Source organism: Spinacia oleracea, chromosome 3 (assembly GCF_020520425.1).
Source record: "Spinacia oleracea cultivar Varoflay chromosome 3, BTI_SOV_V1, whole genome shotgun sequence".
NCBI classification, from domain to species: domain Eukaryota; kingdom Viridiplantae; phylum Streptophyta; class Magnoliopsida; order Caryophyllales; family Amaranthaceae; genus Spinacia; species Spinacia oleracea.
The window spans coordinates 148123896-148194779 of NC_079489.1; the positions used below are offsets into that span (position 1 = coordinate 148123896).

At 36.5% G+C, this 70884-nt stretch overlaps 6 protein-coding genes across 8 annotated transcripts; 4 read left to right on the forward strand and 2 right to left on the reverse strand.

Annotated features, from left to right (window-relative positions):
* Positions 1 to 13876: 13876 nt before the first annotated feature.
* Positions 13877 to 18523, forward strand: LOC110793365 (metal transporter Nramp3.2). Its single transcript, XM_021998232.2, has 4 exons — positions 13877 to 14520; positions 15893 to 16029; positions 16432 to 17084; positions 17830 to 18523. The coding sequence occupies exons 1-4, from the start codon at positions 13967 to 13969 to the stop codon at positions 18049 to 18051; spliced, it is 1566 nt and encodes a 521-aa protein (XP_021853924.2). The 5' UTR covers positions 13877 to 13966; the 3' UTR covers positions 18052 to 18523.
* A 734-nt stretch (positions 18524 to 19257) lies between these two features.
* LOC110793366 (FRIGIDA-like protein 3) lies at positions 19258 to 24649 on the forward strand. The gene is made up of 4 exons (XM_021998233.2): positions 19258 to 19417; positions 21813 to 22862; positions 23079 to 23239; positions 23717 to 24649. The coding sequence occupies exons 2-4, from the start codon at positions 21836 to 21838 to the stop codon at positions 24185 to 24187; spliced, it is 1659 nt and encodes a 552-aa protein (XP_021853925.1). The 5' UTR covers positions 19258 to 19417; positions 21813 to 21835; the 3' UTR covers positions 24188 to 24649.
* A 142-nt stretch (positions 24650 to 24791) lies between these two features.
* On the forward strand, positions 24792 to 34297 carry LOC110793367 (aspartic proteinase CDR1). Of its 2 annotated transcripts, none has more exons than XM_021998234.2 (12): positions 24792 to 26665; positions 26744 to 26864; positions 28105 to 28532; positions 28633 to 28789; positions 29678 to 29760; positions 29852 to 29948; positions 30120 to 30192; positions 30293 to 30646; positions 32094 to 32218; positions 32517 to 32618; positions 32702 to 32799; positions 33816 to 34297. In XM_021998234.2, exons 1-12 carry the CDS (start codon positions 26397 to 26399, stop codon positions 33994 to 33996), a joined length of 2088 nt encoding a protein of 695 aa, XP_021853926.1. In that variant the 5' UTR covers positions 24792 to 26396; the 3' UTR covers positions 33997 to 34297. The 2 variants fall into 2 exon arrangements, with proteins under 2 accessions (XP_021853926.1, XP_021853927.1); XM_021998235.2 differs by having other exon boundaries at positions 33819 to 34297.
* A 2134-nt stretch (positions 34298 to 36431) lies between these two features.
* On the forward strand, positions 36432 to 41998 carry LOC110793368 (U-box domain-containing protein 4). Of its 2 annotated transcripts, XM_021998237.2 has the most exons (5): positions 36432 to 36590; positions 38046 to 38770; positions 39525 to 39829; positions 40594 to 40694; positions 41236 to 41998. In XM_021998237.2, the coding sequence occupies exons 2-4, from the start codon at positions 38113 to 38115 to the stop codon at positions 40654 to 40656; spliced, it is 1026 nt and encodes a 341-aa protein (XP_021853929.1). In that variant the 5' UTR covers positions 36432 to 36590; positions 38046 to 38112; the 3' UTR covers positions 40657 to 40694; positions 41236 to 41998. The 2 variants fall into 2 exon arrangements, with proteins under 2 accessions (XP_021853929.1, XP_021853928.1); XM_021998236.2 differs by lacking the exon at positions 41236 to 41998 and having other exon boundaries at positions 40594 to 41053.
* Positions 41688 to 45383, reverse strand: LOC110793369 (uncharacterized). Its single transcript, XM_056839789.1, has 4 exons — positions 45290 to 45383; positions 44828 to 44878; positions 44160 to 44216; positions 41688 to 41872 (listed from the first exon to the last, which is right to left on the reverse strand). Exons 1-4 carry the CDS (start codon positions 45381 to 45383, stop codon positions 41688 to 41690), a joined length of 387 nt encoding a protein of 128 aa, XP_056695767.1.
* LOC110793370 (protein DWD HYPERSENSITIVE TO UV-B 1-like) lies at positions 44047 to 56497 on the reverse strand. The gene is made up of 11 exons (XM_021998243.2): positions 56205 to 56497; positions 54241 to 54307; positions 52374 to 52627; positions 51206 to 51644; positions 50094 to 50729; positions 49073 to 49513; positions 48541 to 48735; positions 48064 to 48120; positions 47898 to 47960; positions 47655 to 47762; positions 44047 to 44216 (listed from the first exon to the last, which is right to left on the reverse strand). The coding sequence occupies exons 1-10, from the start codon at positions 56222 to 56224 to the stop codon at positions 47679 to 47681; spliced, it is 2256 nt and encodes a 751-aa protein (XP_021853935.1). The 5' UTR covers positions 56225 to 56497; the 3' UTR covers positions 44047 to 44216; positions 47655 to 47678.
* Positions 56498 to 70884: the final 14387 nt, after the last annotated feature.

A 70884-nucleotide genomic window follows, 5' to 3' on the forward strand; every position in this document is an offset into this window, starting at 1 on the left:
TCGTTTTTATTGGTAGGAATGAATTGATTGCCCCTTACCTTGGGATCTGAGCTATTTATAGGGCTAGGGTGTCTTGGGAATTGATCCCTCAACCCTAGCTGTGGGATGCGTGCCCCTTGGGGAATTTAGGACACGTGTCATTTGGCCAACAATGATGAGCCTTTTACGAATAGGGCCTGGCTTCTAAGAGAAGGCGGGCTTTCCAAAATAAGGCTTTGCTCTTATTTCGTTTAGGTTCCAAGTTTTGAGCCTACATCCTAGGCTAGGGCCCAGCTGGCCTGTATTGGTCATTGTAGCTTCTTTGGGCCTTATGTCGGAGATATTCAGGCCCACATCAGTAACCACTTCCAATTATATTAATATTTCCCTCTTTCTTATGGTTCTCACACTTATTCACATCATATTTTAACTATAATAAATAATTCACCCAATACCCCACTCTCATCTTATTTTAATAAATTCAACACACTCTCCTAAAATTATGTGTTGGTCAAAGTGTATCTATTTTTAAAATACGGAGGGAGTATAATGTTAAGTTTTGACCCCCTGTGTAAAATTTATGGTTCCTCCCCTGATTTTACCCTATAAAATATTAATTTCTTTCAAACATTTTAATACTGATTACTTTCCTTTATGGATTACTTTCATAATGTTATATTTTAATAATTCTTTTTCAAATATTTTGAAACAAAATAAGTTTATTTTAAACAGAATAAATTCAGATAAAATAAGATAAGATAAATTCTAATAGAACATAACCTACTTACTTCCTTAGTAAAAGTTGAGTAATAAAGACAGAGATTAAGCATTAAGCAAGGAGAGGGAAGAAGTGTGTTGGAAGTGGGAGGTGAGTGGTAGAGCGCGAGCATCACACGAGCATTCTATGATAGCGATTAGCGAAGTTAGCGTATTGGTATGGTGGCCCCCTGCTTACTTGGGACCTTCCTTCTCCCTTCACTTTCCTTCCTCTTTCGTTTCTTGGACTTTATTACCTCCTTATTTAAATTTTGTCAGAATTTCTGTTTTAAGTAGAAAGTAGAATGTAATTCATTTCCTTATTGGAGGGGTAAAACAAAACCGCCATGAAATGTACCCCTTTGCAAATGTAAGCGGCTTAAAAAAAAATTAAAATAAAATAAAGCATCACCTTCAAATACTCCAAAGTCCAAACACAAGTAGACAACACCTCTACTTTTACTCTCATCAATCATCATCATTATTCCTTCTTGGATTAGCTACCAATTCAATAAGTTTGTACATACGTAGTACAAAACAAAGCAATAATGTCGTTCCATGGTATCTTCAAGTTCACACCTAAGGTTTAAGGAGCATTTATTTGAAGAGATCTTTGTGTACTGTTGACCCACAGGGTTTTGATGATGACAGACAAACTTCACTAATAAATGTTTAAGTTTCTATGCTAAGAAAACCAGGAGTTCCAGAGCAGGAACAAGAGAAGGCCAAAGCATGTAGACTTGGACAATCAGAGAAACTGATCAAGCAGGCATAAATAAGTTCCTGATGGGAACATGGTTCGAGAAGTTCCAGAGGTGGAACAACCAACATGCGGAGCAGCATGGAACATGAAGACAGGAAATAAGAGTTTATTTTCTAGGATTCATGTAAGTATGTAGTAGCGTGAAAGGTAATGGAACAAGGTGTCAAAAGGAACTCGTGGAACTTAGAGTCAAAAGCATCTAAGAGTCAGTGAATATGTTGCATATTATTATCGTAATCTGTAGGGATTTATTTAGAGTTTTGTTTCTTAATAAATCTCTACTTGGTTAAGAGTTTTAGATAATATGCACTAGTTATTTTAGGATAAGATTTAGTTTTAAATAAAAGATAAGTTTTAAATTAAATCAACTTTAATTAGGATTCTGATTTTAATTTCATCTTTTATTTATTTTTATCTTACCTGCTTTTGGAAAATAAAGAGTCAAAATTTAAAATACGTATAATGAGTTTGTGAGTGTTGGAACTTGTAATGCAAGTTCCTGCACGAACGAAATCTCATGTATTTATTTCACGTTTATGAAAAGGTTTTCAGTAAAATATTTTTGCATAAGAAAATAAATAAAAAGTGAGTTTTGAAAAAATATCTCCTGGATTATGTTTTGATAAAACGTTGCTTTTTCTCCAAGTATTTATTTTCTTTTTATTTCCTATTTTTACTCTAACTGTTTTACTGTAAACGTGGTATAAGTTGTGCCCAAGACTTTGACTGCTTTCTCCCCAAGTTTCTCCCCAACTAACTGATCATGGGTAAGTGCCTAGAAGTTAGGAAACTTACTGTTAGTGGAGGAATTAGTGGGATTATGGTTAAGTCTTGTACACGCTATAAATAAAGGCTTATATCTTCATTCCAAAGTGTCTGACTTGTGTCATTCCATAAGGGTTGGCTGTGGAATAATGTTATAGAAGAATATGTTTTTCATTCAACATTTTTGAGTCAGTTCCTACGAGTTCCAAGTTCCTACGAGTGACATGTTCCCCATTGGTTTTTCACGTGCTACATTCTAGAGGGATACTAATCAATTATCAATCATCAATATTTTGAGAGTTGGTCAAGGGTTGAGTGAACTCTTGTAATGGGGAATTGGTCAAGGGTTTGAGTGAATTCTTGTATCAAGTTTTGGGCTGGAACTTGAGTGAGTTCCTGATGTGTATGGGGCAGGAGCGTGAGTGAGTTGCTGATATGTATTTGGGTAGGCTTTGAGTGAAGTCTATGAGAGAGAAGCAGAGAGGCTTTGAGTGAAGTCTAAGAGTCAAGAGAGACTTCTAGGGAAGTCAGTGAGAGCGTAGTTGTTTGAGGGAACAACTATTGGGAACTTGAGTTCGTAGAGGAACTCAAGTAATGGCCAAGTTTCTTATAGGATTGTAACTGAGTTGTTGCCCTATATTGAAAAGAGTTTGAGTTGAAATCCCTAGTGGGTCGAGGTTTTCTTTCCAGTTGGCCCTGGAAAGTTTCCTCGTAAAATCTCTCTTGCATTGTTTCTCTACTTGCTTATGTTCTTTATAATTCCGCAAAAATTGGCTAGCAAGTTCCATATTACAATTCACCCCCCCTCTTGTAGTGTTCCATCCAAATAACAATTGGTATCAGAGCCGGAACTCGCTGATAAGCAGGCAACCCTGCTGAGTTAAGTTCCTGGAAGGAGGAACAATTACAAGAAACTTGATGAAAGGAACTCGATCCTACCCATTCAAAGGAACAAGGCAGATCTGACTTTTATTGTTGAATAAAAGTCAGTCAAGGTGTAACAGGCGATCTTCTAAGGTAAATATCTATTCCTTTAGACCTTCTTTGTGTGCATACATTAATTTATTGTGTGTTCCTTGCATTGTTTCTAATGGAACTTCTGTTTTGTTTTGATTTAAAATTAAATTTGAAAAATCTAAAATCTATATTTAATAAATGATTTTTCAATTTATTTTTTCAAACTTCAGTACATTAAAATTATGTCAAGGAAACGTATTTTGAAAAATGCATATCTGTGGAACTCGGAGTTTTTAATTTTTAGGCAACAAAATATCCTACTTATTTTTTCTCTGCCTAAGAACTATTATTTTATATGCTTCATGAATATATTGAATATCATTTATATGAAGGCTTATTGTATCTTGGTAGTAGTTGTTGTGTTGATTATTTTCTTAACAGTTACTACTAACAAGAAGGGACCCAAATCTGTTGGGTTCCCTTGACAAAGAAATTGGTACAGGAACAAACAAAGATGCACATTAATATGTCAGAGTTCCTATGAATATAAGTTCCACATTGAGGAACTCACTGGATCACTGTTGACCCACGAGTTACACTTAGTAACTCATGAGGGTGTGACATTATTAAAGATACATTACATCAGCACCCCACTTCGGAACAAGGATCAAAATCCGAAGAGGAACTTCTAGATAAAGGAACTCATTCCAGCACCATTCCAAGGAATAGATAAAGGCTGCAACTAAAAGATCCTTAATGATATATTTAAGGTAAACATCTAATGTTTGAGATCTTTATATGCATACGCTATTTATTTAACTCAAGTTCCTGACAACGTTTTATGAAAATTATTCAAATGTATTTTGAATTTGTTTAATCGATTTTGGATCTTCTCAAATATGTTTTTGTGAGACAAATTTCAGATTCTAAAATTGATTTTACATTTATGCATTATTTGTTTAATAAGAATGGTTCAAGGAACAAGACAAAGGAACAATGCATATAGCCACTCTTGGAACTTGGTTTCCCTGCGAAGGAAACTTTATTCTTTGGGCTACATAATCTAATGTTATATCATTTATTGTCCAAAGAACGATTTTTCCATATATTATGAGTATATTGAATATTTATTACATGTATGCATGTTGAATCTTAGATCCAGCAGTTTAAAATAATCATTTTCTAAGATGCTAATGCTAAAAAGAAAGGAACTGAAATCATGTCAGGTTCCCAAGACCATTAATTGTTTACAGGTCTGTTAGTTTACAATTTTTGTATACTTTAATCTTCTAAATTATGCTACTTAAATATATTTACTACTAATGCATGATTATGGAACGTAGTAGAAGAGAAATGATTTTTACAGGTTTATAACTCATGATTGAGTGTGTGTATGAAGTAAAGGAACAACATCAGAATTACACCAAGGAAAAATGAGTTGGAAATCCATTAGATTCGTTGGAATAGTGAAGAGGAACTCAGGCTCGGAACTTGGAACTTTAGATGTAAACTAGTTCCAGTTCCACCAGCATGTAAGTTCCTTCCAAATATGATGGGTCATATCAACGAATCAACTCACATGCACTATATAATTGGAAGTCACTTTGAACATCTCAAAGGAACTCAATCATGTGAAATGCTAGTATGGTTGTTCCCTCATTTTACTTGTGTTAATTAATGTTGAATTTTTTTATAAACCTGTTTCTCTTAAATTATTGTGCAAACTAACCTTATTTGTGTTATAGGTTTTGTTTTGGAATTTAATATGTACAAAATGCATAATAATAAGTTTCATTGATCAAAGGAACTCTTCCTAAGTTCTGGTGAAACAATCAGCGAACTCAAGGTTACAGTAACTTGATAAATGGTGCATAAACTATTTGATAGCAAATTTTTGGTGTCAAAGTTTTTCATGTACAAGTTCTTGGTTCTTGTTAACCTAAGTTCCATGGAATATATGTTTCATGTTTCTTTCGTGAAGTAACTTTTTCAGGAACATCATATTTTGTTATTATGTTTGAGTATATATATATATTTATTTTAGACTAACCTTCTAATCATAACTTTGCACAAAAGTACTACACTTGAGTGTTATTTTTTCCCAGATTACTCATATTAAAATAACTCAAGATGGAGAATGGTCATGAAGACCATAGGAACATGTTCTAGCTTACTTGTAACATGAAAAATGAGGTGGCTACAACTAAGGGGGAACAACTCGTTATATCTCGACAATGATTGTTTTATGAAAGAAAATTCACTATTATCGTTTGGTTGCTACCTACAGTGGAAACTTATAACTTTTGACAGTTAAGGTAAGATTGGTTCCAAATAAAAAGTTGGTAAGTCAAGTTCCTGTTCCATTGTGAATTTTTATTGTTGAGTAATTAATGCACATTTGTTTAGAGTTTCCAAAATTATGTTTTCTCTGGTAATTTTAAAAATAAATTACATCATCAGTAATAAATGTCATAGTTGAAGGGAATCAAAGAGGGAACACATACTTTGTGGATCACAATTTGGTTCCTAACAATAATTTGATATTTCTAGGGGTTATTGAAGATGATCCAGAGTTTACAACAAATATAAAAATGTGCGTTGAAATAAGTGAATATATTACTTGTGATTGAAACTAACATGACTATTCCCAGCAACAGGTTAAAGTTTATTTCAATATTGAACTCGCAAGTTCCTGTAGAACTAATCGAGTTTCTAATGATAAAATATGTCACTATTAAAAGCAACAGTAGCCAGCTACATAAGCTCATGTCGAGGAACTTCAAACTAAGGTTCAAGTTCCAGTTCATGAAGCTGAAGATCAACTCGATCAATCAATATCATGCAACAAGTTCCACGACTGCTCTAGTAGTAGAGAAATTGCCAGATTCATTTATCGAGTTCCTGTGTGCACTACAACATTCATTCAATCAATTTATCAATGACATCGACAAAGGAACTCAGAGAAGGTTGGTTCTTGAAAGGAACAACCAGTCAGAAAGGTATTGATTTTTAGGAGACTCTTTCTCCAGTAGCTTGTTTATAAGGTAATTATATATAATCCTATGTTGTTGCACATATGGGACGTAGGTTGTTCCAAACAGAAGATGACTTCTTTTTTTCTTATAAAGAACAATGTCAAGTCCCTTCTTGAAAACTGATTTTAAAATTAACATATTTTGTTTTCAAGAGAAACTGATTTATTAGTGATATATATACATAAATGTTGAACCTAACGAATTGTTTTATAAGGTTTCATTATCATAAGTGTTTATATGAACATGATGAAAGAACACAACAACCACTCTCTTAATTTCTATAAAAATTAAATAGAGAGTGATATTTGAGATGATCAAATGACAAAAGCATGTCAAGGAACTTCTGAAGAATGATTGACAATATTCGATTACACATGAATGTTTCCATAAGATGTGAGGGCATCAAGATGGTGGAACTAGCACTCTAGGAACTCGAACATAAAGTCATCAAAATCAGTCCAGCACTTCAAAGAAATCATATACATGGTGAAAATTTATATAAGGTAAATTTTTCTTATTCATATCATAGCATGTTTTAATGCGTTATATTGTTAACTTATTAATACAAGTGTACAAGTTTTGCAATGCATTATGTGAATATGCTTTCTTTATGATTTCATCTACTCATGGACTGTTTGGAGGATCAAGACTTAGTGAAGCATGACATGAGCATAACATAGTCTTTAACAAGAGTTTTGTTGATTTGGAACGCATACACATATTTAAATAAGGCACTTATGTATGCTTAAAGTAAATGTGTCACACTTATATTTTGTGCTGTAAAAGGAAAACGCATTATAGCTTATTTTTCCAAAGAATTATTCTTCATGCATCATGAATTTTCTTTAAAAATCCTTCATATGAATGCATGTTATAATTTGGTTGTTGTACGTATTTATCACTGATTATATATTCTTTGGTACAACTAACAAATCTTTGTGTAAGTACTTTACTAAACTCATAAAGTAACATGAGCGTAAGAATGCAGAGACGCATCACACTCCCACAGGAACACGAGCAAGACTAGATGAAGGTTCCTAAGGGATGGTTGTGAGCCATACACAAAGCTTCAGAGGTATGATTGTTAAATTCTCCAATATTTAACCGCTAATAGACCAAATATTGCCATACCCATAGGTCTAAGCGAGAGGTTCCAATCAAATCTCCGAAAGTCGCATTTTACCATCCTATAACTCTTGATCAGAAGCACGAGAAAATGTGACTGGAACTCAGTATATTCAAGCTGGATATATTTTCCTTGAAGTTCCCCAAATATGGCAAAACTGTAAGTATTTAGCTTTTGGTAAAATTAATCCCACGCAATTCTTGTGTGTGAACATAGATCAGAATTGTACATTGTGAAGGACTCTCCTAATTTCTCGTATTTTGGTTCATAATTACTTGTGCTAACTGATGAAAAGGTAAAAAGAAGAGTCATAAGCCATGTTGTTTTGTGTGTTCCTATTACTAGTACGACAAGCAATTTTTTATATTTTTTCTTTTGATTCAATCTTCGTTTATTCTTTTTCCTTTACAATTTTTCGTATTTGCTTAATGAAAGGACTCCTTGCCGATCTTAATTTTCCTCAAGGATGTTCCATCTTTTGTTAAGTTACACCCAATAAAATAAAATTTTATCTTTTAAATGTTTCAATCTATCATAAACACCTAAAACACTTAAAATCTCTTTCACCTATATCCTAAAAGACTTATGCACCAATTAAGTTTTGTTCCTCACAAAAATGTTTCCCAATATTCTCTTACCATATCAACCTATTAGAAACCACAAAAGCCAAATCAATACCACACGTTGATTTATTTTTTCTCTTCAAAAACATTCTCAAAAATTCATCACTATACAAAAACCCTCTACAAAATATTCCTCCTTTGTCACTAAATCGATGCAGCAACAACTGAGGGGGAACTAATGAGGAAGGTGATTAATAGAGCGTTAATGTACATTTTGAAAAAAAAAAGGGAGATGAAAAAAAAAAAAAAGGAGACAAAAGAAATCGAAAAAAAAAGGGGAATAAAAGGAGAGATATGTGAAAATAGAAAGAGAAGGGATCATAAGTTCCTACAAGCATTTCAAGTTTCCAAGTTGAAATGCAAATGAAGCTGTCTATACCTTAAAGAATTATCTCAAAAATTATGTAGTTCCTTCAAGATTCACATGGGAACTTACACCATAAATGTAAGTTCCTACAAAAATTGAATCAAGGAACTATCAAAAAGCTTCAAAGAATTTATACGTACTGCTAAAGAAGAATAGAAGAAAGAAAGGAACAACGGTGTATTTTATGGCGAGGATCTTCAGTTGAAAGTCCGTAAAGAAGGAGACATGCAGAGAAACAAGTGACAAAGGAATACATTCATTAAAATCATGAGCCATGCCTAACCTTTACCTCATAAATTGCCTATCCCTGCAAAATACAAATTGATGGTGTTTATGTATTTTGAAATAATTTTTCATTATTTTTATTTTGCTTTTCTGTTTTTTTTTTTTTGGGTGAACTTATTTCTTTCTTTTCTGCTTGTTGCTAAGGAACATTGGCTTATGATAATTTCTTTTCACTTTGAATTCTATTCGCTTGAGTATGATTGTCTAAACAGTACAACATTGAGGGAGATATTTTGCTTTGTCTTTGATTCTGACTAACCATTCTCGTTAGTATGGTGCTGTGATGGGATTAAATTAATACTATTAGCTAAACCTTTTTGATGATGCCAAAAGGGGGAAAAGAAAGGCAAACATTGAAGGCAAAATATTTTGAGTTCCTAGTCTCAAATATCTGCTTTTCTCAAGTATGTTACAACTATGTATATTCTTTTAACTCTTGTAAATATTTTGTTTTAAGATTTCTATGCATGTTGGATTTATTTTCTCTATTAAGTTTGCTTGGTTTGTCATCACCAAAAAGGGGGAATTTGTTGACCCACAGGGTTTTGATGATGACAGGCAAACTTAACTAATAAATGTTTAAGTTTCTATGCTAAGAAAACCAGGAGTTCCAGAGCAGGAACAAGAGAAGGCCAAAGCATGTAGACTTGGACAATCAGAGAAACTGATCAAGCATGCATAAATAAGTTCCTGATGGGAACATGGTTCGAGAAGTTCCAGAGGTGGAACAACCAACATGCGGAGCAGCATGGAACATGAAGACAGGAAATAAGAGTTTATTTTCTAGGATTCATGTAAGTATGTAGTAGCGTGAAAGGTAATGGAACAAGGTGTCAAAAGGAACTCGTGGAACTTAGAGTCAAAAGCATCTAAGAGTCAGTGAATATGTTGCATATTATTATCGTAATCTGTAGGGATTTATTTAGAGTTTTGTTTCTTAATAAATCTCTACTTGGTTAAGAGTTTTAGATAATATGCACTAGTTATTTTAGGATAAGATTTAGTTTTAAATAAAAGATAAGTTTTAAATTAAATCAACTTTAATTAGGATTCTGATTTTAATTTCATCTTTTATTTATTTTTATCTTACCTGCTTTTGGAAAATAAAGAGTCAAAATTTAAAATACGTATAATGAGTTTGTGAGTGTTGGAACTTGTAATGCAAGTTCCTGCACGAACGAAATCTCATGTATTTATTTCACGTTTATGAAAAGGTTTTCAGTAAAATATTTTTGCATAAGAAAATAAATAAAAAGTGAGTTTTGGAAAAATATCTCCTGGATTATGTTTTGATAAAACGTTGCTTTTTCTCCAAGTATTTATTTTCTTTTTATTTCCTATTTTTACTCTAACTGTTTTACTGTAAACGTGGTATAAGTTGTGCCCAAGACTTTGACTGCTTTCTCCCCAAGTTTCTCCCCAACTAACTGATCATGGGTAAGTGCCTAGAAGTTAGGAAACTTACTGTTAGTGGAGGAATTAGTGGGATTATGGTTAAGTCTTGTACACGCTATAAATAGAGGCTTATATCTTCATTCCAAAGTGTCTGACTTGTGTCATTCCATAAGGGTTGGCTGTGGAATAATGTTATAGAAGAATATGTTTTTCATTCAACATTTTTGAGTCAGTTCCTACGAGTTCCAAGTTCCTACGAGTGACATGTTCCCCATTGGTTTTTCACGTGCTACATTCTAGAGGGATACTAATCAATTATCAATCATCAATATTTTGAGAGTTGGTCAAGGGTTGAGTGAACTCTTGTAATGGGGAATTGGTCAAGGGTTTGAGTGAATTCTTGTATCAAGTTTTGGGCTGGAACTTGAGTGAGTTCCTGATGTGTATGGGGCAGGAGCGTGAGTGAGTTCCTGATATGTATTTGGGTAGGCTTTGAGTGAAGTCTATGAGAGAGAAGCATAGAGGCTTTGAGTGAAGTCTAAGAGTCAAGAGAGACTTCTAGGGAAGTCAGTGAGAGCGTAGTTGTTTGAGGGAACAACTATTGGGAACTTGAGTTCGTAGAGGAACTCAAGTAATGGCCAAGTTTCTTATAGGATTGTAACTGAGTTGTTGCCCTATATTGAAAAGAGTTTGAGTTGAAATCCCTAGTGGGTCGAGGTTTTCTTTCCAGTTGGCCCTGGAAAGTTTCCTCGTAAAATCTCTCTTGCATTGTTTCTCTACTTGCTTATGTTCTTTATAATTCCGCAAAAATTGGCTAGCAAGTTCCATATTACAATTCACCCCCCTCTTGTAGTGTTCCATCCAAATAACATGTACAATGAGCAAATACGAAATATATTGAACATAGTTAGACGGTGCATGTATTCGACTTAGAGCTGGTAGTCTGGTAGTCTTTGATATTAACACAAAGTTACTGAGAAAAAACACGAAGTTGGCACCACACGAAACTAACTAGAACATGTGTGGCTCTTTTTGATTAGTTTGTCATATTATGCAACTATCCTACCTTTTACATAGTTTTAGATAAATTTTATGAACTTAAAATCTACACGAGACCAAACACAAACAAGACAAGCTTGCCAACTCTAAATTTCGACTATACAAGAGATTTTTACACCAAGTAAAGTTAGGTCTAATAGTAAAGGTTTGAATGAAAATTTCAATGGAGTTTATTTAGGACAAGGATTCTTTTGTCCTTCCTTCCCTCTCCTGATGAATCGAACCTTCAAATGTGTAACTTTTTAAGGAGTTAAGGCTATGTTCTGTCGATTTATTTTAACTTATTTCAGATAAAATAAGTTTAAAAAATCAGTTAAGATAAGTTCACAAAAATAAATTTTTTCATACACAAAAAAGTTTATTACAGACAAAATAAGTTTCTTCAGATAAAAATGAGTTCATATATGTTCAGTTAAATTCAAATAATGTAAATTTGGACAAAATAAGTCGAATATAACGGAACGTAAAGGGTTACCTAATACCTTCATACATTATGACTTATGAGTTATTTTAATGTCATAATTTTTATTAAAGTGAAAAATGTTATCACTAAAGAGTAAGTACTTATTCGATATCACTGATAGTTTTCAATTTTTGGTTTTTTGTTCTGAAAGTCATATGATTTGTATTGAATCATGAACTAAAAAAAGTCATACCTATAGTAAATTAGTAATCATGTTGATTTTGTAAACTAACAACAAAAAATTGAAAACTACTTTTTATGATTTTTCATATTTTAGTTTTTAATTTGTAAAAAACAGAAAACTTGAAACAAAAAATAATACCGAACCCGACCTAACTTTCACCACTTACACCCTTCTAATTATAACATTTATTGTAAACCAATCTTAATTAAGAGTTTGTGCTTAATTCTTTATACTCCCTCCGTCCCGGAATACTTGACCTGTTTTCCTTATCGGGCCGTCCCTTAATACTTGACCTGTTTCTAAAAATGGAAATATTCTAACAATTTTATATTATTTCTCACTCCACCCCTATTAACCCACCTACCCCTACTCCATACAAAAAATAATTAAAAATTCAACCCCTACTCTCCCCCAACCCCACCTCTTAACCCACCTCCCACTAACTACATTAAAATAATACCCCACTATCAACTACTACCTATTAAATTAACGGATTTTTCATGAAATGACCCCGAGGTTTGCAATAATGCACCAAATACCCCTAATGTTTCCCGAATGCACCAAATACCCCCAAGGTTTAAAACAATATCATCAAATACCCTTATTGACCGTTTTCCGTCTATTCTGTTAACTTTTCCGTTAACCTAACTCTATTTTTTTTTCTCTTCTATTTCCCTTTTCTTTCTTCTCTTCTTTTCTTTTTCTTTATTCTTTCCTCTTCACAGGGAAGTCTCTCTCCTCTTCTTCACCGTTACCATTATCTGAGAATCACCCCCACCACCACCACCTCTTCCACTATCCACCATTGAAATTGACTTCTTTATAGAGGCCCAATTATCAACCTCATCAGCCTTCGAAATCCCCTCTTTTCTGTCTCCAATCATCATCGAGCTCACGACGTTGGCTTTTCCGATCCGAAAGATAAGAAATTCTGGGTGTTTGTTTCGGCGGCGGTAGCGGTTGTAGTGGCTGATTTTCTCTCTCCTTCTTCTCGTTCGGCTTCGGTGGCCCATGAGTTGACACCACCCCAAGGCTTCGGCGGCCCAAGAGCCGACACCACCCCAACGCCCAAGAGCCGACACCGCCATCTCCTTCAAATTGATCCAAAAACCCGTTTATTATTTGAGAGTTTTGTGATTTTGTGAAATTGATTTTTGAGAATTAAATTTTTTTTCGAGGGCTTGTTGATTTGGGTATTAAATTCTCAATCAATTTTTTTCGAGGGTTTGGTGATTTGGGTATTAAATTCTCAATTGATTTGGGAATTAAACTCTCAATTAAATTGTTATGAGGGTTTTGGGTATTATCTGAATTCAATTGATTTCAGAAGAATTGGGGTGAAATCACAACATTAATAATAAACTAGGGAGGATTAAAAGCTTTGGAAATTTGAAGAAGATGAAGAACAACTTCCATGGATGTGAGGAGAGAGAAATTAAGAGTGAAGGTCAAGGGGAAGCAGGAGAAAAAAGACGGCCATGAAGATCCAAAGAAAAAGAGTAAAAAGGAAAAAAAAGTTTGGGGTTTTTTTTTTTTTGAATAATAGTATAGTTAATTAATTTTTTTGGGTTTAATTAATAAAATTAAGTGTTAATATTAGGATTAGTAGAGAAAATGGTTGAGTAAGGGTAAAAAAGTAAATTCATGCTAACGGAGACTTAACGGAATAGACGGAAAACGGGTAATAAGGGTATTTGATGATATTGTTTTAAACCTCGGGGGTATTTGGTGCATTCGGGAAACATTAGAGGTATTTGGTGCATTATTACAAAACTCGGGGTCATTTCATGAAAAATCCGTTAAATTAAATAAGTCAATTCAAATCCCTTAAACTCTGTGCCGGTCAAACCGGGTCGAGTATTCCGGGACGGAGGGAGTAAATATCAAGAAGGGGGTTTGACATGACAATTGGCATGCCACTTTTGATTGCCACACATGATGATGACACTATGAGATTAGCTAGGTCAAACCAGTAACGTACACTAATATACTTCCGCAAGCATCAAATTAAACAAGGTCAATTTTTCACTTACAACTACAAAAATTAAAAATTAAATTTTTTAAAAAAACATATTTTTATATTATAAAAACAATAAAAAATTCCCTTATTCTTCAAACAAAAAAAATCTGCGAAATTGGTAGTGGTTACCTTTCTCTTCCCGCATCTATAAATATTCGTCGTTTCTTTTAATCTCTCCCCCCCCCCCAAATGGCAGAACCGTATGAACCACTCCTCTCCGCCACCTCCACCGCCGCCTCTACCACCACCACCAACCAATTATTCGAGGATGAGGGAGAATTCGAACCAAACGAGAAAGTCCACGTGGTAGGAATCAAAGAAAGCGACGCCGAATTCGACGACTCTAAAACGCCGCCGTTTTCATGGAAGAAACTCTGGTTATTCACAGGGCCAGGGTTTCTGATGAGCATAGCATTTTTAGACCCAGGAAACTTAGAAGCCGACTTGCAAGCCGGTGCGATTGCAGGTTACTCACTTCTATGGCTACTGTTTTGGGCCACTGCGATGGGGCTCCTGATCCAGCTACTTTCCGCCCGTTTAGGTGTTGTTACGGGTCGACACTTGGCGGAGCTTTGTCGGGATGAATACCCGGATTGGGCCAGGTATCTTTTGTGGGTCATGGCGGAAGTTGCGTTAATTGGGTCGGATATTCAGGAAGTTATTGGAAGTGCTATTGCTCTTAAGATTTTGAGTCATGGTTATTTGCCTCTTTGGTGTGGTGTTCTTATTACTGCCTCTGACTGGTAATTTTTCGCCTCCTTTTTTCTTTTATTTTTTTAATAATTTTCCCAAATTAGTCGTCACATTATCGCTTTAATTTACATTATCAAGGTGACTATTAATTTTAGAATAATTAACTTCGGATTAAGAAATTAACTTGGCCATTTCAACTTGGCTGATTAATTTTAAATTTTTTTAATTTTTAAAAATGATCAAATTGTTGTTGTGAAGTGAAAGTTTGCATCTTGGAAGAGTGAGGTATACTTTACTTACCCTGCTGATGTTTATCAGTAAAATGAATTTCTTAATTTCATGTTTGCTATTTTTGGTGGGCAAAAGGAAAAAAAATAGGAAAAGAAAATAAAAAGGACAAAAATGTATCTTTTTAGGTGAATTACTAATAAATAATGTATGAAACATTTACAATTTTTGTCAGCTACCTTGTTTCTAGGCAGCCAACAAAGCTAAATGGAACAATCGACTTTGGCTTTATTCTTTACACATTTTGTAGCAATTTTTTGTTGTATGAATTGTTTTTTGTCTACAATTTATTCATCATACACCCGGGTGTACATTGTGCATCGAAAGAGGTGTAATGACTATATGTTAGAGTATAAGACATCTAAAAGTTTAGTGTCTATGGGTGTTGTTCTGGGTGTGGAACTGTTGGATGATCTAGAAACACCTAGCCTTGTCAATCAGATCAAATGTCAGCTAATCTTTTGGGTTTAACGAGTAAACCCTTACCGATGCTTAAGTCAGTATCAAGCAGGATATAATGTATTGAGAGAGAGAAGTAGAGAGAAGTGAGAGCAAGTGTATGGATTGTGCCCTTCAATGAATGGAGGAAGAGTATTTATAGGCGTATTATTCTGCACTTTGGCCTACTCAGTTGTCGCCACGTGTGCGGTGGCGATGTACCTCCGTGGTCGTATTGCGTAGCTCTGTCTCTAGGACATGGGACATATGACCTGGGAGGTCACCTTTGTCCAAGAGTGTTCACTGATCTTCTGTTAGATCTGCTGACCTTGTATTGCTCTGGCATTCTGGTAAGGTCTGGTTGTTGTGATTGGTTCTGGACATAGTCAGGTGTACAAATTCATGTGTAACGGAATTATGATTGGATTATAGGATAGTGACAGTATGAAGGAAAGAAATATTTACGCTTTACTTTTGCAGTTGATTTTAATGAACGAAATGAGTTCTGCATTACATGGTTGAGACTTGAACTAGGAATAACTTAGTGATAAGTCCACCAATTCCTAAACTTTGTTATTTGAACACCAGCTTGGTTAATTGTCGGAATGTGTACTAGATCATAGGAGCTGATCTTTCGTGCTCATTCTATTACTTGTATTAGTTGCATAGCTTACCATGACTCTCTTTCTATTGCAGTTTCCTGTTTCTATTTCTCGAAAGCTATGGTGTGAGGAAACTTGAAGCAGTTTTCGCTTTACTAATTGGGACAATGGGGCTTTCTTTTGCATGGATGTTTGGTGAAACAAAACCTAGTGGTTCAGAACTCCTTGTTGGTGAGTGTATTCCCCTTAAATATCACATAACAATCTGGTATATATTCACGGCCTGTTGGTAATAGTAATAAATGGTGGTAATGAGAATAAATCATCTTAGTGTTATTTGGGAAGGAAATAACATCATGATGTCCATGATAATGTTATTTTATCTCAAACTTGTTGTTTCTCTTCATAAATTTGCATTCCCACAATCCCACCTTATACCACTCCCCAAATGGTAATGGATGGTGATGAAAATTCATAAAAGAAAAATAGATAATATTGAGTGAACTACCATTATCATGGGAATGTATATTTCTTTTTCTTACAAATTTACATACAAATTCATTCCCATTGACACCATTTATGACCAGCTATCAGTTCTTTGCTTAATGGTCAAATATCTCTCAATTCTTGCAGGTGTTGTAGTTCCAAAGCTAAGCTCAAAAACAATACAACAAGCTGTAGGTGTTGTGGGCTGCATAATCATGCCACACAACGTATTCCTACATTCTGCATTGGTACAATCAAGAGACATTGACAAAACCAAGCGAGGAAGGGTTCAAGAGGCTATCAATTACTATTCAATCGAGTCAACTCTTGCCCTCGTTGTCTCTTTTATCATTAACCTCTTTGTAATGACTGTTTTTGCTAAGTCGTTCTATGGAACACCGGAGGCAGAGACAGTAGGCCTTTCAAATGCTGGTTATTATCTGCAGGACAAGTACGGGGGAGGATTGTTCCCGATTTTATACATATGGGCCATTGGTTTGTTGGCAGCGGGCCAAAGCAGCACCTTAACGGGTACTTATGCAGGGCAATTCATCATGGGCGGGTTTTTGAACCTCCGGATTAAGAAGTGGATAAGGGCATTGATTACGCGGAGTTGTGCAATTATTCCAACGGTTTTTGTTGCTCTTCTGTTTGATACGTCTGATGACATGCTCGATGTCTTAAATGAATGGCTAAATGTTCTGCAGTCTATTCAGATACCCTTTGCTGTCATTCCACTCCTTTACTTGGTTTCTAAGGAGGAAGTCATGGGTGCTTTTAGAATCGGCCTTGTTCTTAAGGTATGCTAAATCTACCTTTATTCTTCTTGTTTGCTTGAATTGGGTTTTAGATTTTGTAGGCTTTTCTGCACAGACATGCTTCAATGGCTTATGCTTAGTTTTACTATTTAGAATTGCCTTTTGTGATGCCACACCTCACTTGAAACTATCATCTTCTTATGTCTTCTCCTGGTACCATCCTGCCAACACGCCTCAAGCGTAGACCCCACTGACGTGGCATAGTTTTTGTAGTGTCGGATTCAAGGCATTCATACACATATCGTTACCCCTTTTAAGGGTTTGTTCTGTTCGACTTATTTTGACTAATTTCAGACAACATACGATTCATATAAGATAAGAAAAGTTCAAATAGTTAAGATAAGTTCAGAAAAAATAAGTTGTTTTCAAACATTTTTAGACACAAATGAGTTTATCTCAGACAAAATAAGTTTTTTTTTTTTTTTCAGATAAGATAAGTTCAGACAAAATAAATCGAATAGAGCGGAACCTATGTGAGTTCGTACATATGAGAATGGAAATGAAGTGGGGAAAGAAACGGAACAGTTCAATAGTAACTTTTTTCACTAAATTCTTGGATGTTGCTCAATTTATACGAGCAATATTCTGATTGCTCTTGCCATATAAGCATAGACAAGTATCAATAAAACCGTTTTGAAGCTTTATTAGGTAGTTTCTTATTAGAAATCTGTATGTTTTCTGCAAAAGTTAAGCATGTACCTTCCCATTTGTGTTTTTCTGTTTTCAGACACTGGCTTGGCTTGTAGCAGCCCTGGTGATCGTGATCAATGGATATCTGATGGTTGAATTTTTCTCCGGGGAAGCAAGAGGATTATTGTTTGGCTCCATAGTATGTGCTTTCACAGCTGCATATGTCGCGTTTGTCATGTATCTGATTTGGAGGAGCATTTCAATCTCATCCTGGTTTACCCCCAGTAAAACGAAGAACGTGGTTACCATTGTAAATTAAAACCACACCGAATTACCCTAACAGTCAAACTAATTAATCTGCTCTTACCTTGCTCTCTCCATGTTCGTGTTCCTGATTGAGTTCGGTTAATTTTCTTTTTCGGTTTGCAACCCTAATTATGATTGAAGGGGGAAGGCCAGATTTGTACAAATCTAAGGAAGTGGCCTACTGTATTTCTTATTGTTCCTTTTTTATAGAAAGGAAACATATATTTAGTTGTATTGTGTCGTATGTAATTATGTAGTGGAAAGTTGTATCACCGGCCGGAAAGTGATTATGTGCTTCCTTTATTATTAGGAGAAGAAGGGGAGTTTTATACAGAAGTTCTGTATTATTCTCAGCAAATTTGTAATGCAAGTAGATTTTGAGCAAGATTGTATAGTGAGTGCAATATTTATTACAATGTACTGTAACTCTGTATTCTGTAAGGCTTGCTCATCTTTTGCCAACCAGTATGGAACCTCTTTCTGTATACTTGTGAAAGTTTTTTTTTTTTTTAATCTCATAAGTGGAAGCAAGTGTGTTTTTCAATCACATGGTGAGCTTTGACTTTTACTATTTAGATTCCGAAGTTTGCTTTAAGACTTTACCAACTAATTATCTGTAGTTGATGTTCACGTATTGGCTGATGTATGCGATGAATCAAATGGACAATTGTTGCGTCGTGGAACACCACTGTCCTAAATGACGATTTTGCGCAATCACCCGCCAAGATTAGCACAACTTTGAAATTTGTGTGCACTTATATACCTGAATGGAAACAAAATATTTGCCCAAGTCAAAGAGTCGAAGATGAAGGCATGAAGCATTGTGTTTTTGTGTTTCGCTTTCTCTGAGAAGTGTTATAAAAGTCTAAAAAAAATCATTATTTGGCATAAGTTTTAGAAATAATAAAAATTCATATTTGATCGTAAACTCGAGATTCACTTGATTCAAAGATTACACGAATACAAGCCTAACCCGATCTAAACTCAAACCACAAAATCAATCGCAATTGATCCGAATCGAAGGTACATCCGATCTGAACTTGATCCGATACCCAGACTTGCCTATCAAAATTTGACCCTGACCCGAACCCGAAATCGAATCTTGTCCAATCGGAATATTTCTAATGTAAAGTAAACCGGCCAAAATTATACCTGAACCCGGCATAACCTATTGTATTGTACGGACTACGAAGTAGTAGGGCAGTAGGCTATCACCGTGAGTCGAATTAGAGGGTTTAAACATCGCGAAACACACAATAATTTCTCAAGAAGCATTGCTCGTTCGTGATATTTCTAAAGGAACACATTATTTCTACCTCTTTCGCCTTCCTCAACGTTATCTGTTCTTCGCAAACTTGGATCCCTGCTCATTTCACCAGGTACGATTTGTAAATTCCAATTGAATCTCTTTCTCGATTATTTAAATCCTCATAATCTACTTTATGCTTAATCGCTTTGTCAAATAAATCCTATTGTTGTTTGAAGAGAATTTCACGAGGTTAAGGATTGGATATTAGGGTTGTTTAACAATGTCAGAAAGTTGAGGCTTTTAGAACTCAATTGAATTGGAATTAATAGCTCTTTCGATTTTCAACTAGTTCGAACATGGTTACTTTGTGATTCCTGCACTTTTGGTGTAACATTTAGGTGTAACATTTTCTGGTTATTGGGTAAATTAGGGAACTTTCTAATGCTTTTGGCTGTCATGAACTTGTTGAGCTCAACAATTTGCTAAATAGTGGTTCATATATGTAGGGGTGTTCAGAGTATGGTCTGAACCACACCAAACTGTAAACCAAACCGTTCTTAATCTTGTCTTCTTATGTATGGATTTTACAGTTATCTGATTCAAGGGTCCGTAAGAATAATCACTTCATTCGTATAAGGCGGCGGGTAGGAACTACTAGTTAATTTATGAGATTATTTGAATAATGCACACAGCAACAAAGTTCACAAATGTGATCCTTGAAAGCCCCTTTGGGATTTCAACCTTGCCCAAAACCACCCCATTAAGTTAGGTTGTTACATGAAATGCCCCGAAGAAATGTAATTATCGAGATTAACCTATCATTTCTTGCACTCTTGCACGGCAACAAATCTTAAACCCTCCTTTTCCCACCCCACCTGAAGGGAGCCTCCTTAGGGCATGTATGTCTATGGTACTAGTTTCTCAGGTGGGATATTGAGAACCACCTTGATATTACTTAGTGAAGGTAAGGATTGAGTGGGGTAAAAGTTTTTTTTTTCCTGAAGTTTTTGATTGCTAGTTTGGCAGCTTAGAACAATATTGGCTAAGGTGTTCATGTGGCCAATATCATTTGTTTTATATCCTACTCAGTGTTAAGGGTAAAGTATTTTTTCTCAGAATAGTCATTTGAAGGTTTTAAGAGGAATAGAAATGAAGATAGATATTGAAGGATCATTGTCCTGCTACAATAATTGTTACGACAAACAAATTCAAGGATAGAGCTTCCATCATGTCACTTTAGAGAAAAAAGACTGTCGTATTTAAGTGATCAAGAAGGATACAACAAGGTCTCCAGGGGAATAATGTAGAAAATTTCCAAAAAGGATAAGCATTGGCCTATCAAGTCTTAATTGAGCTAATAGAAACTATCACCTAGTCATGAATGAACATCAAGATCAGAACATGTGTGAATATGAATCCAAAAGGGTGTAAGTCAGAAGACATAGAACCTCAATCTCTTGCTCAAAAGAAATTACTAACTTTCCTAATTAGAGTTGACTTTTTAGTCGAGCAAAAGAAGTGTATCAGCAGACTGATTCATATTGAATTATTGATGCTGAGAGTTTCTTCACACCCATTCTAAGTGAAATAAATTGTGTTGGAAGAAGAGATGCCTGTGTCATCACCTAAGTGATAGTCCGTTCTGCTGTAAAGTCAATGTACCTGCTGTGGGATACTTTCCCGCTAGAGAATTAGGGATTTCGGGTTTATACCCTAGAAATATGGATAATGATATCAACAATTTCACAGTATGTTTTACTGTTTTGCTGATGCAAGACTAGAAATATGTGAGGGAAATAGTTCATTAAATTGTTGTTTGATCTGGTATTTTAACCTCTGTTACTCAGATCCATCACCTATCATCTTTGTTTGAGTGAAATCCTCTCCGCAGTCCGGCTAACTTGCCTACCTTTGTCAGAAGCAGGTGGTGCCTTGGGAAAAATTAGATATACGAAGTATATATTTTCCGGACACCGTATCTAAGTCTGCCACTTCTAGCAAGTCCGAGTCCGAATAATTTAGTATTGTACTGCCTATTGTGTTTGAGATCCCCTCCTGCATTTTAAGATTGAAATATCATACTATCATCTTGTTTGAACACAAATCCTGGCTTTTGCTGTAGAGTGTGTAAATAATCTTTCCAGCTATCTTTTATTGTGGATGGCCTGTGATGGAAGTATGAAACAGAAACCCCTTTTTGTACACTTCTTTATTTCAGCCCCATTAAAAATTCCATGTCACGACTTCAACTCCTAGAGGGATAAGGTATTTAGCATTTCAGCTGTGTTACTCTGTCCCTCCAAATTACCTAATTGTACTTATGTAGTTGAGTCTGACACCTATCCAACTCCTCAAATAGACGTGGATATGTATTTACTTGAAATATAATTTGGAAGCTTTTGTATCCATGTTTGATACTTGTAATGAGTCTGACCCTCCTGAAAAGCCTGAATAACATTTGCATTTAGCATTCTTGACTTATGCATGCATCTTGTAATCTAATATGCATTATCTTCATATTGCAGCCTTGGTGCACAGTTAAGCTGAAATGAGTGATACAGAAAAAATGGTTGAGATCAATATGGCATCCTCTGTTGAGTTGAGCTCGTCTCTGCTAGAACAGCTAGGAAAGGCGTTAGTTGAGCTAGCTACTCATAACACTGTTCCCAGCACCCTAGTTCCATGGACTGATGTTGAGGCACATTTCCGTAACTTGGAGTTAATTGCGAAAAAGACATTTGAAGAACTTGAAGCCAAGGAGAAGGAGTTTACAGAGAGGGAGTCTCACAATCACATGGTTTTTGCTGAGAAAGAGGCAGCAGTGTTGGCTAAGGAGCAGGATTTGTTAGATAGGGTGCAGGAGCTAAAAGATGCTGCTGTGGCTGAAATCGATAAAGCTAGGGCAAATCATAAGGTAAGCAGCTCTGTTGATGATGAAATTGCATCAATTGACCCCCAACAAGAAAGGAAATCCCCTCATGAAAAAATTGAGGGGAATGTTGAAGGTGTTGCTGTCGAGGTTAATCCTTGTGCAGAGCTGACACAAATTTGTGAGCAGATGGATTCTTTAGGACTTCTAAAATTGGTCCTGGAAAACCTAGAAAACCTTTCCTCTCGTTTTAAGGACCAGCTGTCAGTTGCACTTGGTAGTGCCATTGAGCCAGCGTGTTTGGTGCTTGATGCACTGGAGGGATTCTTCCCTCCCAAAGAAATGACCCAAGAAGGGGATAATGACGATGTTGCCCTTCGTGGCATGCGTCAGTCTTGTCTAATCCTTATGGAAGCCTTGTCTGCCTTCTTGTCAAAGGCTGGCTGTGCCGCCACAGATAGCTTTCTTAGCCCTGAAACCAAGCAACGGGCGAAATTTATTGCCAATGAGTGGAAACTTAAGTTGACTCTGGAAAACATTAATGGAAATGCATTGGAAGCAGAGGGATTTTTGCGGCTGCTTGGAACCTTTAGGATTGCCTCTGAATTTGATGAAGAAGAACTCTGCAAGTATGTTCTTGCAGTTGCTCATCACTGGCAGGCAACTGAGCTTTGCCGCTCTCTTGATTTGACACAAAAGATACCAGGTTGGTATTCTTTCAACCGTCCTATCTCTGAAGATTGGACGAAATATGCGTCAACCTTCTTGGTTTATTCCCCCAAGTAATGTAGTTAGTTTTGTAGATATACACGTACTTCGTATGAGATTAGAGTGCGTATTTAATGTCTAAATGTTAAAAATAGGTACTCTCCAGAACTCAGAAGTGTACTTACTAAGTTGAGTTTTCTAATATTATTTGCAGGTTTAGTTGAGACACTGATTAATAATGGGAGGCAAATTGATGCGGTGCATTTTATCCATGCATTCAAGCTCCCCGAGTCTTTCCCTCCTGTTCCTCTTTTAAGAGCATACTTGAAAGAAATAAGGAGAAACTCACAAGGAAATGGCAGTGCTGCCTTACAGGTATTAACACATTCCTTATACAAAGAAGGATATTTTGATATTTATCACCTTTTAAGTTTCAGGTTTTTGTATTTACCACCTTATAAGATGTAATTTTGTATTTACCACCTTAATTTATGAAACATTTTATATTCACCACCTCTCAACGAATTTTATCCAATTTTCCGTCTATGTGAACCCTACTTAGCTAACTTCTTTGATTGGAAACCTAACGAAAGAGGAGAGAAATGAAAGAAGTTGGTTAAATGGGCCCACATGGACGGAAAATTTGATAAAATCCGTTGAAAAATGGTGCATTCAAAACGTTTCATAAAATTAAGGTGGTAAATATGAAATTACAACTTATAATGTGGTAAATACAAAAAACCTTAAAACTTAAAAGGTGGTAAATTTGAAAAATTATATGATGGCTATATTTCAAGTTATCTATGATGATTTACATTTGCTTTTTCTTGTTGAAATTGATGTCAAATACAGAATAATTACAATGCTCGAGAACTTGAAGCATTGAGGACAGTCATTGGTTGTGTCGAACAATACAAACTCGAACCCGACTACCCTCTTGAACCACTCCATAAAAGGGTTTCCCAGCTAGACAAATCTGCCAAAGGTGATAATACAAAGAGGACAGCTGAAACCGGTTATCACCGGCAACAACAAAAAAAGCCGCGATCTGACAGAGGATACCAGGGCTCACGAGCTCGGGGGTCTGGCCTTGGGAGACGGGCCCCACCAGCGAGGGCAGCATACAATGCAGTATCTGTACAACCAGAGAGGTACATTCCTACTGTTCCACATCTTCATAGCTATCATCAAGTTTCTGGTCAACCTATCTATGCTGCTCAGGGTATTGATCAAAGATTGCCTTACTATCCACAACAAGATACAAGGCCTAGAGGACCTAGCTATGGTTCTCATGTGCAACAATCACGCCAACCATATGTCTAAGTTAGACCTGATCATCTATGGACTGGCCCGCTGTCCCGACCCAGCATGGCCCGAATTTTGATCACCTCTAGTTTTCAAATGGCAGTTTATTTTGTAACCATGTTTTGGTATGTCGCGTAGCAGCCAGCTATAGTAGCTGATTATCAAAGGCTAGGCAAGCAGTAACAACATATTGGGAGGCTACAATTTGTTTTAGGTCAGTGCTGAGCCATTAGTAAGGTATGTGGTTCATTGCTGTGCACTTGGCGGAGTTGTATGTTTCTGTATTTTACATTTTCGTATAGCGCTGCTTGCTAGTTGCAACTTCACTCTTAAGTTAAGCGTGGAGGCAATATATATATTTTTATATGGGTAAGGCGACAAATGATGTAGACATGATTCGATCTCAGGTATTGGGTATCACCCCCTAGTTGTCATTATAAAAAAGAAGTTATTTTATACAAGTCGAGCATTTATCATGAAGTTGCAGTTTCCATGTGAAAAAGAGCTTTTTACACAAAGATAAATTTTCTTATACAAACTTCCTGACATGAAATGAATTTTATTTGAAAATTGGGTTATATAATCGCCCAATAAAAAATAAAAATAAAATCTATTTATTGGTTTTTAATTTGGGACTAAGATCTGGTTTGGCTTTCACTAAATTTTTTTTGCTTGTAAGAAACCATGATATATCGCCTATATGATTGTTTTCTCTTAAAACCATCTTCTAAACAACCATTTGGAATGGTTTCTACAAGGTTATACTTTCGTGTAACTCTTTACTCTTGTAAGCACAATGTTTTGTGATGTGGTGTTTGCATTGTTTTTATATATGGTGCAAATGAGCCACAAGGGTAATAATAAATTACAAAAGTGGGATTGTGGGAGGAGATTCGAACCTGGGACCTCTCGTACACATGCCCTTAGTCTTAACCACTATGCTAATAAATTTGTGGCGTTTGCATTGTGCCCGTGCTGGACGGGTGTGTTCGGGTTAACGTTCTGAACTGACACGGCCCAAACCCATATTGATTCCGTTTTATTAGTGTGTTTAAAAATCATTTGTCCAACATGATTTACATAAGCATATAACGCTATTAATTAATCTCCTCAGATAACGACGAGGAATAATTTAATTTTTATAATCTCCTCTATACCACTTACGGGGGAGTATAAATGTATAATGCAACAAAAGTACTTTATCAAATAGATCCAACTTATAAGTAGGGGCTTTTCTTTCAGTGCCTTTCACTTCTTGTTAGTAGACAATCACAACTCCAAATCATGCTTTATCATGATGGTTAAGTAGATGTTACTCTCTCCGTTTCTTATTGATTATCCTGTGTTAACTGTACACATTTGTCAATGCACATTTTAAAGTATTTGTCGAGACAAACCAAATAAAACTGCACAATTACTATTCTTTTGTTATATATTACCCATAAAGTAATATCTTCGCTCAAACTCTAAATAATTAAAAAAAATTGAAGGATAAATTGTTTTTCTACCACCTTTAAAAAAATCGAAAAATTAATTTTTACCACCTAAAAAACTAAAAGTTGTATTTTACCACCTAAAAAAAATTTAAAATTTGTTTTTTACCACTTAAAAATATAAAAATAGATGAATAACGGTAATATCTTCTACGATTTCATGTATTTAACCCTCTTCTTTTTCCCCGTTTCCTTATCTTTTATGAATTTACATAATTTTTCACCACTATTAATTAACGAAATTGACAAAATTGAATGGAAGTAGAGAGAGAATGGTCAAATAGTTAAAGAAAATCACACAAGGCCGGAGTGTAAATAATTAGAGGGAAATTGAATTAGGTAGCCATACATAAAATTATGTTTCATCTGTTTTTTCATTTTCAGGTGGTAAAGCCAAATTTTAATATTTTGTTTAGGTAGTAAATTACGAGTTTTAAATTTTTAGGTGGTAAAAAATAATTTTTGATATTTACATTAGTAAAAAACCAATTTATCCAAAATTTAAACAGGGAGAAAAATAAGAAACGGAAAGAGTACCGGTTAATCCAAACAAGAATCATCAAGTTCCTTAAAATGAAAAAAAGCCGCGTAAATCACCTAACTTTATACCTCAAATCCGCAACCGTTTTAACAAATACCTCTCATTTTCCTTCGGCCTTCACTATCCCTCTTGGTCAACATCTCTTCCCGCATTTCACTCACTCTCGCCGGAGGCTCCCCGGACTTAACTCACCATGGCGCAGCGACACGTCCGTATCGCCGCCATAACCACCACAACCTCCGCCGTCGTCCTCCTGTTAATCTCTCTCCTTACATCTACATTTCCGTCATCCTCTGCCATCAACTCCACCTCCATCAACCTCAAGCACCGCCGTTCTCCTCTTATATTACCTCTCTCGGTCTCCCGTAAAATCCCGAACGCTAAACTCCGGCGTCACCTTCAAGCTAAACGCATCCCTATCAATGCTCGCATGAATCTGTTCGACGATCTCCTTGTTAACGGGTATGTAATTGAATAATGTATTTTCACTACTAATTTATTTATTTATTTGTTATTCAATAAATTTGGGGCTTTTTTTAGGTATTATACGACGAGACTGTATATAGGAAGTCCGCCGCAAGAATTCGCGTTGATTGTAGATACAGGGAGTACAGTCACTTATGTGCCTTGCTCTGATTGTGATCAATGTGGCAACCATCAGGTATTGTGATTTTCTTTTCAAATTCTGCGTTAATTTCATTTTAATTTTTCGACAATTCTGGATTACTGGTTGTTGATTATGACTAAATTGATAAATATAAGCAATTCAATTGGGAGGAAACATTCATTTGTGATTTGTTAGTGCCAGTTGGTGGATCTGGCAAGGATTTTCCATACTACAGTACATCATAGTGGGTTAGTGTTTCACAAGCAATATTCTTTGAGTTATAAGAAACAAAAGGACGAAGGAAGTTGATTTATAGAATGAATTCGGGGTTGAAAGTGGATTTAGTAGCTCATGCACCAAGTTGATAATTCGATTTGGATTATTGTCATGATAGTGTGATTGAACTTGTAATGTGATATATAAATCAGACAGAGGTAGTGATTAAGAAGAGGAAGGGAAACTGAGGTCCATAGTTATATGACTATTACTTTACACTAATCTGTAATGTATTCATGTAGGATCATCATGTACAAGCTAGATTTAGACAATTATCTAGCGTGTTTGTTGATTTTGTTTTCAAGAATGCACGGTCTAGAAAACATTTCATTGATCTCGGAGTGTGAAAAATGTGTTAGTTTTTTTTGGGGGAATTTCCTGGTTTGAGGAGGGTGTAGGCTTATACGTGGTTATGTATGCGTAATGGGCTTCTAGTTGGGAGAATGATTTGCTTTATAATACCATGGTTACAGAAAGATTGAATTGTTGGGTTGGTTATCCAAAATCGCCCCTTCCAATTGTTATTACAAAGCATGAAAAGCATCAAGTTATCCTAGAGTGCGATAATAAAAAAATTGGACATAATGTATTAATAAGGGAAGATCTAGATCTAAGCATTTACTTTGTCGAATATTAGAGAAATGCTTTCGGAGGGAGGTATAATATTTTATTTTCTTTCTGTTGTTTGTGCACATTTGAAAGACATGCTTCGGTGTTGCATTCCTCAAGGTTTCTCCTTGTCATTCCCGAGCATGCTGCTGAATGATAAAACTCAATGAACACCACTTTCTTAATACATGCTTGGGTGTCGCATTCCCCAATGGTTTCTTATTGGTCATTCCTGTGCAAGCTTTCTATAAGAAAAAGCTAGATGATTCCACTCCGGTCTCCCCCCCCCCCTTCTATTATTCTATATAACTTATTGTATACTTTTGTTTCCTTTCTCCCCTTATTTTATTGTACATGTTCACCACTGGTTTCTGTTTTATTCCGTCTTTCTAATTTTGTTGCTCTGTAGGACCCGAAGTTTCAACCTGATCTTTCAGCAACCTATCATCCTGTAAAATGCAATCCTGATTGTACATGTGATGCCGAGAATACTCAGTGTACCTATGAGAGACAGTATGCTGAAATGAGTTCCAGCAGTGGCGTTCTGGGTGAAGATATTGTATCATTTGGCAACCAGAGTGACCTTAAACCCCAGCGCGCGGTTTTTGGTTGTGAAAATTCTGAAACTGGTGACCTGTATAGTCAGCATGCTGATGGTATAATGGGTTTGGGCCGGGGTGAACTAAGCATTGTTGATCAACTTGTTGATAAAAGAGTAGTCGGTGATTCCTTCTCACTATGTTATGGTGGGATGGGTATTGGTGGGGGTGCTATGATTCTTGGCTCTATATCTCCCCCATCCGACATGGTCTTCAGCCATTCTGACCCTGATCGCAGGTATGAGCACTTGAGCAGGAAGGGTTGATTATTTGTATTAAACTTCTATTTATTTTCCTTAATATCTGACACATTTACTCTAGTTTCTGGATGCCAACAGTCCATATTACAATATCGAGCTGAAGGAGTTACATGTTGCTGGAAAGAAACTGGCTATAAATCCGAAGGTTTTTGATGGTAAACATGGAACTGTTCTAGATAGTGGTACAACATACGCGTATCTACCAGAAGCAGCATTTGTGGCATTTAAGCATGCAGTGAGCCTTTTTTTTTCCTTAAGGACTTCTCTGTTGGAATTTTACTATATCTGATTCTAGATACAGCTGTGTGGATTATGGACCTGATTTGTGAGAAAACAAAATTAATTTTCCATTTGAAGATGCACTCTGGACTCTGGACTCTGGAGTCTCTTAAATTGAATCGTATCTTTGTTGCAATTCAACTATATGTACAATTAAACAAGATATACTTGTAAAGCACATTAAAGAGGACATTAAGTATAGGATTCTTAGTCTTATGACTCAGAAGACAAGCGGTAGAGATAGAGCTTGGTTTGAGTCTCTTTTTTGTAATTAGTTTGTATAAGTTTCTACCTGGGATGTTTTGTGTTCTGGTTGTTAGTTTCTGGTCCTTCCTAGAAGGTTTGGAAACACAACTTGAACTTAGGTTGTAAAAAACTAAAAATGGTGTTTGGGCTTTGAATGTATTTGCTACAGCTTAATTACCAGGAAAAAAAAAAAAAAAAACTATATGAACAATTAAACAAGAGTGAGTGAGAATGACACAGAGAGCGAGATAGAGGAGTGTCTTAGGTTGTATATTCACTATCAATTATGCAAACAGTAGATTAGATTTTGACTTGGAATTGAATGTAGACGTTCTACACAAAAGTGATGTTCAGTGTTAAGTTGTTTTCTTATGCTACACAGATTGAGTGCTCTTGCATTCCATGTCAATTTCCCCCTTCTGTCTCAGTAGTAATGACAAGTTCTAATTAATTCGTAAAATGTTTTTAATCTTGCTTTTATTTATTTTCTTTCTGAAATGAGATCCATTTGTTAACCATGTAAGAATAGAGAATGTTGTACTTTTGCCACAATGTATGCCAAATAAGTGAATAACTGTTATGCATGTTGTTAATGCAGTTAATTAATGAACTCCATGGCCTTACGCGAATTCCTGGACCTGACCCCAATTATAATGATGTTTGCTTTTCTGGTGCTGGAAGGTAAAAGTATATACCATCATGACTTGCAGGCTGACCTAGCAGTTGCTTTTTGTCACAATTTAAAAATTTCTGCATGCTTGTGTTTCCGCAGAAAGGTTTCAGAGCTTTCAAAGACATTCCCTACAGTTGATATGGTCTTTGAAAATGGTCAAAAGCATTCACTATCACCGGAAAATTATTTATTTAAGGTGATTTTTTCAGCTTATTCCTTGCTTATTAAACTTTTTGACGACTTTCAATTCAAGGCAAACTTCAGCATTATTTAGTAGGATGGTTATGCGTATGACAGTTAGGATTCTGATCTAGATTAGACTATATCTCTTATTCTCTTACTCACTACTTACTATTTCCTCATTCAGCATTCGAAGGTGGCTGGTGCGTATTGCCTTGGAGTTTTTCAGAATGGAAAAGATCCCACAACTCTTTTAGGAGGTATTGCGTGCTTAACTAATTATCTGATCTTCTGATAGCTTACTCTTTTCCTTTCTGTGTAAACAATCTCGATCATAGTCGCTTTTCGCTTAAATTACAGGAATCGTTGTTCGCAATACTCTAGTGACATATGACCGTGATCACTTGAAAGTTGGATTTTGGAAGACAAATTGTTCTGAGTTATGGGAGAGTCTCCGTGTGTCTGATATTTCACCAGCACCTGAACCTACCCCATCGAGTGGGGAGGTTTGGACTCCAGGAATGTCACCAGCTCTAGCACCAGTACCAGTACCAGCATCCGATGGAGGTTGGACTCCAGGATTGTCACCAGCTCTAGCACCAGTACCAGTACCAGCATCCGATGAAGGTTGGACTCCAGAAATGTCACCAGCCCGAGCACCAGCACCAGTACCAGTACCAGCACCCTATGGAGTACCAGGTTATGTTATTCCAGGTAAATTCACTTAGTGTTCCTTATTTTGTTATGGAATGAGATTCAATAATTGTTTGCAAAATATTGGCTTATTTAAACACAAACGTCAATATTTCATCATCTTTATGAATTAGAGAAGGACAGAAGGTGTTGGAGCCATGGTGTAAAAACTAGCCCGAGTTAACTCGTATCGCCCGAGTTAACAAGGTTTTGGAGGCTAGCGATACTAGATATCCCGAGTTGTAAAGGTGTTTTAAAAACGGCGAGATCTCGACCGGTTCAACCGATCCGAAAGAATTTTGTCCGCATTAAACGTTATAAACCTCACATCTACTCGGTTTTCAGCCGAATTCCACATGTTTTCGACAAAAAGAAAGGGAAAAAGGAAATAAATGGAGAAACTCCATTGAAATAGAGTAGAGAACTCCATTTTCAAATCTAAAACAAGAGAGGAGAGAGAAGGTAGACAAAGGAATTCATTTTAATTATGTCACGTGTACGTTTAGGGGAGGAGAACTAGGGTAGGTAGTGAATAGGGCTGACATGGGGCTTCTTTTTAAATTTCAAATTCCTACACGACAACCCCGACACGGTCCGCGACTAACGCATCATTCCCGTTACCGATACTCCGCGACCGATCCCGCGACCGTGACCGATACCGCATTTTTTTTTCTATGGTTGGAGCAGTAACTGACTGAAAATACATACAACTATCTGACTTAGTAGAGGACACACAATGTTGGGTTAATGATGGCTGGATAGTGTTAGAAAGATCCAGGAAAAAACCAACTTATCTCTTTCCAGGATGTTCATGACAGCTGTAAACTTAGAAATGATATTGTATGTCACTATTTCATGACTACACTCAAGAATTACTTCCTCCCAAGTGAATCATCTTGCTTTACCTGGCATACCTTTTGTTGCTTTCCAAGTGGCACCAACACGAGGGAGGGCAAGATCTTCAATATACATGAGAAGGGGGTTTCTAGCATTCGCCTAAGATATTAAAAATATGCTGACTTAATGGTTTGACTAAATTTTCATTTGCTCCAGCTAGAGGGTGGTATAACTAAACTTAATATCTGAAAATCCATTTGGTTGAGTAGCCTAAGAGCCCGTTCATGTTTATTATGGTATTCTAAAAATGACTGGAGAGACGCAACTTAATTCTACCGTAGACATCAATTAGTCGTTTTGCAGAAAATAGTCTTCATTGAGCTGTCTAATTAGGCATGCATTAGTGCATTACAGGTCGGTTGGTTTCCTTTTTTCTGTAAAAGATTTTGTGCATTTCGCTTGTGCTTCTTGGTGATTTTCACCTGGGTGAATTTTCACTTGTCATTCCATCACCAATCAGGTTAAAGCCCATCTGGCTCATATGGAGTTCACTAATTCATTACTAGGAGCTTTCTGTTGTGAATATTTATGTGTCTGCTGATGTTTCTTTTCATTGACTTCTTTATCGCAGGAGAAACTAAAGTTGGATTCATAACATTTGATATGTCTTTGGGAATCAGAGTCTCGGACTTCAAGCCTCGTATGTCGGAGCTATCTGGTTTCATTGCTAGAGACTTGGGAGTCAATATATCACAAGTAAGCTGAACAGAAAGTTGATTTTACGATAACAGTTCTATTGAAGGAGCTAAAGATGCATGTGGACATCTTTAGCTCCTTGTTTGGCCTAAACTTGCTGCTCAATTTAATATGGTTTAGAAGTACACCTCTATGACCTCTTTGTATCTTCGTGTTTTTCATCATGTGAGAGTACAGTCTTCGATGTGTCTCAAAGTGGGTGTAGAAGAAGACATTTTCTGAATGCAAACAGCATGTCCACTTGGTTTTTGTTGATTCAATCTGTTTGGTAAATAGCTTTTTTTGTTGGTTTTTCCAGGTTCATCTACTAAATTTGACTTCCTCCAGAAATGGTTCACTGGTAACATGGGGCATCTATCCTGAAAGATCTGCCAAGTATATAGCAAACACAACTGCCATGGTAGGTTGTTCTTGACGAAAGAGTTAACAGTGATGAAAGCTGGATAGTGATTCCCCAATTTAATTTGATCATTGTCTTTGCAGCATATAATTGCTCATTTGGCGGAACAAAATGTTCAACTTCCAGACACCTTTGGCAGCTATAAGTTGGTTAATTGGAAGATTGAGCCACCAGTTAAACGGTACTTCACTTTCCATAGCATACCTGATTTCTGTTCTTTCCATGCCAATCTCTTTACGTGTAGTCAATAATCAGTATGCATGTATTACCTCTGTTCCTTAATACTATTTGCACGAACTCTAATGCAATATTTAACCAATAATTTATCTAGTTCCGTATGTGAAAACATTATAAAAAGTTGATATTCTGAAAAGACATACCGAGACCAATCTAATCAGATCTTACATGATAACATTTTGATGCATATAATAGTGAGAATTTACGGTCAAAGTTTTTATACTTTGGACACATATTCCAAAGCATAAAGAACTTTCAAGAATGGAGTTGGTATGTGTTTGTGCACTGTATTTTGTACTTTACTAGTAATACTAGCTTGTGATATCCAAATAATTTGAATTAGAGGATAGTTTTTGTTTCTACTCAAGTATTTTTGTGTAATCTGTTCTTGATGTGTAAAGAAAAAATTGTTTCTATTCCAATTGCTGATAATTGCTCTTGTTTCTTTTAACATTGAAGTATGCCCTTCTCATTCACCTCCATGATCTCACATGCTTAGTGCTAACGCGAAAAAAAGTCTTAATCTCTATCTAGGTTTCATATTTTTTTGGCTCTTAAAGGTTGTTATTGCCCAGAGTGCAATTTGATGATGGAAGAAGGCTTATGCATTTAGGCTCCGTTTGGTTTGGTGTAAAAGGTTTCCAGTACATTTTCCAAGGGAAAACACAATTCCAAACTAGTTTTCCTTTGTTTGGTTCCAGGTTTCCCTCCCTTTCAAATGGAAAAAGGTTTTTCCACCTTTGAGGGAAATGAAAAATTATTTTTCATCATTTGCCAAACCAGACAACGTAAAATGATTGAAAAGGGGAAAATCGTTTTCCATGAAAATTCTTTACACCCTGCCAAACAGAGCTTTAGTTTTTGTGGCAAAAAATTGTTTTCCTTGTAGGGTTATTCTGTTCTTTCTACCAAGTTGCATTTGTATTATTTTCTGCTGTTTATAATTTGATACTTCTGAAGCAGGAGTTGGTGGCATCAACACTACTTGCTTGTTGTCATGGCGGTTATTGTTTCATTGATGTTGGGAATTTCTGTTTACGGCGTTTGGTTTATTCGGAAATGGAGGCAGCAAACAACAATACAATACAAGCCTGTTGACAGCGATAATATTGTTCCTGAGCAAGAACTCCAGCCATTGTGAGCGAATAATGAGTTATCCTCCTATTCTTTTTGTTCCAAGATTTTGCTTGTAGCATGTTATTTAATTACAAACAATATAAAAAAGTTCACATATTTTCTCGATCTTATACCAAATTAATGAGGGAACTGACCTTGATTAACATAAAATGCCTAGAGAAGTTGGACAACAATTGCCAATATTCATTCTGTAATTAAATTCGTAATTTTTAATACATGATGAAATCAATAGTTTACAAAATTCTTCTGCCTGTTGTATAGAAAATTCTCGAATTTGAATGTAGCTGCAACAGGTTTTGCTCCCAGATGTTGGTTTTTTCAATTTGTGCTTTCCCTTTGCTGTGAATGGATGAAGTAAGTGATTTATTACAGCTGTTAATATTACAAGTGTGGCCTATTATTTTGAGACTGGTAGTAATTTTTGTGTTTTAGAGGCTACTACTATTAATAGTGGTGAGCAGAAACTCAGGGTACCCTGAATCGGAATCGGAACGTTCCGGTTACGGATAACAAATTTGGAAACTTGTTGCAACAGGTTACAGTTCCGGTTTTCAATTTTTTGGAACGGGTACCCTGTTGGGTACCCTGTACACAATAATTCTAACATGGAGTGCCCAAAATAAGGAACCGAGCCATATAAAAATGTTTCATATGCTCAAAATAAAAAAACAATTCAAGTTAATTTTTGGAAAATATAAATATATAATTACAACTTAAACCCAAATTATAAAACAATAAAGCCCAAACCATAAGTAGATAGTTTTTCAATAAAATATCAATAATTTATTTAAATTTTTAAAATACAGGGTACCCTGAATCGGAACCTGTTGCAACAGGTACCGGTTCCGGTTCTCATTTTCAGGAACCTGTTGCAACAGGTTCCGGATCTCATTTTAAGGAACTTGTTGCAACAGGTTTCGGTTCTGGTTCCTGAAACTTTAACAGGGTACCCTGTTGTGTTCACCCCTAACTATTAAGGTAAAGATGGTCATGGGCCAACCCGACCCGACCCTCCACAAAAAGTCTGGCCCAGCACAGCCCGGAACGAGCATGAAGTCGTGGGCCGCGATTTTTTGAAAAAAGCACATGGGCCTGAGCTGGGCTTGAGTCGTGTTTTAAACTTTTCAGCCCGACCTGGCCCTACATGATACGATGTGGCCATGACGTGGGCCAGGCCCGAAGCCCGGCCATCTTTACTATTAGGTTGAGAGTGGTAACTTGTCGATGTGGTACTCGTGATAGAATACCTAGAAGTCTAGAACTCTAGAAGTCCATTTTTTGTGGAGAGAACTTAGGATTCAATATTTTAGTGGAAGTCTGTTTCTATAATCATGATTATGTAATTGATGACGCTGATTCCTGCTTCTTTTGTCTCCCATTACTTAGCGGTCTATACACTTGTATTGACGACTTGCAAGGAAAACATCTCCCAAATCTATTCTTTGCATAATTTCTTCTAATCAAATGCGAAGTAGTTTACACATTAAAATCAAATGGTTATATTTAATTATTATTCTACATAATCAAGTTATTATACCTTCTAATCAATTAGTTATATATTTTAATCAAATAGTTACACTTTATTTGTTTTTGGAATCATCTGAGGAACAAAAATAGTTACATAATATGGAGTATCATCGTATAATTATATTTTTTAATACGGACATAACGATCTTATGTGTATGACGGTTACTCAAGTTTATGATGTTCATAGTGAGAATGATTAGCACTCTTTAGTCTTTAAGGTTCATTGTAAGGTATCAGTCATACCGTGGATGGTGTAAGATTACCAGCTTCTTGAGATAGTCAGGGTGACCTTACTGGATTATAAACTTTGTCATCGCTATCAAATTACAAAAAGGTACTTCTGTAATGAATTACTAATAGATATTTAGGTATATTAACAGTGAAAGATGTATGTTGGTAAACGTAGACAAAGTGGTGTAAGTATTTCTAAACAGATAAACGTAAAAGTTATTGGATTGACAAAAACTCAAGAATTCACAAAAAATTGGAAATTCCAATTTCTTACCGACTACTACCTACGTTTCAAAAACATCTTTACACTTACTATTTGCACGGAATCCTGTGCAATGTTTAACCGTTAATATATCAAATTCTGTATGACAAAAAATTATAAAAATTTGATCTTTATAGAATACATTTTGAGACGGATCTAACAAGATATCTCATGATAATTTTTGATAGATATAATAGTGAGAATTTATAATCAAAATTCTGATTTAAGGACACATTTTTCAAAGCGTAAAAAACTGTATGAAACGGACTTAGTACCTATCATTGGATAGTACCGTACGTCAACAGCATTTTCCTCGTCTTCCCACCAATTTCCTGGGCAGTACTCCACGTTACAAAGACAGGATAACAACCTAGAAAAGAAAAACTTGTTGACGTCAATAGTCAAAGGTCAGCCCACAAAAGCACTAATTATACTCCGTATTTATAAGATTGTGGATTATTACTCGTTCAACAAATTCCAAGTCGTTGAAAATTGAAAAGGTCTTTTTTTTTTTCTCATCTTTGATCTGTTTGTTTCTTGCGCCATTTTTGCTTCTCTGTTCTTCTTCATTTCGTCAGGTTCTTACCACTTTCCCTAATCTCTTTTACTTATTTTTCTATTTCCTCTTCTAATTATTCATTAATCCTCTTTAAAAGCTCGATCATTATTGCTTGGTTTAGTACTTTGTTCTCCTTATTTATTTATAACTGTTTGATTGCAAAAATAATTTCTTGCTGCTTAATTTTGATTGAGCCTGTTCTTTCTGTTTTTTTTATAGATAATTAACATGATGTTGGTATTTATGAATATTAATCAATGCGTTAAATACTGTGTTTTATTTTCATGCTTGAATCAGTTCCATTTCATCTCATATAAACTGGTTCAGAATTAAGAAAATTCATGTTAGCTTCTCTTTAGAACTAAAAATTCAAACAATTATTACAGAGTACATGTAAAGTAATACTCCCTCCATTTCCGAATACTTGCAGAACTTGTGTTTGCGCGTAGTTTTAGGAATGTTTGTGGGGTAGTACATTGAAAATGACTAAATTAATGTGCAAGTGAGCTTAATGGTGATTTTTAATTGTTTATGTGATAGAGAAGTACTCCCTTCGTCCCTAAAAGATCCCTAAAAGAAAAGAGAGAGAAACAATAAAGAATTAGACCAATTAGTAGTCCTATGCCAAACGAGAAGTGTTGTAACTTGTAAGTATTCCCTTCCGTCCCTAAAAGACCCGAAAAGAAATAAGAGAGAAACAATAAAGAATTAGACCAATTAGTAGTCATACGCCAAAAGAGAAGGGTTGCAAGTATTCATAAACAATCGGAAATAGGCAAATGTTATAAGTATTCAGAAACCGAGGAAGTAATACTCCCTCCATTTCCAAATACTTGTATTTATGTGTAGTTTTAGGAACGTTTGTGGGTATTGCATTGAAAATGAATAAACTAATGTGCAAGTGAGCTTAATGGTGATATCTTAATTGTTTATGTGATAGAGAAATACTCCCTCCGTCCCTAAAATAAATGAGAGAGAAACAATAAAGAATTAGATCAATTAGTAGTCGTATGCCAAAAGAGAAGTGTTTCAAGTATTCATAAACAGCCGAAATAGGCAAGTATTGCAAGTATTCAGAAACCGATGAAGTAGTACGTGTTTGTGATTAGTCGCGAAGTCATATACAAATAAGCGAATAAGCTCTCTCCAAATTAGCCTTTGATTATGACTGTGAAGCCAAAACAAGCTTTAATTTTCAGTCTGTTGTTAAAGACCATTCTTCTTGATCACCTCAATTATGCAAATTCAAAGGGCTGTCAGAGTTTTAACCCTGATATCAGGGTGGTATTGTTGAGGATTTTGGGGTAATTTTGAGAGTTTTGGGAATTTTTTTATTACAGTGATATGCAATCTGTTTTAAGTTTGGAGTTCCTAGTTTCCCACCAAAGATTAGAAAATAGGCTTCCTGCATGATTATAGCAAAAGATGGTGATAACTGATAACTGATAACTGATATATGTTGTTTGTTGTACAGAATTAACATGTGTACAAGCCGAACATAGCCGCGTATTTGTAAAAAGTTCCTTAAAATCCAGTCAATCATGGTTCCATACACTGATTTAGACCAAGAAATAGCTGAAGATGTCCATCACAGTTCATCAGAAGCCAAATATAAAATCCCACTTCGGCCAACAAAACACTCACCCATGACTGTATCTACATCAACAACTGAGGTCCAAAATGAGGAACTTGTTGCAGGAATCGAAACCCATGTCAGGAAACTAGTAGCGAATCTAGAAAGTAACTCACTTGAAACAGTAAGAGAATCCACCTCTGAACTCCGGCTTTTAGCTAAAGACTTCAATAACCTAATCTTAGTAACGAGTTGTGGTGCGATTACCCCTTTGATCAACCTACTTTACAGTTCAGACCTTATAACTCAAGAAAACGCGGTAACAGCAGTTCTGAACTTGTCTATCAGTAACAACAACAAGGTTAGCATTGTTGAATCCGAGGCAATTGAGCCTTTAGTCCATGTACTTCAGACGGGTACCCATGAGGCCCGAGAAAATGCAGCTGCAACTCTGTATAGCTTATCTGTATTTGAAGAGAACAAGATTAAGATAGGGAATTCAGGAGCTATTGGTGCCTTGGTTGAGTTGTTAGGGAATGGTACTCTTCGTGGTAAGAAGGATGCAGCCACTGCTTTGTTCTACTTGTCTACTTGTATTGATAATCGGCTCACGATAATCAGATCAGGTGCTGTTAAACATCTCTCTTTTTCATTCAGTCAATTTGTTATGTACTACTACCTCCGTTTCAAAATGATCTTTACACGAATTTCCGTTTTAGTCCGTTTCAAAATTATATTTACACTTTCCGTTTTAGTCTGTTTCAAAATGATCTTTACACTATCCGTTTTAGTTCGTTTCATAATGTTCTTTGCATTTTGCTTTATTCTACGTTTGGACATGAAAATTTATTATTTTACCCACGATATTTACAATTTTCCACTCACTTTCCCTTAGGTCTGATCATCATGAGACCAACTCAGCCCGAAAAGTAGCGGGTTTTGGTAGAATTATGCGCATTCCGGGCCCGGTCTGGCCCGCTCCGGGTTTTAAATTTTGGATTGGTTTTGGGCAACTTAAAATTGAAATTTAGTTATAAATTTGACCCACTCCAAAATAACGGGTTTTGGGCAAAAGTTTGGCCCGGCTCGACCCGGCCCGGCCTAGTGGCCAGAATTTTTAAGTCGTGTCCCGGCCCAACACGCAATTTTTAAGTTTCTCCTACCCTATTCATTTTTTCTTACACACACCCACCTTTTTACACATTTATCTTATTTTATTATATTCAACCAACCTTTCTACTTTTTATCTTTATATTTGTGTAAATAGTAACAGTAAAGATCTTTATGAAACAGATGTACCATTTATTAAATTCGATTTCTATTGTAAATGTCGTATAATTTTTTACTAATGAATTGATTTTACTTTCAAAAAAAAATCAGGTGCTGTAAAACATCTGGTAGACCTGATGGATCCTGCGGCCGGGATGGTGGACAGGGCGGTGGTTGTGTTAGCGAATCTTGCGTCGGTTCCTGAAGGAAGGAAGGTGATAGCTGCAGCAGGAGGAATATCTCTTCTTGTTGAGGCGATTGAGTTGGGTTCGCCGAGGGGTAAAGAGAATGCTGCTGCTGCACTTGTTCATTTTTGTGCAGAGAGTAACAGATACTGCAGAAGGGTGTTGGAAGAAGGAGGTGTGCCACCTTTGGTAATTTTGTCCAATTCCGGGACCCCGAGAGCCAAACTAAAAGTATGTAACTCGTACTACCTCTGTTTCATAATGATCTTTACAGTTACTATTTGCACAAATATTAAGACAAATGTGATAAAGAGTATACAATAATTGGATGAGTGTAACAACATGTGGATGAATTATAAATTAGTGTCGGTGTAAGAAAAAAAAATGAATAAAGTAAGAAAAATTTAGTGAAAAATTGTAAATTTTATGGAGTAAAAGGGGTAAAATGGTACATATATTTCATGCCAAAAAAATGAATAAAGTAAGAAAAAGTGAGTGAAAAAATGTAAATTTTATGGAGTAAAAGGGGTAAGAATGTGAACAATTGACGAAACTATGGTTCTTCTAAAACTTATTCCCCATTTTGATTCGGAATGAAGCTTAATTACCAAATTACTATCCACGTAGGCTCGGATAACTTTATTCAATTTTTCAAAAAAAGTTCAAAGCAAAACTGCCATCTGAGTAGCGGTAATAAAATAAAAACGAACCTCGTTCCGATCCTACGTGGACGGTAAATACGTAATTAAGTTTCATTTCGACGCAAAAGGAGAAATAAATTTTAGAACAACTATACTTTGGTTAATCACTTAATCGTCCTAAGAATGTAAGATGGTGCATAATGTAAAGAACATTGATAAACAGACTAAAACAGAAAGTGTAAAGATCAATACTCTCTTTTCTCTTTTATGGTCTTTTCATTTTGAGGTGTTTCATCACCTGTCATTTTATCAAGATAATTATTTTTTCGTTTTCTGTTTTTGTTGGTTTTGCAGGCTAATAGAGTTCTTCAGCATTTGAGAAACCTACAAGCAGCTTATAATGCTAGGAAACGCTAATTGTGTACCTGAACTTTTTTGCAGTGCCATCTACTATGGTAACTTCTACTCTGTATTCAATAATGAGCTTAACTAGACAACGAAAAAGTCTATTTGTCGAAATAGGTAGGCAACTAATAGGAGGTGACATGTCGAGTATTTCTTAGTTATTATGGCCAAACATTTCTGTTTCTCAAAAGTATTTCTTTAGAAACTGTTTCTGGAAAACTACTTCTAGGAAACAGAAGTTGTTTTCCAGAAGCTTGGCCAAACAATGTCTTAGCCACATTTCGCATCCAGTTATTTGCCTAACTAGTAAGGCAACTAATTAGTCTCATTCCTGTAAATATGAGCTACTGATAAGAAAATGATGTTAATTACTTGTACATAAAATAATATTTACAAGATTCGAACCTTATACCCCTCAATAACTTCTAATTTTCTTGGCATATTTTACCGCTTGAGTTATATTACCATGTAATTTTATAATTCATATATTTAATTTTTGTTATAACGGATACAAAGAAAGATTAAATAATGTAAATAAAGAACGCATAGATTTAACGTGGTTCACTAACAATGTATTAACTACGTTTACAGGTAGAGGGGGAGGAAAGTTTTACCTAGAGAGTTTAATAGTACTCTCTAAACAGATGCGAAAATGCCTAGAAATAGGCCCAAAACAGAAAACCTTAGTCCAGAATAACATATACAGTAAAGTTCGAGGACATTGCGTCCCCAACCCCCTAAACCTGGACCCCGACTCGCTGGGGCGTTGCAGTAAGGGACTACCGATTCAAGGCATTTTTCTAACAATTTTGAACCATATAAACAGGGGGAAACCATGGCCCCTGAGTACAGAGTCTATACATTATTGTGCAAATACATATATTGATGTCCTTGTGAGTTGTGACAGCAAAACATTTATTTAGGAGTTTTAGCTAAAACTTGGTGTACACATGCAATTAGTCTCAAAGGCATACTAGGCTATGTCCTTTTATAATTGAAATGATACAATTATTTTCCGGATCATTCGTTATAATCTCATATATTTAAGGGCATTTGGGGTTGCCCTTAGAATTCCTCATGTCTCTGTAACAAGGACATTCATGTTTGTTGCCATAAGTACCAGATGGAACACAATTGCACTTCTCACAGCAAATTTGGCAAAATCTCATACAGCGGTCATGTCCTGATTTACTGCATCTCACCCCACACTTGGATCCACAATCCGCACCTGCATATATTCCAGAATCATCAAATTTTTTTCAGCTTTCAGATTTTAGTTTTAATACTTTCTCCGTTTTGGAAATATCGCACCATTTTTTTTTACACTATTCATACTACGACTTTGGCCATTTTTTGTGATTTGAACGTAATGAAATTTTATTCACGTGGGGTCATGTTAGATTCGTATCGATATATATTTTCTAAATATTAATTTTTTATAATTTTTATTTAGACACGATTTGATATATTAAAAGTCAAAGTAATGGTTAGAGGAGTAAAAGTCAACCATTGTGCGATATATCCGGAACGGAGAAAGTATATTTTTTAGGTTACAAACTAATAGAATATAAAACTAATATTAGGACTTTAACCATTAGCTTAAGTTTTTGGTTTAGTTGATCACAAACTTACAACTTTGACCAATTAATACTTGCCGGTCCTTAAGCTTTGCTTAAGCGATTACATGCCTGCTGACGAAACACCAAATAACATGTTTTGTCAGTTTAAACTTTTGTTTTAGTTTGTACCAACTTTGCTGCCTTCGTATTATTTTCAAAATTGACTTGCAAACCGTGGCGGAGACCGGGTGTCAAGGGTGAGCTCCCGACCACCCATAGATATATATAAAATAAAAAAACAAAAAAAAAAAACGTTCATACCTTATACGGACTAACTAACATGTCGACACCCTAATTCAAAAACCCCGATTTAGCCACGGCTTGCAAAGTGTACACAGGCACACAACATATCTCTCAAAAAAATAAAAGTATACACAGCATATTTTTCATTTTTTTTTGCTAATTATTAGGGCTCGTTAGGTATCACTATTGGTTTCCATTTTGAAAATAATATAATTAAGATTGAATCATGAACTAAAAGATAATCATACCTATAATAATCAACTAATTTTGAAACCCGACAAAGAAAACTGAAAACTACATTTTATTGTTCTCATATTTGGGTTTTAGATCATGGGTTAAAGTTTTGCTGTTAAAGAAAATGAATAAAATTTAAGCATATATATGTTGTATTACCTCAGTTCTTGAAAGACTATACACTTTTCGTTGGTTTCTTCCTAAAAGTTCTTTACTTTCGGCTACATTCCAGCTTATCCTTATTTAGCCCACCACAACCTACATTTTACAATATTTTATTACGGTAGTCAACCACAACTTATCCACTCACAAAACTCTAATACGGAGTATTAGTTTTCACCACTTATGTACATGGTTGAACAATTGATAGTCACTCGTCTTCCCATTTGTTACCATTATAGTCATAACCAAAGTTTCTTAATATTCGTGCAAATAGTAAGCGTAAATATCCTTCATAAGCGGAGATAGTAATTGTTATCAAGAAAAGTACTTACTTGAGATAGAGTTGCTAGCATTAGCAAGAGCCATGGATGGGTAGATAAAAGATGAGAAAAGAACAAGGAAAACAATTGACAAAGTTGCAATGACAAGCTTCATATTTTTCTTTGATAGTCTTTGGGAAATTGTAGCTTTTAATTTCTAAGTCTTTTTAATTAGTCATTTTGTAATGTGAATTTTGATTAAATAGATGAAGGGAATGAAACGGTGTGAAAGGATCGTGTCATTCAAAAGAACACATGGCCTGCTATTAGGGTTTAAGACTTTAGGGAGTGCCAAACCATTTTTTGTACATATGACTTCTTCTGCGTGTTATGTCATGACTCATAAAAGATACATACGAAGTACTATATACAAAGGGCAAATTCCATCGTATATTACTTGCACAATATTTTACCAATATACTATAAGAAGTCCTTTGATACATAATTGTCCAAAAGCGGAAAATATATGATGTTCATATGACAGTGTGACGCCATAACGTTTATTTTCGAGTTTCAAGTGAACCTACTATACATAACTATCGTATAACATATAATATTACTACGTTCATTTTTTTTGGTAGGTAAAAAAAAACTTCACTAAACCAACACTTATTTCAACTTAATCAGCGCAACTACGTAGGTCAATACTTGAGCTATTCCGAAGCATAACACAGCAACTGATAGAGCTTGACCTTGTGACCTCTAGGTGACAAGATGATCGAATTCCCTATTAATTTTACCGACTTGTGTTGGTTATTACATGGTAAGTAACAATAATTTTCCGGGCAGGGAGATTAATAAATCTTTAATTAAGGGCACTTGGGTTTGCCCTTAGAGTTCCTCATGTCTCTGTAACAAGGGCATTCGTGTTTGTTGCCATAAGTTCCAGATGGAACACAATTGCACTTCTTGCAGCAAAGTTGGCAAAATGTCATACATCCTTCATGTCCTGCTTTACTGCATCTCACACCACACTTTGATCCACAATCCAAATCTGCATTCCAAAATCAACAGTTTGTCACATAAAATGGCATGAGAACAAAATTGTTAAATACAGTATGATATACACTAAAGCCTAACAGGGATCGAGTTCCATACGCCTATCTTATAGCCGTGTGGCAGGAGAGTAGCTCTTTAGTCTTATAAGGTGAACATAATTTTAACTACAGTCATAGGCAGATCTTCAAAAGGGCGGGTTGAATACAGTGGTGGAGACAGGGATGTCAAGGGTAGATTGCCGACCACTCAACTTTGTAAAAAAAAAAAACGTTTATACCTAATATTTATTAGAAAAAGTAAATTGTACAAACTAAGTAACTGTTTTACTAACATGTCGACACCCCAATTCAGAAATGACGACATCCCGACGCCCCGATTCAAAAATTCTGGCTCCGCCACTACTTGAATAAGTGGTGAGACCTGGGGTGTCAGCTGGGGTGGGCCGCTGACCACCAATTCAGTAAAAAAAGAACATTTTTTACCTTATATTTATTAGAAAAAGTAAATTGTACAAACTAAATAATTGTTTTACTAACATGTGGCACCCCAATTCAGAAATGATGACATCCCGACGCCCCGATTCAAAAATCCTGGCTCCGCCACTACTTGAATCAGTGGTGGAGACTGGGATGTCAGTGTGGGCCTGACCACCCAATTCTGTAAAAAAAGAACGTTTATACCTTATATTTATTAGAAAAAGTAAATTAACACAAACTAAATAACTGTTTTACTAACATGTTGACAACCCAATTAAAAAATGTTAGACATCCCGATTCAAAAATATGACTTTTTTTTTTACGTATGTATTTATAAAAGGATATTTTGTCCAATATACATACATAAAAAAGTTATGGTATAGTGGTTCAGTACCCATATTTTGAATAAGAGATTGCATGAATGCATGATCAAACCTTGACCTACAATTTTTTGACCCTAAGATCCGTCACAGTTAGGGTTGGTCCGGTCCGGTCCGGATTACCCCTAGTCACAGTAGATCCCAATGGCAACTAAACCGATGAGCCAAACATAAAATGCATAAAATTAAGCATGGATTAGAAAGCCACTTACTGGTGGTAGGCTTGATCGCATTAGCCATGGATGGATGAACAAAAGATGAGACAAGAACAAGAAAAATTGACAGAATTGCTATGAAAAGCTTCATTTTTTCTTTAAAACCTTAGTCTTAATTAATTAGGTTTTAATGGACTTGGGAGTTGAGGCACTTTATAAAGGGGAAAACTGTGAAAAAAGATCAAGTCAATCAATATAAAATAATGCATGCACATGGACTGTACTACAAATTAATCTTTTGCACAGCAAACAACAAGGGTCTAAATGTTTGCTGCATGAAAATGACGCAATTAAGTTATATGCCATATAAAAAACAACTACACCACCACCTTATATGTATTTGAAGGGTGCGTAATCGCTTATGTATTCGATCAAGAAATGTCCGTATCTGAATTTGGATACGTTGTTACATGCCTACACCACCCGAATTTGGGTACGTTGTTACATGTCTACCCTACCCGAATTTGTGTGCGTTGTTACATGTCTACACCAGTACACCACGTACGTACTACGAGTGCGTCTACGTTACCTCAGGCCCAGTCTTTAATATGTCTAAAGTGATATATAGAACATGGTCCCACATTAATTTGGCCGGGCCTATATATGTTACCTAAACAGTAAACATAAATAAAAAAAATCCCACATCTCCCCTTTATATTTAGTTACGGAAATATTTTTGTACAAGTTGCATAAATTTTAGAGCATCGCCGTTTCTAAATTTGGCGGAAATCGAAATGTCGGTAAGATTTTATGGCATAATCACATGTCGAATATGACAGCACAATGAATACAGATTGTGAAGGGTGGTCCTATCTCCTCCTATGTCTTCCTCCAGGTTTTTGGAATTTTGTTTTTGGTTTGGTGAGAAATGAATGCTTGCAATCGTGCATATGCCAAACTATGTGATGCGCATAAGGTGGAATGTGGCGTTGGTGTGTCTGCAAATAAGGGCATCACAACTTGTAACAAAAAAATGCATGATGTATATACTTTCTCTGTTCCTAAAAGATTACCCCATTTTCCTTTTCAATTCATTCCTTCTTTTTTGATGCAAGCTATGAACGTTATATTTAAAGTTCAACAACATAATACAGAGCGAACGGTTCATGGAGGTCTTTCTTCCATCAAAACGTCCGAAACAGACTCCGGAGCCTGTTTATCCTTTGAGTTTGCACCATATCATTTACATTATATAATATGTGGTCCTTAATTGTCTTCCTTCCCATACTATTATTTCAGTTAACAAAAAGAGAAGATTATCAATCAACCCACTTGCTTCTGTTTTCCTTTATTTCTTAATAAAGTCAAAATATGATATGGGTTAATCTTTTAGGAACGAAAGAACCGAGGGAGTATATGTGTTGCTAAGTGCTAAGCACTTCGAAGGCGTGAAGCTATGGCATCACCGCAAAACGTGGTACGCCTCTTTTATTATTGCCTTGCTTATTTGTTGATTTAGCGCTACGTACAACCGAGTGTGTAATGGAGTTTGCAAACAACCAAGCGCTACGTACAACCGAGTGTGTAATGGAGTTTGCAAACAACCAACGAGTGATTCATATATAGTCTAGTGGAAAATCCAAGTCAATATAACCCACGATTAAGATCAGGTGAAGATGGATGTGTTGGGCCAAGATGTGTGCTTCGAGTCCAGCCCACGGATTTTGAGCCAGAACGAGTCCAGGCCACATTAAATCCGCTTATAACGCGTCAAACCGTGTCAAATTTTAAAAAATGCCCTTAAGCCCACATGCCCTCGTACTGAGCTAGGTCAGGTCGTCGTACCTAAGCCTAATTTTACTCAATTTAACGTGCTTTATCATGCATTTTCCTAAAGAAGAGGCCCAGTCATTGCCCACGACTTTGTGTTCATGTTGGGCCGTGCTTTTTACGTATTGGGCCGGGCCGGCCCAACACCATCTTTAAAATTAGGTATGTACAATTAAGGGTCCAGATTAAAAGAATGATAGTGGCTACATTTTCGTCATAGATATTCTAAAATTGTCATATTTAGAATTGCAGTTTCTTAGATTTGGTAATGTACAACACCCTCATAAAAGGAACCCAAGCAAGTAACCAAGTACAGACTATCTGTTCCTAATTTCTATAGACTTCTATCTTATATCATACAAGATAGTTATAACCTAACACTACTACATACGATATTCTATCATATAGGATAACTGCGTTATCCTCAATACTATCCCACCCCCTAGCGGGGAAGATTTGATCCCCAACCAGAGACATGGAGCCATGGAGGCTACATTTTTACAAATTGATAAACCATGACCTTAGAATATGTAGATCGATGTGCTTCTCATACCTATGTACGTGAATGTACATGTATACAAATTATACTTACATATTAACATATGATTCGGTAGGATCAACCCCCAAGGCTAAAAGACGGGCAAAACTCCTGTAAATAAGTATCGTCTTCACCATCCTCGCTAGATGACAGCAAATTTACCTGACAATGATCATATAAGTTAGGAATGTTCACCTGACAATGATCATATAAGTTAGGAATGTTCACTAATCATCCATCCTAACTGAAACTTTCACAGTTAACAGCAGGAAAAGAAACTTGCATGGACAGATTTACCTTGATTATCTCACACTTGGAGTTTGATTGCGCGTAAGATGCTAAGATGCTCATGTTAAACGGCTGTTATTTACAACATTATGAGATGAATTATGTCAGATAATATCATTTTTAGCTTTTCTGGTAAAGAAAATGATACAGAGGAATTGAAGCAGAAAAGGATTACTCTGAAAGGGTCACTCCTTAATGACTGCACAAACATTGCTTTGTCTGAGCCTTTTCCCTGCATTTAAGCCAGCACAAAAGAATGAGAACAGGGATAAAGAAACTAAAAGTCCCTCGGTCCGAAAGTACGTAGTTGTAACTTGTAAACTTTGTAACAATGTCCCAAGTTCCAACTACAAAAAAGGATATTACAATTTACATGACCCGTTTCTTCTATCATACTGATATTGTTATTAAAGGTAACATGAAGTGCCCTACCGGGCCGGGACCCCGCACGAGTCAGCCCGACCCGAGTTAGCAAGTTACACACTTTGGGAGTGGGGGATGGTAAGGGAAACTCTCCCTCAAAGTGCCCCTAGAGGGGATTGAACCCCCAACCTTTTGGTTGGAAGATGGAATCCTTTCCACTAGGCCAAGGCATTGCTTGGTTATATTTAACTGATATGCTGCTTGGAAATTTGAATAATTCAAGAGTTACCTCAAAATAAACATCTCTTAGTCGTCTTCCTGTCTGAGCACAACAAATGCGGACAACATGCTCATCAGAACTGCCCGTGATAATATAGTCGCTCCCATTCATGTAATATGAACGCGTATAGTTATGTGAACTTCCACTTGAAGCAATACCAAAATCTGTGTGCAGTCTCCCATCAGCAGCCAAAAGTTGTTTCACCTTAACATGGTAAGAAAAACTTCAGGTTAAATAAGTCTATACAAGTGCCAAAGAGTACAAATAACAACCAAGAAATTCAGATAAGTACATATAAGGGCTGATAAGTCCAAATACGAAAACTTAGGGTGCATTCTATTCACCTAATTTCAGTTATTTTTCTGAACTTATCTTATCTGAACTTATTTGAACTTAACTGAACTTATTAGAACTTATCAAGTTTATTTTAGTTATAAATTGTACTTGATCAACCCTTATTTTTCCTGAAACAAGTGAAAATAAGGTGAACAGAACAGAGCCATGTGGTAATTAATACTAATGGAAGTTAAGAAAAAGCTACCTCATTATCAACAGCTGACACGAGCAGATACTGGTCATCAGGGGAAAAGCAAACCATCACATTGCCTCTTGAGCTAGTAGCAGTATAGCAAGGTCGGGCCATACTTTGCCTAATATCCCACATTTTCACATCATGATCAAATGATGAAGTCGCAAACATAAAAGGGGAGAGATGGGAAAATTTGGCAACATTAATGGGCTCTTGATGTAGATTACTGAACAACTGTGACCGTTTTCCTGTAACCATATCATACAAGGCTATGTTTCTTGTGTAACCACTCACAAGAAGCAGTTCGTCCATTGAGTTGATATGAACTGAAGTCAACTGATCGAGCTTGTCAGAGGTGCTAAAAGCACCCCCGAAACAGGAATCTGCACCCTTTGCTGAAGTGTTACTGATGTCATACAATCTCAACATACCATTATCAGAACCAGCAAGTACCTGATCATTCAAACACAACGACACAATTTAGGTAATCTTATTCACATATCCAAGAATTACAAGCTGAAATTAGAACACGTGTGAATAAAGATGGTTGTGGGCCCGCTCGGCCTGAGGCCCTACCCGACCCGGCACAAAAATCCCGGCCCGGCACGGGCACAAAGTTGTGGGCCGGTCCTGGAAAAAGCACGCTAAATTTAGTAAAATTAGGCTTAGGAATGACGGCCCATGGGCCTGAGACCTATTTTGAACTTTTCGGTCCGTCCCATCCGGAATAATGCAGATTGGGCTTGGCGTGGGTCAAACCCGTGGCCCGAAGCCCGGCCATAATCCCAAAATGCTATTCCTTGCTCCCTAGGCCTAGGCCTTAATTTTTTGGAAAAAGCACGACAGGGCATGGCACGACTAGACCCGACACGACAAAACATGCTAAGTTTAGTAAAATTAGGATTAGGCACGTTGGTCTGTGGGCCTGGGCTCTGTTTGAACTTTTTGACCCGGCACGATGCAAAGTGGGCGGGCCAATTTAGGCCTAGGCCCGAAGCCCGGCCCAACCTACAGCCACATTTACATGTCATACCTTGGAGGGGTACTTTTTAAGCCAGCAGAGTCCCAGAATGCTATTCCTTGCTCCCAAGAGTGGCATGTAAGAAACCTTCTTGCCATTCTCATGGTTGATCACCACCACTTCTCCATCCAAAGTTCCAAAAGCCATAAGGCTGGAGTCAGAAGGATGATATTCGAATTGCCTGGGACGGAACCTCCTACTCTCTTCATTTGAAATGCAGCTAACACTAGAAAGCGAATGTAAAAGAGGCCATGGTGAGGCACCTAGCTTAGCCGCACAAAGAGACCTTGAGAAAGTATACTGATCCGTCCTACGAAGAGACGAGTGCTTGGACTTGAAGGGGGTTCCACTGGATGCAATTTCACGGTTATGAAGGATGCGGCAAACGCTCTCTTCTTCGCGTCTTTTATACGGCAAGTACTCGAAATATGTACTATATATCACCTGAGCTAAATCTTTGTCTTTCTTTCCAATGGATATATTGTCTAAAACCTCTAATCGTGATAAGGAAGCGATTAAGAACTCCCTGTAGTACTTCTCGAAGCATAAAGGTGAAGGATGGTGTGAAATGTACTTCTTTCTTGCAGAAACAACTTTTAGGCCTTCACTGAGGTCAAAGTCATACCCATCTTGTACATTACAATAATCCTGAAGTCAGAAAATAATATGAGAAGAGAGGTCAGGGAAAAATCTGCTAGTGAAACAAATCTAGTCAAACATTTTAGATTTTGGTTTTTTGGTTTAGTAAGTCATATGATTTACATTGAATCATGAGCTGAAAATAAGCATAGTTATAGTAATCATGTTAATTTTGAAAACTGACAAGAAAACTGGAAACAAAAAACGATACCAAACAGGCCCTAAGTCATCAGTACCTTTTTCAAACAAGAAGAGGCATCAGGTGATAAATCTAATAAGTTCATAGTTTGTCATGTTAATTTTGAAAACTGACAAGAAAACTGGAAACAAAAAACGATACCGAATAGGCCCTAAGTTATCCGTACCTTTTTCAAACAAGAAGAGGGATAAATCCGATAAGTTTAAAGTTTGTCATGTTAATTTTGAAAACTGACAGGAAAACTGGAAAGAAAAACGATACCGAACAGGCACTAAGTTATCCGTACCTTTTTCAAACAAGAAGAGGGATCAGAAGATAAATCCAATAAGTTTAAAGTTTGTAGATGATTGGAACATGTATTACTCTGTCCACTCGAACAATCAGCGTTTCTGACATGAAAACCAGATTTATTGGTAGAATGTGCAGGACACGGGCCAGTATCTTCGCAGCACAAACAGTTCTGAAATCGAAGTTCTACGAGTGATGGAAGCTTAGAGAGGGCAACGGTAGTTGTCCAAAGATTAGCAATTCGTGTCTCACACATAGAAAGATGCATTAAGTTGGGCATGTGAGAGAAACAATCTTTGTGTAGTGTAGTAAGTGAGGTGCAGAAGTCCAAATTGAGTTCTCGTAATTGCATAAAGCTTCCAACCATGTCAAGTTTCTGAAGACTAGAGGAGCTCAACTTCAAAACTTGACAGCACAAACCGCTTCGAAATAGGTACCTAACAACATAAATCTCGTAGTGTTAATCATTAGTTAACCACATTTTACAGTGTATCGGGAATTTGCATGGAACTTCAGTAGTCAGTAGGTGAAAGAAATAATGTTATAGTTATGTGAATGCAAAGAACAAAAAAGTTACTAAAATTGGACAAAGGGTTGGCCTATTCTTTCAACTTGTGAAAATAAGTTTCAGTAAAAATCAGTAGCTTTTTAAGAGCATGTTTGGTATAGTGTGTTTAAGTGTAGAAATGGAACCAATTAACTATTTCCATTACCTAAAGTTTGGTATGAGAGGAGTGGTAACACAATCCATTTCCTAAGGGTAACCATCAGTACCACCATTTGTTACCTCTCCAGACTCTATGGTAACAAAATGGTTACCTTCCTCAATCCCCAATTTGTTACAAGTGATTCATTTTCTAAGGTATACCAAACAACTAATAATGGTAATAGCTAACACTACCCTTCCCCCTTCTTATTTATTTCTTTTCCATTTCATTTCCTAAGTGTATACCAAACATGCTATAAGAAGGAAATAAACTACTAGTGAATCAGCAAAATCAGTCTTGATAAAAATAACCAGGTAAAAAGAAAATTTAACCAGTTCTAAAAATCAAGTGGAGAAAACAGGAATTTATAAGAGGGTTAATTAATGTCATTTATGAATAAAATTGGATTGCAACCATTAGGTTAGCACACATGAGTAAGTAGTTTTCAGCAGAACAAACCTCAAGAAGCGTTTTGTAAATGGCAAATCTTGAAGATTAACTGTGCGGAGTTTCTGGTTGGCTGCACACATCAGTGAAAGAACCTGATCTTCATTAAGAATACAAGGTGATTCATTGAGTATATCAACAGCATCAACATCGGAAGAACACATTCCATTGATCAAATCAATAAGAGGTGAGAAGTCAACATCCTTCATGTGGTCCAGTACAACTACGAGACTAGTTTCCTTTTGAAATGATTTCTGACGCTCAGCCTGCATATGTAAATAGCCAAATTTGGTTCTATGGAGTTAGTATACGGCATAGGATATGTGTTAGTGAATTTTTTAGTACAAGACCTTAGACCTATACAAGAATGATTAATTCTGAAACTGTTCTGCATCCTCAATAACGAAGCAACTGATTGCTGCTTAGCTGAAACTGTCATAGAACTAGGAACCAAACAAAAGGAAATGGGAGTTCAACATGTTTTCCTCCACAACCAAAACAACCTAACTCAAACCATGAAGTTCAACAATAAATCGATGTTTGTATACATTTTTAGCTTTTCGGAGAAACAGTCAGAGCTAGCTAATCTATACCTAGTATATAAAAAGGAAAACCATACATGATTAGATGACACGTGTCATCAGTAGCGGAGACAGGGGGGCGGGTGGGGGCGGCCGCCCCCCCCAAAGAAAAAAAAATATTCATATATATAGTATTAAATGCCTATATATATTGCCAAACTTGTCTTTCCCCAATGGTGGAGTGTTCAATGTTTCACACAAACAACCCAAGATTGAATCCCTAAAATTAGGGATTGGCTGGGTCCAAGACCCGGTCCAGACCCGGTTGGACCCGACCCATTTTTAAGGGTCTGGGTTTAGTTATTTGAGACCCAATGGATCTGGGGCGGATCTGGATCCATGTGTTTAAAAACGGGTCTGGGTCCAATATTCTCAGACCCAGACCCGGTCTAGATCCGACCCATGTGCCCGGTCAATTATTAGAAATTAGATACATTCATGCATTAGTATTTTGGCATTAATTTGCGAATTGTGATATTTTATATATCGAATGTGAATATGAGATGGTAAATGACGGTTAAATTAATGGCGCGAAGAAATTTTCTAAGACAAAATTTTTAAAATAAAAAAATAACACTAGACCTATTTTTGACCCGAGACCCATTAGACCCATCGGATCTGGATATGGGTCTGAATTTTTCAGACCCAATGGATCTGGGGCGGATCTGGGTCCGCCTAAAAAATATGGGTCTGGGTCTCACCAGACCCGGCCCAGATCCGGCCCATGCAAATCCCTACATATAATGACAAATTATGTACATTTTTTTTCTTGGCTTTTATAATTAATTAATTTTATTCAACTTCCAAATTTCACCTATATATAAATCACATATTCCCACTAAAATCACAAACCCTCAATAAAATTAGCACTTTAAAAGACGCCTTAACAACTACTATATAATGCCCATTCATTGAACAGGCTCAAAACTAGTAGAGTAAGTTAATCAGTATATGCCCATTTGGCCTTTTGGTAGATGGGAACAAAATGGTGATAATGGTAATAATTTTACATGTCATTTTCCAAGGTAATGTACTAATGTGATTTCATCCCAAATACCACTTGAGAGGTGGTATTGAATGGTAATGGAAAATCATGAAGAGAAAAGTATGTTTAGGGATGGAATTCCATTACCATGGTAATGAACATGGGCGTCCCTTACAAATGAATCAAGGTGGGCCCGATTCCATCCTTTTAGAAAGTAAGAGTCCAGATAAGAAATTTCCTCTAGGCCAAAAGTCAATTTCATTGAATTACAGATGACTGATGATAGCTCAAAAGTCAAAAGTTCGAAACATACCTTGGAAAGAGACCTCAGAATTGTAGAATTAGGCAGCACCTTGTGCCTTTTGCAACAATTTAAGTACCTAATACCACAAAATTATAACAATTTTACATCAATGAACAATTAATGGGCAGAAAAATTATGTAGTAGTACAGTAGTTGTTTATCTGGTTATCCTTGCATAAGAACATAACACATCAAATTGCGAACAAAGTTCAAGAAGTCATGCATGATTCTGAAACTTAACACTACTTCCTTTTCGATTTCACTACATTTTCTAGTGTTTGGTCAAGATTGTACTATTCAGTATTCATGTTACTCCCTCCGTCCCGGAATACTTGACCTGTTTTCCTTATCGAGCCGTCCCTTAATACTTGACCTGTTTCTAAAAATGGAAATATTCTAACAATATTATATCATTTCTCACTCCACCCCTATTAACCCACCTACCCCATACTCCACACAAAAAATAATTAAAAATTCAACCCCTACTCTCCCCCAACCCCACCTCTTAACCCACCTCCCACTAACTACAATAAAATAATACCCCACTATCAACTACTACCTATTAAATTAAATAAGTCAATTCAAGTCCCTTAAACTCTGTGCCGGTCAAACCGGGTCGAGTATTCCGGGACGGAGGGAATATTTCGGTAAAATGACAACAAAAAACGGGAAACTAGCATGTTTCTAGCTCCCAAAAACTTGTTTATAGCTTTGACAGCAACAACTAACAGTCCTAGGCTCAAATCTGATTCAGGCAATTCGCATTCAGCAATGTAATTAAATGGAATAATACAAGTTTTTTATCTTCAAATCTTCCTTATCCAAATTTAAACAAATCTTAAAGTTGGCATTAGTCAACCTTCATTATCTTTGCTTATAGATAATCAAATATGCTGCTAGTACACCAATTTTGCTAATTCGATAGCTTGTACAATATAATTAGCTAAGCACCACCAAATGTGCCACATAAGCACATTCCAGCTCCACATTCTTATAGTACTAGTTTGATCAAAAGTCCCCAGGTTTATCATTGATTATCAATTTATCATTGCAAACTTACAAAGTAACAATCCGCTTTGGAGTACACTTTAAATAACATCTTTTTTTCTTTTAAAATTGATGAACCCATAGTGTTATGTGCACGTGAGTTGACTAACGAGGTCTTAGCCCAGTGATTAAAACTGACGATGGGTCACATGTTCGAATCTCGCGCACAAATAAATATTTCCTCCGGTTTTTTTTTTCTTTTAATGACACAATTATTTATGCACGTTTGTCAATGCTTGATTTCAAACGTTAATATCTCTAATTATGGATAATAAAAAGTTAGAAAAAATTGATAATTAGGCACGTTTGTGGATACTTGATTTCAAACGTTAATATCTCTGATTATGAATAAAAAAATTATAAAAAGTTGATAATTAAAAAATATTTATTGTGACGAATCTAATAAGACCCACACGACTATATTTTTCTTAAATATAATTACAAAATAAAGTAATAGGAGTTTGTGTAAATAGTGTCCTAAATCCAATTGTGTCGTGTAAATAAGAAAGGAGAAAGTCTTTTAAGTGGATCAAAATCTCTTCCGGGTGTCCAGCCCCATACAATTTCATGTTTTTTCTCAAATTTCAAAAAATTGAAAAATTAGAATTTCTAAATTTAGAAATTGTGAAATTCTGATTTTTTTTTTTTTTTTCTATCAGCTTATTCGAAATTACTGACGAGTACCTTTCAGATCAACCTACGAAAATATCAAGGCGAATCAAAAAGTAATTCCTGAATTATTATCTAAAGAAAGTACATTAAAAAGCGAAAAGAATCGAATTCCGAATTGATTCAATGAAAAACAGACATTTGTTATCATACACACACAAAAATAAAAAGTTAAAAGTCAAATTTAGTCTTCCATGGACCAAACAGGCAGCAATTTAATTAAAAACAGAGCAAAAATAAAATTAAAAAAAATGGTACCTGGATTCGAAGCTTTCCATGGAATGAAGTGTTGTTAATGTGAGAAAGAATGGAAAAACAAGTGAATAAAGTATTGATGAGGTGATACCAAAGATCTAGATCAATTGCAAGTGTGGAGTGTGAAGAGTGAAAGATACGCAGAGTGACAAAAATATCTGAAGAAAAGAAACCAGAACTATGAAATATTAATCAGATCAGATTATGATCTTACAATACTAGACTAGAAGTTTGACAATACCAAGGTGTAAATGTTTTTCTCTCTCCTACAAATTATTGTGTGGCCTGCCTATCTAAATCATTTACGATTTTTTTATAAAAAAAAAAATTATTGATTTTGATTGATCTAAGTGTTTTGATTAGCAGTGTTATTATTATACTAATCATGGTTGCAAACTTGCAATTAGTAACAAATTTGGATTAAATTTTGATTTTTCTAATTATGGCCGGCTGCCTATAAACCATTACGTGTGTCACTCTCGAGTCCTCACACCAAAATTACTTACAAAATTACGTGTTTTAAACCAATGTGAAAAGCAAACTTAAAAACTACTCTTTCCGTCTCAAAATATTTTGGGTAATTCTTTGATTCTCTTATATATTGGTTTTTGTGTCAACACTTATTTTTACTTGGTCAAATCTATTTATCTATTTGTTACTATATACTAAAGCACACATCAGAAATAACACGTGTCATATTTTTTTTTCTTATTATTTCCTTCTATTTAATATAACAGAAGTATAAAAAAAATATTTACACTGATTTGAAGAATATATATGTTAGGAATGGAAAAAAATCACAATTTTTTTGATATTATTATTTCTATAATATACGTAGTAAGCTGTTACAGAACTATAAATATTAATCAGATCAAATTATGAGCTTACAATACTAGACTAGAAGTTTGAAAATACCAAGGTGCAAATATTTTTCTCTCTCCTACAAATAATTGTGTATTTGTGTGGCCTGCCTATCCAAATCATTTACGAATTTATTAAAAAGAAAATTATTGATTTTCATTGATCTAAGTGTTTTGATTAGCATTGTTATTATTATACTAATCAGGGTAACAAACTAGTTTAGATCCCGTACATGTACGGATTTTGATTATTTTTTTTCTACAAAATATTTAACTGAATATCTTCCCAAACTATTGCATAGTTATAACATTTTTAACATTTCGTTAAAGTTTTTTCATCTAATATGCATATTTAAAATGCTAATATGGTAATATGGTAATTTGACCAAAACATTGAGTGATATATTTTTCATTATTAATATAGCAATTTGACTAAAATAATACCAATTTAGAATAATTATTATTACGTCGTATCTATTATTTCCAAAATTTATAAACTAAATTTTATTTCCATACATAAATAGATTGTAAAAAAAGGTAGAGAATAAAAATAAAATAAAAACAGATACACTTTTTTTAGAAAAGTGGTTTTTGGCGGAAAAAAATTACACCAGGAATTGACACGTGTAATTCCTGATGTCTCTTTTAGTATATAGTAATAGATTTGGATTGAATTAAGATTTTTCTAAATGCGGCCTGCCGCTTTGTGTCACTCTCAATTCTCTGATATTTACACTAATATAAACCTGGTCCATGCTAACTTAGTATGGACCAGGGCAACGGAATAATTTGTATGGGTAACATATGTAAATGTCACGTGACAATTATTTTGTGATTTTAAATAGTAATTATATGTGTATTACAGTAACTATGTGTTTTAAAGAGTTACTATGTGTTTTGTAAAGTTTCAATGCGATTTGTGGCTAGCCCACTTTATATACGTTTTAAACTTTTTTATTTTTCAAAATTTCAGATCTACATTCTGTTCATTCTCTTTCATTTTCTCTCTCTTCATTTTCTCTCTATGCTTTTCAAAATTTAGCCCAAATTTCTAGGTTTTGTTCGATTTTCTTCGTAATTATCTTATAATTTTTACAACTGGATCTATTAGATGAGGAAAAATTGGAGGAAGTAGTAGATCAAGAAGGAGGTTCGTCGTTGCCGAAATCGAATCGAAGAATTTGCGCTCGCCTACAAATCTTCGCAAGAATTTTTAGAGATCACATCTCGGTTTGTTGTTTTTTAAAAAAATTTAAGTCTATTTTTATTTAAAATTGAAAATATTTGTTGTTTTGAAAAATTAATGTTTGTGTTTTACCGAAATATCGTTTTCACTTCGCGAATTCGATCAGTGATTTCACGATTTTAAATAGTAACTATATGAGTAATACAGTAACTATATGGTTTAAAGAGGTACGATGTAATTTTAATGGTTACTATATGTGTACAATAGTTACTATATTATTTTAATGGTTACTATATGTGTTCAATAGTTACTATATGTGTACAATAGTTATTATTTTGTTGAGTGATTTGAGATGTTTGTTGTTTTGTTGAAATTAGGGTTAGTGTTTCACATAGTTAGTATATAAATGATATATTCACCTTTAATTTAGTGTTTTTAATAGTCATTGGAATCCTCGTTATATTTATGTTAGTATTAGTTTTTAGAGTAACTATATTTTTTTAAAAGTTACTATAACTTTAAAACAGTAACTATATCTGTGTTAAAAATAGTTACTTTATTTTTTAGAAAGTTATTATAAGTTTAAAACAGTAACTATGTGTTTAAGATAGTTATTATGTTATGAACAGTTTATAGTGACTTTTTGATAAATAATAGTTACTATACGATTACATTATGTACTATGTTATTTAGAGTATGTTTTTATCCGCTTCTTGTTAGGTTATGATACATATGACAATTCATAAATCATGCGGAAAAAACCATAAAGCCAGGAAAACATATTATTTACACATAATCATTTAGCATAGTTTAGATGCATACTCTTTGTTGCGTGCCTTCCCTAGCTGCGCCCGAACCGAACAAGAACAAGTCTTTAGGACTCCAAGTGTCGTCCCTCCGTAGATAGTCCACAGCACGTCCGGATCCGCCTTAAGATTGACCAACTAGAATCGCCCTTAAGGTACTATTATTTTCGGCACTTTATAGGCAAATGTGTGACTGAATTTTTCTCTCAAAAACTCACTTTGAATACTTTTAAACTTGTTATAAATTGTGAGCCCTAGCCTCATATTTATAGGGGTATGGAAAGGGAATCGAAATCCTATTCAGATACAAATTAATTAAACCTAGAATCCTACAAGAACTCTAATTCAATTAATTTATCAAATAGAATTAGGAATTTAATCATTAACCGAACTCTGCATGTTTTAGGAAACGTGCACGAACACAAACACTTGCACACACACACGCACGGCAGCCACGATGGGCCCCTATGCGTGCGCGCGAGCAGCAGCCCACGCAGCGCCCGCGCGCGCTGCGCGCTGCGCGTGCTGTCCGCGCTGTGCGCGCTGCGCAGCCTGCTGGGCCTGGCCTTGCGCTGGGCCTGGCGTGGCTGTTTGTGCGGCGCGCTTGGCTTGCTGGGCGATGGCCTGGCTTCGTGCTGGGCCTCGTCCGGCAGGCCTCGTCCGATGCTTATTCGTACGATGCGCTTCCGATTAAATTTTCCGATTCCGGAATTCATTTCCGATACGAACAATATTTAATATTTCCGATTCCGGAATTAATTTCCGTTTCGAACAAATATTTAATATTTCCGTTTCCGGAATTATTTTCCGATTCCGGTAATATTTCCGATTCTGACAATATTTCCGTTTCCGGCAATATTTCCGATTCTGGCAATATTTCCATTTCCGATAATATTTTCCGATACGTACCATGTTTCCGTTTCCGGCAACATCTACGACTTGGATAATATTTATATTTCCGATACGATCCATATTTCCGTTTCCGGCAATATCATCGTTTCCGGAGTATTCATTTCTTGCCTGTGACGATCTTAGCTCCCACTGAAACCAAGATCCGTCGGTTCCGAATATTCATAGATGGAGTATTTAATGCCATTAAATACTTGATCCGTTTACGTACTATTTGTGTGACCCTACGGGTTCAGTCAAGAGTAAGCTGTGGATTAATATCATTAATTCCACTTGAACTGAAGCGGCCTCTAGCTAGGCATTCAGCTCACTTGATCTCACTGAATTATTAACTTGTTAATTAATACTGAACCGCATTTATTAGACTTAACATAGAATGCATACTTGGACCAAGGGCATTATTTCCTTCAGTCTCCCACTTGTCCTTAGGGACAAGTGTGCATTTCCTAATTCCTTTGTCGCTCGATGCTTGCTCTTGAACATAAGGTAAGAGTTGTCATCCTTATTACGTCCAGAGGTGTTCCTCGGTTTCAGAGTTCAACTGATTAAATAAACAGATAATCATAGCCTATGATTCATCCGAGCACGGCCATGCATTTCACAGTTTCTAGCTCTCCGAGTGGCCTTGTACAACTTTTAAGCATCTCATCCCGATTTATGGGAGGACAATCCCAATCTTGCGATCTTGAGATTAGACTTCGTTTGATAGGTGATTACCTGAGCGTTGCCTTTATAGCCTCCTTTTACGGTGCGACGGTTGGTCAACGTCAAAGCAACCAGTTCTCAAACAAGTAATCTCAAATCACTCAGGTATTGAGGATTTAGTGTCTAATAATTTAATGAAATTTACTTATGACAGATTTTCATCTCTTACAGTAAAGTTTCATAGGTCTTGTCCGATACTAGTCTTCCCAAAGTAAGTATCTATGCAAATGATTATGACATTGCCATGTCCACACAGTTCAAGAAACAGAACTACTAGTCATCTTGCATTCTAATCGTCTAACGTTTTCTATGCGTCCAATTTTATAGAAAACTCCGATTAGGGACCATTTTCAACCTTTGACATTCAAGTTCACTTGATAGACATTTCTTAGTCACAGGACTGGTCCTGACAGTCTATCTTGAATATATCGTCAAATTGAAGGGACTCATCATTTAATAAACCATAAATTAAATGGAAAAATGAATTCATTTCATTTATTGTGAATGATTAACCAATAATGTTTTACAAAGATTTAAACTCTAAAACTTTAAAACATTAAACAGAGACATCAAAGCCATTCTCCAATATGCTTGATTCCCATAGCTGCAGTGTGCGAGTTGTGCTTCGCCTGCGGCAGAGGTTTAGTTAATGGATCTGATATGTTGTCATCAGTTCCAATTTTGCTTATCTCGACTTCTTTTCTTTCAACGAACTCTCGTAGAAGGTGAAATCTACGAAGTACATGCTTGACTCTCTGGTGGTGTCTAGGCTCTTTTGCCTGTGCAATAGCTCCGTTATTATCACAATACAGGGCTATTGGTCCTTTAATGGAGGGGACTACACCAAGTTCTCCTATGAACTTCCTTAGCCATATAGCTTCCTTTGCTGCTTCATGTGCAGCAATGTACTCCGCTTCAGTTGTAGAATCCGCAATGGTGCTTTGCTTAGCACTTTTCCAGCTTACTGCTCCTCCGTTGAGGCAGAAGACAAACCCAGACTGTGATCTAAAATCATCTTTGTCGGTTTGGAAACTTGCGTCCGTATAGCCTTTAACAATTAATTCATCATCTCCACCATAGACCAGGAAGTCATCTTTGTGCCTTTTCAGGTACTTCAGAATGTTCTTGGCAGCAGTCCAATGCGCCTCTCCTGGGTCTGACTGGTATCTGCTCGTAGCACTGAGTGCGTACGCAACATCCGGGCGTGTACATATCATAGCATACATTATTGAACCAATCAATGATGCATATGGAATCCCATTCATTCGTCTACGCTCATCAAGTGTTTTTGGGCACTGAGTCTTGCTTAGAGTCATTCCATGAGACATGGGTAGGTAGCCTCGCTTGGAGTCCGCCATCTTGAACCTATCAAGCACCTTATTGATATAAGTGCTTTGACTAAGTCCAATCATCTTTTTAGATCTATCTCTGTAAATCTTGATGCCCAATATGTACTGTGCTTCTCCTAGATCCTTCATCGAAAAACATTTCCCAAGTCAAATCTTGACAGAGTTCAACATAGGAATGTCATTTCCGATAAGCAATATGTCGTCGACATATAATACTAGGAAAGCAATTTTGCTCCCACTGACCTTCTTGTATACACAAGATTCGTCCGCGTTCTTGATGAAACCAAAGTCACTGACTGCTTCATCAAAACGTATATTCCAGCTCCTGGATGCCTGCTTCAATCCGTAGATTGACTTCTTTAGCTTGCATACCTTTTTAGCATTCTTTGGATCCTCAAAACCTTCAGGCTGTGTCATAAACACAGTTTCTGTTAAAACGCCATTTAAGAAAGCAGTTTTGACATCCATCTGCCATATTTCGTAATCGTAATATGCAGCGATTGCTAACATTATCCGAATAGACTTTAGCATTGCAACTGGTGAAAAGGTTTCATCGTAATCCACACCGTGGACTTGCCTGTAACCTTTTGCGACCAATCTAGCTTTGAAAACTTCAAGTTTCCCATCCTTGTCCTTTTTCAGTTTGAAAACCCATTTGCTTCCAATGGCTTGGTAGCCATCTGGCAAATCGACCAAATCCCATACTTGGTTTTCAGACATGGAGTCTAATTCAGATTGCATGGCTTCTTGCCACTGCTTGGAGCTAGGGCTCGTCATAGCTTGCTTGTAAGTCGCAGGTTCATCACTTTCAAGTAATAGAACGTCATAGCTCTCGTTCGTCAAAATACCTAAGTATCTTTCCGGTTGAGATCTATATCTTTGCGATCTACGCGGGGTAACATTTCTAGATTGACCATGATTCTCACCAGATTCTTCTAAAGATCTCTGAGTTTCATCCTAAATGTCATCATGAGCATTCTCTAGAGTTTGTTGTTCGACTCGAATTTCTTCGAGGTCTACTTTTCTCCCACTTGTCATTTTGGAAATGTGATCCTTCTCCAAAAAGACACCATCTCGAGCAACAAACACTTTGTTCTCAGATGTATTGTAGAAGTAATACCCCTTTGTTTCCTTTGGATAGCCCACAAGGATACATTTGTCAGATTTTGGATGAAGTTTGTCTGAAATTAATCGTTTGACGTATACTTCACATCCCCAAATCTTAAGAAAAGACACATTTGGAGGCTTTCCAAACCATAATTCGTATGGAGTCTTTTCGACAGCTTTAGACGGAGCTCTATTTATAGTGAGTGCAGCTGTATTTAGTGCATGTCCCCAAAATTCTAATGGAAGTTCGGCCTGACCCATCATTGACCTGACCATGTCTAGCAAGGTTCTGTTCCTCCGTTCCGACACACCGTTCCATTGTGGTGTTCCAAGAGGAGTCAATTCTGATAGAATTCCACATTCTTTCAGATGGTCATCAAATTCATAGCTCAGATATTCACCGCCTCTATCAGACCGCAGTGCCTTAATCTTCTTGCCTAATTGATTCTCTACTTCACTCTGAAATTCCTTGAATTTGTCAAAGGATTCAGACTTATGCTTCATTAGGTAGACATAACCATACCTACTGAAGTCATCAGTGAAAGTGATAAAGTAGCTGAAACCACCTCTAGCATTTGTACTCATTGGTCCACATACATATGTATGGATTAAACCCAATAGTTCATTTGCTCTTTCTCCAACTTTAGAGAAAGGTTGCTTTGTCATTTTGCCAAGTAAACATGATTCGCATTTACCATAATCCTCTAAGTCAAATGGTTCTAGAATTCCTTCTCTTTGAAGTCTTTCTAAGCGTTTCAAGTTTATATGGCCTAATCGACAATGCCACAGATAGGTGAGATCTGAATCATCCTTTTTGGCCTTTTTGGTATTTATGTTATATACTTGTTTGTCGTGATCTAATTGTTAGGTTATGATACATATGACATTACATAGATCATGCGGAAACAACCATTAACCCAGGACAACATATTATTTACACATAATCATATAGCATAATTTAGATGCATACTCTTTGTTGCGTGCCCTCCCTAGCTGCGCCCGAACCGAACAAGAACAAGTCTTTTAGGACTCCAAGTGTCGTCCCTCCGTAGATAGTCCACAGCACGTCCGGATCCGCCTTAAGATTGACCAACTAGAATCGCCCTTAAGGTACTAGAAAATTTCGGCACTTTATGAGCAAGATGTGTTTTAATTTTCTCTCAAAAACTCACTTTTGAATACTTTGAAACTTGTGTATAAATTATGACCCCTAGGCCTTTATTTATAGAGTTATGGAAAAGGAATCGTAATCCTAGTAGGATACGAATTAATTGAAATTAGAATCCTACATGAATTCTATTTAATTAATTTATCCAATTAGGAATAGAAATTTAATCATACACTGACTCTTGCAGATTCAGGAATCACGCATGAGCTCAAACTCACACACACACGGCAGCCACAAGGGCTGCCCATGCGCGTGCGAGCAGCAGCCCACGCAGCACGGCCCACGCATCCGTGGCCCTTGGCGCGTGCTGGGCCTGCCTTGCGGTAGGCCTGGGCGCTGCCTTGGCTGGGCTTGTGGCGCGCATGCTTGCTGGGCGATGGCCCCGGCTTCGTGCTGGGCCTTCGTCCGGCAAGCCTCGTCCGATGCTAATTCGTACGATACGCTTCCGATTAAATTTCCATTTCCGGAATCTATTTCCGATTACGAACAATATTTAATATTTCCGATTCCGGAATTAATTTCCGTTTCGAACAAATATTTAATATTTCCGTTTCCGGAATTATTTTCCGATTCCGGCAATATTTCCGATTCTGACAATATTTCCGTTTCCGGCAATATTTCCGATTCTGGTAATATTTCCATTTCCAATAATATTTTTCGATACGTACCATGTTTCCGTTTCCGGCAACATCTACGACTTGGATAATATTCATATTTCCGACACGATCCATATTTCCGTTTCCGGCAATATCATCGTTTCCGGAGTATTCATTTCTTGCCTGTGACGATCTTAGCTCCCACTGAAACCAAGATCCGTCGGTTCCGAATATTCATAGATGGAGTATTTAATGCCATTAAATACTTGATCCGTTTACGTACTATTTGTGTGACCCTACGGGTTCAGTCAAGAGTAAGCTGTGGATTAATATCATTAATTCCACTTGAACTGAAGCGACCTCTAGCTAGGCATTCAGCTCACTTGATCTCACTGAATTATTAACTTGTTAATTAATACTGAACCGCATTTATTAGACTTAACATAGAATGCATACTTGGACCAAGGGCATTATTTCCTTCAGTCTCCCACTTGTCCTTAGGGACAAGTGTGCATTTCCTAATTCCTTTGTCGCTCGATGCTTGCTCTTGAACATAAGGTAAGAGTTGTCATCCTTATTATGTCCAGAGGTGTTCCTCGGTTTCAGAGTTCAACTGATCAAATAAACAGATAATCATAGCCTATGATTCATCCGAGCACGGCCATGCATTTCACAGTTTCTAGCTCTCCGAGTGGCCTTGTACAACTTTTAAGCATCTCTTCCCGATTTATGGGAGGACAATCCCAATCTTGCGATCTTGAGATTAGACTTCGTTTGATAGGTGATTACCTGAGCGTTGCCTTTATAGCCTCCTTTTACGGTGCGACGGTTGGTCAACGTCAAAGCAACCAGTTCTCAAACAAGTAATCTCAAATCACTCAGGTATTGAGGATTTAGTGTCTAATAATTTAATGAAATTTACTTATGACAGACTTTCATCTCTTACAGTAAAGTTTCATAGGTCTTGTCCGATACTAGTCTTCCCAAAGTAAGTATCTATGCAAATGATTATGACATTGCCATGTCCACATAGTTCAAGAAACAGAACTACTAGTCATCTTGCATTCTAATCGTCTAACGTTTTCTATGCGTCCAATTTTATAGAAAACTCCGATTAGGGACCATTTTCAACCTTTGACATTCAAGTTCACTTGATAGACATTTCTTAGTCACAAGACTGGTCCTGACAGTCTATCTTGAATATATCGTCAAGTTGAAGGGACTCATCATTTAATAAACCACAAATTAAATGGAAAAATGAATTTCTTTCATTTATTGTGAATGATTAACCAATAATGTTTTACAAAGATTTAAACTCTAAAACTTTAAAACATTAAACAGAGACATCAAAGCCATTCTCCAATATGCTTGATTCCCATAGCTGCAGTGTGCGAGTTGTGCTTCGCTTGCGGCAGAGGTTTAGTTAATGGATCTGATATGTTGTCATCAGTTCCAATTTTGCTTATCTCGACTTCTTTTCTTTCAACGAACTCTCGTAGAAGGTGAAATCTACGAAGTACATGCTTGACTCTCTGGTGGTGTCTAAGCTCTTTTGCCTGTGCAATAGCTCCGTTATTATCACAATACAGGGCTATTGGTCCTTTAATGGAGGGGACTACACCAAGTTCTCCTATGAACTTCCTTAGCCATATAGCTTCCTTTGCTGCTTCATGTGCAGCAATGTACTCCGCTTCAGTTGTAGAATCCGCAATGGTGCTTTGCTTAGCACTTTTCCAGCTTACTGCTCCTCCGTTGAGGCAGAAGACAAACCCAGACTGTGATCTGAAATCATCTTTGTCGGTTTGGAAACTTGCGTCCGTATAGCCTTTAACAATTAATTCATCATCTCCACCATAGACCAGGAAGTCATCTTTGTGCCTTTTCAGGTACTTCAGAATGTTCTTGGCAGCAGTCCAATGCGCCTCTCCTGGGTCTGACTGGTATCTGCTCGTAGCACTGAGTGCGTACGCAACATCCGGGCGTGTACATATCATAGCATACATTATTGAACCAATCAATGATGCATATGGAATCCCATTCATTCGTCTACGCTCATCAAGTGTTTTTGGGCACTGAGTCTTGCTTAGAGTCATTCCATGAGACATGGGTAGGTAGCCTCGCTTGGAGTCCGCCATCTTGAACCTATCAAGCACCTTATTGATATAAGTGCTTTGACTAAGTCCAATCATCTTTTTAGATCTATCTCTGTAAATCTTGATGCCCAATATGTACTGTGCTTCTCCTAGATCCTTCATCGAAAAACATTTCCCAAGCCAAATCTTGACAGAGTTCAACATAGGAATGTCATTTCCGATAAGCAATATGTCGTCGACATATAATACTAGGAAAGCAATTTTGCTCCCACTGACCTTCTTGTATACACAAGATTCGTCCGCGTTCTTGATGAAACCAAAGTCACTGACTGCTTCATCAAAACGTATATTCCAGCTCCTGGATGCCTGCTTCAATCCGTAGATTGACTTCTTTAGCTTGCATACCTTTTTAGCATTCTTTGGATCCTCAAAACCTTCAGGCTGTGTCATAAACACAGTTTCTGTTAAAACGGCGTTTAAGAAAGCAGTTTTGACATCCATCTGCCATATTTCGTAATCGTAATATGCAGCGATTGCTAACATTATTCGAATAGACTTTAGCATTGCAACTGGTGAAAAGGTTTCATCGTAATCCACACCGTGGACTTGCCTGTAACCTTTTGCAACCAATCTAGCTTTGAAAACTTCAAGTTTCCCATCCTTGTCCTTTTTCAGTTTGAAAACCCATTTGCTTCCAATGGCTTGGTAGCCATCTGGCAAATCGACCAAATCCCATACTTGGTTTTCAGACATGGAGTCTAATTCAGATTGCATGGCTTCTTGCCACTGCTTGGAGCTAGGGCTCGTCATAGCTTGCTTGTAAGTCGCAGGTTCATCACTTTCAAGTAATAGAACGTCATAGCTCTCGTTCGTCAAAATACCTAAGTACCTTTCCGGTTGAGATCTATATCTTTGCGATCTACGCGGGGTAACATTTCTAGATTGACCATGATTCTCACCAGATTCTTCTAAAGATCTCTGAGTTTCATCCTGAATGTCATCTTGAGCATTCTCTAGAGTTTGTTGTTCGACTCGAATTTCTTCGAGGTCTACTTTTCTCCCACTTGTCATTTTGGAAATGTGATCTTTCTCCAAAAAGACACCATCTCGAGCAACAAACACTTTGTTCTCAGATGTATTGTAGAAGTAATACCCCTTTGTTTCCTTTGGATAGCCCACAAGGATACATTTGTCAGATTTTGGATGAAGTTTGTCTGAAATTAATCGTTTGACGTATACTTCACATCCCCAAATCTTAAGAAAAGACACATTTGGAGGCTTTCCAAACCATAATTCGTATGGAGTCTTTTCGACAGCTTTAGACGGAGCTCTATTTATAGTGAGTGCAGCTGTATTTAGTGCATGTCCCCAAAATTCTAATGGAAGTTCGGCCTGACCCATCATTGACCTGACCATGTCTAGCAAGGTTCTGTTCCTCCGTTCTGACACACCGTTCCATTGTGGTGTTCCAGGAGGAGTCAATTCTGATAGAATTCCACATTCTTTCAGATGGTCATCAAATTCATAGCTCAGATATTCACCGCCTCTATCAGACCGCAGTGCCTTGATCTTCTTGCCTAATTGATTCTCTACTTCACTCTGAAATTCCTTGAATTTGTCAAAGGATTCAGACTTATGCTTCATTAGGTAGACATAACCATACCTACTGAAGTCATCAGTGAAAGTGATAAAGTAGCTGAAACCACCTCTAGCATTTGTACTCATTGGTCCACATACATCTGTATGGATTAAACCCAATAGTTCATTTGCTCTTTCTCCAACTTTGGAGAAAGGTTGCTTTGTCATTTTGCCAAGTAAACATGATTCGCATTTACCATAATCCTCTAAGTCAAATGGTTCTAGAATTCCTTCCCTTTGAAGTCTTTCTAAGCGTTTCAAGTTTATATGGCCTAATCGACAATGCCACAGATAGGTGAGATCTGAATCATCCTTTTTGGCCTTTTTGGTATTTATGTTATATACTTGTTTGTCGTGATCTAATAAATAAAGTCCATTGACTAATCTAGCAGATCCATAAAACATCTCTTTAAAATAAAACGAACAACTATTGTCTTTTATTATAAAGGAAAATCCCTTAGCATCTAAGCAAGAAACTGAAATGATGTTTTTAGTAAGACTTGGAACATGGAAACATTCTTCCAGTTCCAAAACTAGCCCGGAGGGCAACGACAAATAGTAAGTTCCTACAGCTAATGCAGCAATCCGTGCTCCATTTCCCACTCGTAGGTCGACTTCACCTTTGCTTAACTTTCTACTTCTTCTTAGTCCCTGTGGATTGGAACATAAGTGTGAGCCACAACCTGTATCTAATACCCAAGAAGTTGAATTAGCAAGTATACAGTCTATAACGAAAATACCTGAAGATGGAACGACTGTTCCGTTCTTCTGATCTTCCTTTAGCTTTGGACATTCTCTTTTGTAATGGCCTATTCCATCACAATAAAGACAGCTTGATGTGGACTTGTCCTGCTTTGATTTAGCATTGCCCTTGGACTTTCCACCTTTCTTGAATGGTCTCTTTCTAGCCTTGAGTAAATCTTTGGCTTCACAGTCCAGTATTATTTCAGCCTTTCTGACAAGGTGAACAAATTCTGCAACTGTTTCTTCTCTTGGTTCACTTAGGTATAGTTGCTTGAAGCGACCAAACCCACTGTGTAGTGAATTGAGCAAGACAGAGACTGCCATCCTTTCGCTTATTGGTGTTCCTAGTAGACTTAGGCGATCAAAATATGAACACATAAGATCCACATGGAACCTCAGTGGGACGCCTACCCTCTGTTTAGTGCGAAGGAGCTGAACATGTGTTTCTTGGACCTCCATCCTATAACACCTGTTGGGAGAACTAACCTTTAGACCAGACATTGATTCAATCAACTCATGGACGTTCAGGTCCCTGTCCTCCGTACTTCCACGACAGATATCCCTCAGATTCTTGATGAGCGTAAAAGGTTCATAGGCTACAAACCTTCTAGCCCAATCATCAGGGATATTGTTCAGCATGAGACTCATAACCTTTTTGAGATCCGCATCCCAGGCGTAAAATCTCTCAGGGGTCATGTCTCTGGCATAGTAGCTTGGCATGGGATGTGATAGTACATACTCAAGTCCATTGAGTTTGACTATTTCAACTAGCTTAGCTTCCCATTCAAGAAAATTTGTCAGGTTCAGCTTGACCATAAGCTCAGAACCCATGATGATGTTTTGATTGTTGTTTGCCATATTAAAAACTACAATTGAAAAGAATAAACAAATAAATAACCATTCACAGTTTCTCTTCATAAACTTAAATTCTAGCATACATGCATAATTCAGCGTTTATTAAGCATTTTATTCAAGTTATGTGTTCCGGCAGGTGTGAATAAAATGATTCCAAGATCCTAAAATCATTGAAGAACTAAGCACAGTTTGTCGACTTAATCCTAGAACATCTTAGGTAAGCAAAAGCCTTTTGCTAATAGTCTAGAAACTATTCTTGGTTGATAGGTACGTATAAGAACTTATTAGGTAAACCTATCGAATTTGCCACGACATAAAAGGACTCCTTACTTATATCGTTGAGTTTCACCAAAACTAACATGTACTCACAATTATTTGTGTACCTTGCCCCTTTAGGACCAATAAGTAACACCTCGCTGAGCGAAAACTATTACTAGATTGATGTAAAGGATATCCAAGCAAGTGTATATTTTGGCATGGCACCTTTTAACTCAATTTTTAAGTTTGGAACTTAAGGCTCTTACTATGTTGGTTAGATTTTAAGTGAACTAAAATCCTTAATCATGCAACATAATCAAGCTTTTGATCTCATGCATTTTAAGACATATTTAAAACAATAAATAACTTAAAACATGCATAAGATATTTGTGATCTAGTATGGCCCGAC

What these genes read in the sequence shown, in the direction of transcription:
- LOC110793367 (XM_021998234.2), top strand. Translation starts at nt 26,397, where the DNA reads ATGGCGCAGCGACACGTCCGTATCGCCGCCATAACCACCACAACCTCC. An exon ending in CATTCTGACCCTGATCGCAG is followed by an intron (nt 28,533 to 28,632) that starts GTATGAGCACTT and finishes GGATGCCAACAG; the next exon opens with TCCATATTACAATATCGAGC. An exon ending in ACCAGGTTATGTTATTCCAG is followed by an intron (nt 30,647 to 32,093) that starts GTAAATTCACTT and finishes TCTTTATCGCAG; the next exon opens with GAGAAACTAAAGTTGGATTC.
- LOC110793368 (XM_021998237.2), top strand. Translation starts at nt 38,113, where the DNA reads ATGGTTCCATACACTGATTTAGACCAAGAAATAGCTGAAGATGTCCAT. An exon ending in GCTCACGATAATCAGATCAG is followed by an intron (nt 38,771 to 39,524) that starts GTGCTGTTAAAC and finishes AAAAAAAATCAG; the next exon opens with GTGCTGTAAAACATCTGGTA. An exon ending in CCCCGAGAGCCAAACTAAAA is followed by an intron (nt 39,830 to 40,593) that starts GTATGTAACTCG and finishes TTGGTTTTGCAG; the next exon opens with GCTAATAGAGTTCTTCAGCA.
- LOC110793369 (XM_056839789.1), bottom strand. Translation starts at nt 45,383, where the DNA reads ATGAAGCTTTTCATAGCAATTCTGTCAATTTTTCTTGTTCTTGTCTCA. An exon ending in TGCGATCAAGCCTACCACCA is followed by an intron (nt 44,879 to 45,289) that starts GTAAGTGGCTTT and finishes CTTTTTTTACAG; the next exon opens with AATTGGGTGGTCAGGCCCAC. An exon ending in AGTCTCCACCACTGATTCAA is followed by an intron (nt 44,217 to 44,827) that starts GTAGTGGCGGAG and finishes TTTGGAATGCAG; the next exon opens with ATTTGGATTGTGGATCAAAG.
- LOC110793365 (XM_021998232.2), top strand. Translation starts at nt 13,967, where the DNA reads ATGGCAGAACCGTATGAACCACTCCTCTCCGCCACCTCCACCGCCGCC. An exon ending in CTTATTACTGCCTCTGACTG is followed by an intron (nt 14,521 to 15,892) that starts GTAATTTTTCGC and finishes TTTCTATTGCAG; the next exon opens with TTTCCTGTTTCTATTTCTCG. An exon ending in TGGTTCAGAACTCCTTGTTG is followed by an intron (nt 16,030 to 16,431) that starts GTGAGTGTATTC and finishes CAATTCTTGCAG; the next exon opens with GTGTTGTAGTTCCAAAGCTA.
- LOC110793370 (XM_021998243.2), bottom strand. Translation starts at nt 56,224, where the DNA reads ATGGAAAGCTTCGAATCCAG. An exon ending in CCTCTTCTTGTTTGAAAAAG is followed by an intron (nt 50,730 to 51,205) that starts GTACGGATAACT and finishes TTCTGACTTCAG; the next exon opens with GATTATTGTAATGTACAAGA. An exon ending in CCAAGTGTGAGATAATCAAG is followed by an intron (nt 47,763 to 47,897) that starts GTAAATCTGTCC and finishes GATCATTGTCAG; the next exon opens with GTAAATTTGCTGTCATCTAG.
- LOC110793366 (XM_021998233.2), top strand. Translation starts at nt 21,836, where the DNA reads ATGAGTGATACAGAAAAAATGGTTGAGATCAATATGGCATCCTCTGTT. An exon ending in TTTGACACAAAAGATACCAG is followed by an intron (nt 22,863 to 23,078) that starts GTTGGTATTCTT and finishes TATTATTTGCAG; the next exon opens with GTTTAGTTGAGACACTGATT. An exon ending in ATGGCAGTGCTGCCTTACAG is followed by an intron (nt 23,240 to 23,716) that starts GTATTAACACAT and finishes TGTCAAATACAG; the next exon opens with AATAATTACAATGCTCGAGA.